The 72,089-nt window shown below is 45.4% G+C and overlaps 1 protein-coding gene across 2 annotated transcripts; it reads left to right on the top strand.

The window, feature by feature from the left end:
- The first annotated feature begins 30,167 nt into the window (after positions 1–30,167).
- LOC142311807 (breast cancer anti-estrogen resistance protein 3 homolog) lies at positions 30,168–69,613 on the top strand. 2 transcript variants are annotated; one of them, XM_075350560.1, is made up of 11 exons: positions 30,168–30,238; positions 36,520–36,714; positions 39,194–39,354; positions 46,032–46,408; positions 46,731–46,825; positions 47,122–47,924; positions 49,449–49,564; positions 59,042–59,213; positions 62,051–62,156; positions 64,418–64,612; positions 64,876–69,613. In XM_075350560.1, the coding sequence occupies exons 3-11, from the start codon at positions 39,247–39,249 to the stop codon at positions 65,076–65,078; spliced, it is 2,175 nt and encodes a 724-aa protein (XP_075206675.1). In that variant the 5' UTR covers positions 30,168–30,238; positions 36,520–36,714; positions 39,194–39,246; the 3' UTR covers positions 65,079–69,613. The 2 variants fall into 2 exon arrangements, with proteins under 2 accessions (XP_075206675.1, XP_075206676.1); XM_075350561.1 differs by having other exon boundaries at positions 30,172–30,238; positions 36,523–36,714.
- Positions 69,614–72,089: the final 2,476 nt, after the last annotated feature.

Genomic DNA, 72,089 nt, shown 5'->3' with positions numbered 1-72,089 from the left:
ATAGACAAAGAGACAGACAGATACAGGGAAACAGAGACAGGGAAAGAGAGGGAAAGAGACAGACAGAAAAAGAGAGGGAAAGAGACGGACAGGGAAAGAGACAGACAGGGAAAGTGACAGACAGACATAGATAGAGAGAGAGACAGAGAGATATATACAGAGGGGGAGACAGACAGAGAATGGGAGAGAAACAGAGAGACAGTTACTATCCCGGGCGTTAAAATATTCTATTTATACATTCTATCCCGGGAATGTTAATACATTCTATTTTGTTAACAGCAGTTATTAACCCGGGCGAAGCTGGGTAGTACAGCTAGTATATATATATATATATATATATATATATACACACACACAGTCATGGCCAAAAGTGTTAGCACCCTTGAAGTTGTTCCATAAAATGAGGTATTTCCCTCAGAAGAATAATAACAATAATTATATATATATATTATAATATTATATTTCTTCCACATTGCCCTGCTGTATAATACACCCCCACACTGTCCCACTGTATAATATCCCCCACACACACTGCTCCTCTGTATAATATCACCCCCACACGGACACTACTCCTCTGTATAATATTCCCACATGCATACTGCTCCTCTGTATAATATCCCACACACACACTGCTCCTCTATATAATATCACACGCACACAAACTTCCTCTGTATAACATCCCCCATACACACGCTGCTCCTCTGTGTAATATCCCCCACACACACACAAACTGCTCCTCTGTATAATATCTCTCACACACACACTCACTACTATTCATTGCTCACTACTCACAGCTCACTGCTCACTACACTCTGGTTTTACCACTGGACTCTCAAATGAAATGCTCCATAGGCAAAATACTCAAAATAGTAAACCATCCCAAGATAGAAGATTTCAGATAACGTAATTAATTACGCTTAGATATTAATTCACATGAATAATATGTTTTCTTGGAATTTTAACTCATGTTTCTTGAAAAACAATACTAAAAGCAGATTTAAAAATAGGACAAAAAGAAGTGATATTAATACCTTCTTTAAATTTATGACAAGAAAGAATTTTAGCTTTGTGGATTACTGTAATCTTTACATTGCGTTAGCTCTCACTGTCATTTTGGATCTGATCCATCCACAGCTGGACATAGACCTACCCTGTATGACTCATGAGCAAATCCATTCCCCATGGACTCTAACATAGCTCCGTCCCCATCGCAGTTCTCAGACAGCTCTAATTAACATTCCAGAAAGATAGCTCTCATGTAATAATTACATCATCTGATACATTCATGGCTTTACTGTGCATGACATGATTCACATAAAGTGATTAAATGTAAACTAGTGATGAGCGAGTGTTCTCGCCACTGCTCGATATTTGATTGAGCATTAAGGTGCTTGGGCATGCTTGTTACTCGATCGAACATCGAGTCCCCGCCTGTATGTTTTGCGGCTTTTAGAAAGCCAATCAACATGCAGGGATTGCCTGCCAATCCTGGTAATGCTGTTGACATGTTGGCTACTGGCACTACTGTGATTGGCTGGCCGCATCGTGTCATCGGGTTTTATATACTGTAAGACCTGGTGACGCAATGCTCAGCCCAGTGTCCTCTTGAATCAGTTCAGGGAGAGTTATTATAGGACGGAGAGCTGACTTTAGAGCAGGCATGTAGGCAGTGTTGAATTGGTACTGCAATAATTGTATACTGCTGCTGCACCATTAAAACAAAAGTCCTCTTCAGGGCTACAAACTGTCCTTTCTTTAACAGAACCGCTGTTGTGCCGCCCTCGTGCCAGCAGCCGCTGCTGCTCGGATCCGGACCTCCTAAGGGGGTGGCTCGAGTGTCTCCGGACCCCGGGGTCTCGCGGACACGCCGAATAAAATGGGGGGACGTAGATGTACGGGCTAGGCCGTATTAAGTTCATGACGCCACCCACGGTATGTGGTTAGTTGGGACACCACCGCTGCGGTTATGGGGCACCCGGGGGAGATGTAGCGGCAGCTGGATGTTAACCCCTCCGTGGGTAGGGATGGTTGCCCCGGGGCCCAGTGTCTTTGTGCAGGGTATAGCGACGGCAAGGGGTATGTTTAATTACTCACAGTCAATGAATCACACGAGTCTTTGGTAAACCAAGGTGCTGGTGGCCGGCGCCGCGGCTGGTTGCATTCGGATCCCCCAGCCAGGCTGGTGGTCTCTATCCCTTTCTCTGCACTGACTTTGTGTAAGGTGGACTTCCTAGTCTGGAACTCAGGTGTCCGCTCCCGGCTGGATGTGGCCTAAGGAGACGTGCCCGCAGACGCTGGCCCGTGGGATCTATGGGCCCTGGCGGTGACCTCCTATCCCTATTAGTGGGCTGTTGTCTTCTATGAGGGACTTTGGGTGGGACAGGATCTCTAGTCCTGGCCTCAATCAGTTAATTAACCAGGCCGCTGGTTTCCGGTCCTGGCTTCAGGTCCGAGTACCCCCCTTTGTGCTCCGGTTTCCGGGTCGGTTCCCCAGGTCGGTACCAGCGGGTTACAACCCTGTCCCGGTCCACCTCGGTTCTCTCGAGCCGTCTTCCCGTCTCCTGCTGACGGAGACCACCGTCTGCCACCTAGCCAAGGCACCAAGTCTCCTACCCTGGCACCGTTCAACTTGAACCTCCTCTGCTGGAGCTACACCTAGCTCCAGCCCACACTTCTCTCAACTTGAACTACAAACTGATCTGAAGCTTTTCTGCTTGTTTTCTCGCCCCGGGCTGTCTAGACACCTGGGTGGGCGTGTCCAACCACCTGGTCCCGCCACCTGGTGTGTCTATCTTTCCATAAGGGGGGGTGACTAAGGTTTCAGGTCGGCTGTGTGTTTCCTGAGTGAGGGAACTGTGTTATTCAGGGACCTATCTGTGACTACCTGGTTTTGCTAGGGCATCACACTGTTACCTGCATTCAGTGTAGGGGTAGCTGGTAGAGGAGGCATAGTGTAGGATTTGTGGCATATAAGCAATGTTTATTGCCTTACAGTCCTTCTATACTTATACTGCTGCTGCAACCTAAAAACAAACAGTCCTTTTCAGTGCTAAACATTTATTTTTCCCTATTAAAAGTAGAACATTTTTCAGGCATATATAGTATCTACCTACTTAAAAATGCAGAAGGCGTGTGGTAAGAGACGGGGAAGTGGACATGCTGCCGATGGTGCACACAGAGGCCCATGCCATGGTTCAGGTGAAACAGTGCCTGCTATGGAGCGCAACCAACACGCTCATCCAAGAGTCCTAGCTTACTGTACCACTTTGCAGGGAGATGCGGGCCACTACTTCTGAAGCCAGAACAGTGAAAACAAGTGGTTGGTTGGATGGCAGATAATGCTTCCAGTATGTTTACCAGCACGACCCTGTCTTCCACACGGCCCAATCTCATTAGCCAAGAGTCTGGACCATATAATCCTCACCCTGATCCTCATTCCTAACACTAAAGCGGGCTTTACACACCACGAGATCGCTACAGCGATCTCGTTGGGGTCACGGATTTTGTGACGCACATCCGGCCGCTGTAGCGATCTCGTTGTGTGTGACTCCTAGGAGCGATTTTGGATCGTTGCAAAAATGTCCAAAATCGCTCCTCGTTGACATGGGGGTCCTCTCCCAATTATCGCTGCTGTCGCTTGGGCGAAGTTGATCCTCGCCCTTGCGGCAGCACACACCACTACGTGTGACGCCGCAGGAACGAGGAACCTCTCCTTACCTGCCACACGCCAGCAATGATCTCCGCCCCTCCACTTTGATTGGGCGGCCGCTTAGTGATGTCGCTGTGACGCCGAGCGAACCGCCCCCTTAGAAAGGAGGCGGTTTGCCGGTCACAGCCACGTCGCAGAGCAGGTAAGTACGTGTGACGCTGCCGTAGCGATAATGTTCGCTACGGCAGCGATCTGCACATATCGGCATAACGATAGGGGTGGGTGCGATCACGCTCGCCATCGCTAGCATTGGCTAGCGATCTCGTAGCGTGTAAAGCCACCCTATAACGAGTTAAAGGAGACAAGTCACCCCACACTCGGGCACTCCGAGGAGGACTTTACATTTCAATTTATTGATTCTGACCTCTCGCCCTGCACGTTTCAAGAGCGACATGAGGACCTCGTGTGTAGTGATGCTCAAATATTTGAGCAGCCATGATCAAATGAAGATGACGATGGGTTAGGGCAATTAGTGTCTCAATAGGTACATGATTACACAGTTGCTAATAAGTGATGTTGGTAAATCAACAAGTCAGGAGCACCAGGGTGCAGAAGCGGAAGACGATGTGGTGAACGATGAAGTCACTCAACAAACCTGTTCCTCATAACACCCAGACGCGGCAAGTTCCCAGGCCAAGGGTTAATGGGTGTTCCCCAGTCTGGTGCTTTTTTCATGAAAGTGCGGATGATGAAAGAAAGGTCATTTGCAACCTGTGGCATGTCAAGATCAGCAGAGGCTTGACCACTGACAGCTTCACCACCACCAGCTTGCCCAGGCACATGTCATCAATGCACCCGACTAGGTGGACCCAATGCCTGCGTCCACAATCAGTGTATGTAAATGGCACCACTGCCTCTTCCCCTGTGCTATGTGCTTGCCAATCCATTGTCCACAACAAAGGCACAGGTGCCTCCCGCCCTGCACCTGTCATTGCACATTTGCAAGCACTATGTCCAGTTCTTTGTCCCAGCAGAGCATTGAGCTGTGCCTACTGTGACGCCCTGGACTAGCCAGGTAGTCACAGGTAGACCCCCACATTACACCTGTCCTCCAAAAAGGAGTCATCAGCCAACCACAAAAACCCTAGTCACCTCCCTCAATGCTTGATGGACACACCAGGGGGCGGAGCCAGGCGGTTGGCCACGCCCACCAAGGAGTTTGAGCGTTCAGTGGAGGAGCTCGGGCCTGTAGGACAGGCCTGTGACGGACTGACAGGTGTGAGAGTCGTAGCCCGAACACCTTGGCTAGGAGGCAAGCGGAGGCCTCTGCCTGCAGGAGCCGGGAACATGGCTCGTTGGAACCGTGGTGGACCGGGACAGGGTAGTGGCCCGCCGGTACTGACCCGGGGAACCGACTCGGAAACCGGAGCACACAGGGGGGTACCCAGACCCTGAAACGAGGCCCAGAATCCACTGGACTGAGTTAATTCACTGATTGCGGTCTGGGCTATAGGTCCTTTCCCACCCAAGTCCCGACTGAAGACAACAGCCCACCGAGGGGGATAGAAAGCCACCGCACAGGCAGAGAGATCCCACGGGCCAACGTCTGTGGGCAAACGGGCTCTCCCAACATATACACAGCTGGGGAGCGGACTCCCGTCGCTGAAGCGCAGGCAGTCTACATCTACACAACACGGTGCAGGAGAAAGGCAGAGACCACCATCCGGGTGGGGGACCCGACCGCAGCCGGCTGCGGACACAGACCACCACCAGCTTGGTTTACCAGTGACTTATGTGTGTCAATAACAGTGAGTACAACAGTGCCCTCCGGCCGCGCACATCGCCCTGCACCGCCCAGCTATCCCCTATGGGTCCCGGGGGCCATCATTCCTGCCCACGGAGGGGTTAAAATCTTGCTGCACTACCATCTCCCCCGGGTGCCCCGCAACTGCAGCGGTGGTGTCTGCACCTTCACCACATCCCGTGGGTGGCGTCACGAACTCAAGTGCGGCTCCGGCCGTGCACCTACCTAACCCCCCACCGAAAGCGCCAGCATCCCCCTACCAGAGCGACGTGACCCCGGGTTCGGAGGCACTCGAGCCACCCACCAACGAGCCCGGATCCGAGCGGCTCGGCTGCGGCCGAGCGCGGGGCGGTACACCTACCACAGGCATTTCAACGAAAAAATAAATACCCAGCCACCCACCCACAGTCCCAAACACTAAACAGGTACATTTCTAGACTGCTTGCCTTGGAAATGTTCCCGTCTAGGCTTGTGTACACTGAGGCTTTCTGCAACTTCATGTCAGCAGCTGTCCCACAGTTCTCGGTCCCCAGCCGCCACTATTTTTCCTGGTGTTACCTCACCACCATAAACCAGCACTTTGTCCAATAACTTTGACTGCTCCCTAAGCAACTGTAACGCCTGCCTGGATCCACAGACTCAGACAGGCTGTAATGGACAGGCTAGAGGGAAGCCACTCGCCAAGCAGGACCCCCAGAACACTGAAACCCTTTAACCCCTATACAGGGATTTGGAATTACACAGGGCCCTGGAGATCACTACCTGTGGAAGGCTGCAGTCTGAGAGAGTAGTCATCAGGCAGGGTCAAACCAGGAATTGCTGAACAGGGACAGAATCGGCAGGCAAAGACGTAATCAGAAACAAGCAGAGGTCAAAACCGGATCGGGCAGCGAGGTACAAAAACAGCAGGCAGGAGGATAGTCAGGAAACAAGCGGTAATCAGCACACGAAATCACAGGACGAAACAGGAGCCAGAATTCTCAGAACTATCTCTGGCAGAGGTCAGCAGACAGGAGGAGAATTAAAAAGGGTGTGGTGTTTTCCCATAGGCTGTAGCTGAATGATGGTACCTCAGGTGGGAGACACCCACCACCTACAGTCAGCCAGTGGCACTGCAGATCCCCAGGAAACCCAGACCAGTGGATGAACGGAGCCTGCGCTCACCGGCGCCACTGGCATCGACTCCTCTCCCATCACCAGCACCATCCACGGCAGGAACACGGCGTCACCTGGCGATCCGAGCAGAAGTTGATGGTGCGGACTCCGGTGGTGACGTAACACCAACGCAATTACTGGGAAGGTCCACTTAATGACTGACACATGGTCAAGCGCTTGTGACCAGGGAAGTTACATTTCCTTGATGGCACACTGGTTGAATCTTGTGGAGGGTGGGATAAAGTCGAACTCTGAGATGGCACACGTGCTCCGTATGCCGAGGATTGCGGGCCCTTGTTCTATCAGGGTTTCCTACACCGGTTCCGGCACTCCTTCCTCCTACATATACCAGGATGGGGACATATATAACAGGATGGGGTCTTACGGGCGGCACGGTGGCTCAGTGGTTAGCTCTGCAGTCTTGCAGAGCTGGTGTCCTTGGATCAAATCCTACCATGGACAACATCTGCAAGGAGTTTGTATGTTCTCCCCATGTTTGTATGGGTTTCCTCCGGGTTCTCCGGTTTCCTCCCACACTCCAAAGACATATAGATATGGAATTTAGATTGTGAGCCTCAGATTGTGAGCCTCATGGGACAGTGTTGTTGTGCCGACCCTGCAGCAGTCGAACCGCTCGGATCCGGGGTCTGCTATGGCTCGAGGGTCTCCGGACCTGGCTACTTCAAATGAAAAAGGGAGTATTTACAGGGGATTTAGAGTTCGTGACGCCACCCGTGGTTCGGATAAGGGGAGTATCACTGCTGCCAATGGGAGTACCAGGGGGAGATGGAGTGGGGCAGCCAGGTGGCGTTCCCTCCACGGGTAGGGGAGACCCTGGGACTCTGGATGGTGGAGGTAGTGTAGGGGAGCGCAGCGCTGGTTGGAAGCAGGGGAGGACCACGATCGCAAAGCAGATATTGACAACAAGGTAAGCCAAGTCTCTGAGTGCCGCTGCCCTCTTGGGGGAGCTCCTCCGGGTGTCTGTCCCCTCTGGTACTGCCAGATGGTCCGGAGCCTGCCTCCGTGAACAAATAGGAATGTTCTGGTGGCCCGTTGGCTTACAGCTGTACGGGCCCCGCTCCTTACTTGCTGGTAGTGGAGCTGCGCTCTCAAGGGCTCACGCTTGGGATTTCTGTGGGCTGCGTGGGTCGGAAAACCCTATCCCCCTCGTTGCGCTAGTGTCCTTGATCTCTGAGCTTCTTGGGGACAGTCCATAGAGACACTATCCTCCACAGGTTAATTGCCGGGTTGCCTGAAGCTACTCCCCGACTTAGGGTCCTGTACCCCGCCGTACTTGCGGTCCTAGACCGGTTATTAGGCTTGAGATGCTGATCGTCCTCCAAGACCGGGTCTAGGCACCCAGCCTCAATACCCTGCGACCGGGTCTCTGACTCCTCCGGGCCCAGACCACCGTCTACGACCCAACCTACAACATACAGGGAGCCACCACTCCCTCAGCTCCTCACTTCTTGAGGGCTACTACTGCACTGTCTACTTCCCTCCCAACAGTCTGCCTGACCCCTAGGTGGGCGGCCCTATTCCAGCTAGGCAGCCTACTGGTGTGCCTGATAGGGTGTTGTATGAGGTGTGGTTGGGATTTGGACACTGATGGAGGCAGTACCATAGGTTGGGAACCCAGAACCATGGGCGGTTGAGTCCTGTACCAAAGGGTAGAAAGTGCAGTACCCTGTGACGCCCTGACTAGTCCAGGGGCGTTACTTTGACAATGTATGTAAAGCGCTGTGGAATGAATAGCGGTATATAAATGAATAAATATTATCATTATTAAATTGTATGGGGACATATATGCATATATAGTAGTTATTGCTGAATTTAAATGAAAAAATTACAGATGAACTTGCATTAGATGTTTCTATTTCTCTAAAATCATGGACCAAATATTGATCTCTGCTTTTTAAATCAGCCTTCAACTTGGCTCAGTTTATGTAAGGGCAAAAAGATGTTGCACAAAGCAGAAATGTCACACTATAGGCAAACATTTTTTTTCTAGAGGATATTCCCATTCCACTCTAAACCACGCCAAGATAAAGACTTATTTAAAAACCAGAGATCAATATTTGGCCCATGATTTTAGAGATATATGAACATCTAATTGAGGTTAATTTGTAATTTTTTCAACTAAATTCAGCAATATCTATTATCAAATAGTGAACATAATAAATAAAAATGTACCCATCTCATCTGAGGATAATGTCATGAGAAACAATGATGGAGTTAAAATTGTGTCCAAAAAAAGTCTTACGATTGGTGGGTTAATTTCTCCCAGCGATCATACTAAAAAATCTAAAGATAGTAATAACTCTACCATTTGGCAAGATCCCACAAGTGTAGACAGAAACTATGTGGCCTTTGACCGTACATGGTTAACAAAAAAAAAACTATATATTATGTTACAAAAAACAATATAATATTTTATTAATTGTGGGAGCAGCAATCTTATACGTGTTAAGATAATTTCATCTTCAACAATTAAGCAAGGAAGGCATAAAGTTAAAGATGAAACATTTCTTTTGTATTTTAGGCAAAAAAAAATATTTTCATCATTTTCATTTTAAAAAATTTAAAAAGGAAAATGGGCCAACGCAAAACTTTGGACACACTTGCAGCTTGTGTGCTCAGATAACTTTGACCAAGGTTTTAGACCTTAATTAGCCTATTAGGGTTATAGCTTGTTCACTATCATCGTTAGGAAAGCCAGGTAATGCAAATTTCACAGCTTTCTAAAAACCCAGCATCCTTTTACCTTGTGCCAAAAAACAGCAGCCATGGGTTCTTCTAAGCAACTGCCTAGCACTCTGAAAATTACAATGTTTGAGGTCCACAAAGCAGGAGAAGGCTATAAGAAGATAACAAAGCATTTTCAAGTTGCCCTTTCCTCAGTTCAAAATTTAATTAAGAAATTGCAGGTACCAGGAACAGTGGAGGTCAAGATAAGGTCTGGAAGATCAAACAACGTTTTTGTGAAAGCTGCTCATAGGATTGCTAGAGAGGCAAATCAGAACACCTGCATGACTGCAAAAGACCATCAGGAAGATTTAGTAGACTCTGGATTTGTGGTACATTGTTCACCTGTTCAGAGATACCTACATAAATCTGACCTTCATGGAAGAGTCATCAGAAGAAATCCTCTCTTGCATCCTCACCATAAAATTTAGTGTCAAAAGTATGCAAGAGAACATCTAAACAATCCTGATGCATTTTGGAAACAAGTCCTGTGGAGCAATTAAAATATAAATCTGCCCACATTGATCAACAATATGTGTGAAGAAAAAAGGACACAGAATGTCAGGAAAGGAAGATATCACCAACCATTAAGCATAGGGGTGGATCAATCATGCTTTGGTGTTGTATTGCAGCCAATGGCACGAGGAACATTTCACGGGTAGAGGGAAGAATCGATTTAATGAAATTTCAACAAATTCTTGATGTAAACATAACACCATTTGTAAAAAAAAAAAGCTGAAGTTGAAAAGAGGATAGCTTCTACAAATGGATAATGATCCTAAACACATGTCAGAATCCACAATAAACTACCTCAAAAGGTGCAAGCTGAAGGTTTTACAATGGCCCTCACAGTCCCCTGATCTGAACATCATTGAAAATCTGTGGCTAGACCTGTCACGGGTGTGTCACGGTTGACAGCAACCTTAAGGTGTCTGGCTGCAGGAGGTCGCTGTGTTTGGCTGTACAAACTGCTTCTTGATATTTCATTCCTTCTTCTCTGGTGTGCATTAAGTTACATATATCTTCTCTGTCAGTCTTAACTCTTTCCCCTTTAGGACCCAGCAGGCATCTTGTCTATTCAGCTGCTAATCCCTATACCCACTCCCTGTGTCCATATGTAACTGCATTTCCCCTGGGTTTATTGCCAGCAACAAAGTTACTCATATGCTGTTCAGACTGAAAGCGGTTGGCTTGAAATCACCTGTGGAGACACGTTGTTGCATGTTGCTGTACTTCTCCCAAAGTCATCCTCGAGATAAGTTGTCCATTTGTATTATCCTGTTTGTTTTCCCTGTGTGTTATTTAGCACTTATTGGGGTTGACTAGTACTCATCCCATCCAGTCACTACCTAGGGTCCATTTCAGGGCCAGACAGGATCTAAGTATCCTACTTGGCCTATAGGTTGGGAACCTATCTAGGGACTGCAGGGGAGCCAGGGACCAGTGGAAGGCTTTATCAGGGGGTCATTATCTCCCCTTCCCTAGAGACAGGGCTCCCCTCTTTCCTCCCCTCCCTTTTCGTTGTTTGCCCAGTATTCTCCTATACGGAGCATGACAAGACATGAAAAGAGCAGTGCATGCAAGACGAGCCAGGACTCTCACAGAACTGGAAGAATAAATGAAGATTTATCCAACAAAAAAATGAAAGACTCTTGGCTGGCTACAAAAAGCATTTACAAGCTGTGACACTTGCCAAAGGGGTTGCTACTAGCTACTGACCATGCAGGGTGCCCATACTTTTGCATCGGCTCATTTTCCTCATTTGTTAATTTGTAAAAGAGGAAAATATATATATTTTTTACCTAAAATACAAAGGAAATGTCATCTTTAACTTTATGCCTTTTAGAGATCATTTCATCTTCAACTTGCTTAACTGTTCACAATTACAGTAATTTTGACCAGGGGTGCCAAAACATTTGCATATATCAATACTCACACAGTATGTACCATATAGATGGAAAACCCACAATGTAAAACCTGGGTAGGGTGGATATTAAATCTTAACCCAATCAACACTGAAAAATCGGGTCATCTCGTGCTGGAATGCTGACAAACCTCAAAGTGCGTATCGTCACAGCCTTCATCTCTTCCCCTTAAATTTCTCCATGTCCAGTCCTGAAATCTTGGCACTGCTGTTAGCAATTATATAATAAAAAGGATTTTCCATCTATATAATGCAGTCAATATGTTATAGAGAATATACTGTATCTGTCCCTAGAGTTCATTCCAAGCACATGACAACACAAAGCTTTGTTTGCTTCATGTAAGATTCCTGTTGAGCACTAGATGGCGGTATTACATCACATGTTCCTTATTTGCTCTCCGCAGTTCTTGAGCATGAATTTGAGGAAGTTTCTTTCTGCTCCATTGAACATGTAAAGAAAAATATAGTTACAAGTGAAAAGGTTTTGGTACCGTGTTAGCCAGTTGAAAAATTATTGAATGTTCTCAAACATTCAATAAGAAAAATATAACAACATGTAAGCTCATTCGCAGTAATTACAACTGTTACTGAGTATCAAACAGGTCACAATCATCATGATGAATATTTGTGCAGTGCATACATTGATAATTTATTAAATAATACCCTGCACAGAATAGAGACTGGGCAGTATAGGGAGGATACAGCGTGACGGGGGGGGGGCAGTAGGGAGAGGAGAGTGCAGTGTGAAGGGGGAGCCCAGTATGGAGAAGAGCGTGCAGTGTGAAGAGAGAGCCCAGTATGGAGAGGAGAGTGCAGTGTGAAGAGGGAGCTCAGTATGCAGAGGAGAGTGCAGTGTGAAGAGGTAACCCAGTATGGAGAGGAGAGTGCAGTGTGAAGAGGGAGCCCAGTATGGAGAGGAGAGTGCAGTGTGAAGAGGGAGCCCAGTATGGAGAGGAGAGTGCAGTGTGAAGAGGGTGCCCAGTATGGAGAGGAGAGTGCAGTGTGAAGAGGGTGCCCAGTATGGAGAGGAGAGTGCAATGTGATGAGGGAGCCCAGTATGGAGATGAGAGTGCAGTGTGATGAGGGAGCCCAGTATGGAGAGGAGAGTGCAGTGTGAAGAGGGAGCCCAGTATGGAGAGGAGAGTGCAGTGTGAAGAGGGTGCCCAGTATGGAGAGGAGAGTGCAGTGTGAAGAGGGTGCCCAGTATGGAGAGGAGAGTGCAGTGTGAAGGAGCCCAGTATGGAGAGGAAAGTGCAGTGTGAAGAGGGTGCCCAGTATGGAGAGGAGAGTGCAGTGTGAATGAGCCCAGTATGGAGAGGAAAGTGCAGTGTGAAGAGGGACCCAGAATGGAGAGGAGAGTGCAGTGTGAAGAGGGAGCCCAGTATGGAGAGGAGAGTGCAGTGTGAAGGGGGAGCCTAGTATGGAAAGGAGAGTGCAGTGTGAAGGGCATGTATCATAAGAGGGACAGTGTGTCCATCATATTTTATGCAGGTAACACAGTGAGAGGAAATTATTTATTTTGATGTGCAGTGTAGGGCAGATATTGTTATTCAGGAGCATTATAATGAAACTATAAAACACTATTTTTAAGGGCACCACGTTGGGATGGGTGGCAATAGACTAAAGAATATGGAAATTTGCTAAAAAAGAAAGAGAACGACTCTGATTAGATACGTCATCTGTAAGGTACGTAGATGTAAATGTTTATTTGTAATACTGACGAATTCTCATCAGTATTGTGGTTCCTGTACGGTCGTCAGTCTGATAATGACTGATAGCAACAACTCTCCTTACCAATGTTAAGAACGTACTGGAAGTTATATGTTCATGCAATAAAAATATATATGGGTGTGACCTGACATTACAATTGATGTACCATGTACTGATGGTGCTTGTTGTGATTTATTTCTGTACTGACGAGCGTTTTGATGCTGTGTTTCTGTACTGATGGGGGTTAAATGAATGTATTTCTGTACTGCTCATGGGTCTTATGATGAATTTTCGGATTTCTCATGGTTCTGATGATGAATTTCTGTACTACTGATGGTTATGGTGATGTATTCTTGTGCTGCTATTGGTTCTGAATCTGATCCTGTGCACATGTAACAAGCCATAACTTGAAAGATTTTGTGATACATGGCTTTATTAATAACGTATTGTACAGTCTGACAAGTTAAGAGTTACTATGTTATTAATTATGTTGGGAGCATTAGAGGGGTTCTCCGAGTTTGTGATGAGTCTGCAGTCACTCTATGTTACTGCAGACTTCTCAATTCTAACAGCGAGCTGCAGCTTTCAGTATTCTCTGGTGCCGGCGGTGATAGTGGGAGGTCACAAAACCGCAAGTATGCTATTTTCATACATGCAGTCACGTGCCTACTAGACATGCGTTGCCTCGCTCATTGAAAATGGATTGAGAGAGGACAGACACATCTAGTCGGAATGTGGCCAGAAGTATACAAATCGCATACTTGTGCTCACATGTCCTTCCATTCATGCCACTGGCAAGGGAGAATCCTAAGTGTGCAGTCCATGTACTGTGAGAATTCAGAAGCCTACAGTCACCTAGAGTAACTGCAGACTTTCATCACAAACCTGGACAAGACCTTTATTTATAAAATTAAGCCCTGTAGCATGTCCAATTCTAACAGCATGTAATATATTCACTGTCAGGATTAAACTCTGCTTACTGGTTCCAGCAGTTATCATATGGACACTCCACTCATATGCGTTTTTCATACCTACGGTTATGTGACAACTCTCTTTTCTTTCTGCTTCTCTTAGTTTTTTATTGAAAATTGTGAGAATCAGGATGAGAAGTTTGTCGGTACAAAACTGTAAGTGTGCAAATCGCATATGAATGATTGGTCACATGGTGACTACTTAAACTGCTTGGGGGGCACCAAAATTAGCTCCTGTCCCGGATGCCGGAAAACCTATATACATCTCTGGTTGGTAAAAGATGCTAAGGACTGCATGAGTGGACAAAGGTCGAACGTTGGTTTACAGTGTCATGCGAATGTGACGCCCCTGGACTATCAGGTCGTCACAGGGTATTGCACAATCTACCCTCCCGTGCAGTATCCACCTCCCTCTTGGTTATGGGTCCCTAACCAAATGGTGTTGCCTACATCAGCTAATCAAATCCTAGATACACCCTGCGCCACACCCACCAGACACACCAGTGGACGGCTTGAGTGGAATAGAGTCGCCCACCTGGGGGGTCAGGGAGGGAAGGTGAGGAGTGTAGTCAGTTAGTTAGTTAGCTAGTTAGTGAGTGGTGGTTGGAAAGTAGCCCTCAAGCTGTGAGGAGCTCTGAGGAGGCCGGGAGCAGGGACTCCCATAAGAAGACTGTCTAGGTGGCAGACGGTGGTCTGGGCCTAGAGGAGTTGGACCACCATTTGCAGGGGATCTGTCGAGCAGGACAGCCGGCGGCCTTGCACCATCACCGGGCTGGGACTAAGGCATGACGGGGTATGTGGACTCTAGGTCGGGGAGTAGCTGCATGCAACCCGATAATTTACCTGTGGAGAACGGAGCCTTAAAAGATTCGTTCCCAACCTCTCCAAAATAGGGGTACTAGCGCAACGAGGGGGATAAGACTTTCCACCCAAAACGGTCCAGAAAATCCCAAGCGTGAACCCTGAGAGCAAGCTCCCTCACTTAGCCACAGTGGGGAGCGGGACCCGGCAAGTTTCACACTACCGGGACCACCAGAGAAGTAAACTTAGTGCCAAGAGGCAGGTCACGGATCATCAGGCAGCACCACTGGCGAACTAGCTCCCCTCAGCGGCAGCGGTGTCCAGAGATTTGGTTTACTTGGTTGTCGGTGTCTGCTTAATGGACTGAGTGAGTACAAGAGTGATCCCTGCATCCCACGGCCTTATTCTCCACACACCGAGTCCCGGGGCATTCTCCTCTACCCGTGGAGGGTGCTGTAAAAACATTAAAATTAATACATCTAGTTATCAAACATTTTATAGTAGGACATATTATATGTTTTCACAGTTTTGTCTATATTTGAAGGGCATAGCTTATTGATAAAGTTTTTATAAGGAATAAATAATAAGGTATCTGTATTAAGTATGGATAGATGCTGACATAGCATGGTACCTATTTATATATATATATCCTTCCTTCTGGAAACTTCTAGTGATTATGTCATGTGTAACTGTGTTCAGTTGAAACACCCTATATGGATTGGACAGTTGTCATATAACACACGGTGGGAGGGGGTGGCTGCTCACTCCTGCTTCGAGAGTCAATCCACACATGTCAAAGATCCATCCCATCCATCCAGCCTCCAAGAAGCATGTCTGTCTGTTCCTTTGATCCTGCTTTCACTCAAGACGAAGCAAGATATGGTTGCTCTCTCAGGAACTCAAGAAAGACTAATTGAACTCTTTTACGTAAGATAGGTTTTTTTCCTTTTCTGTAACTGAACTGCAACTTTATAATTTAGCAATCATTTTTATCAGATATAAACTACATTTATTTTTTACACATTTTGTAGTCTATTTTTCATGCGTCTTATCGCGTATTTAACCCCTTCAGCCCCCGGGCACTTTCCATTTTTGCGTTTTTGTTTTTTGCTCCTTTTCTTCCGAGAGCCGTAACTTTTTTATTATTCCGTCAATCTTGCCATATGAGGGCTTGTTTTTTGCGGGACGAGTTGTACTTTTAAATGAAACCATAGGTTTTACCATATATTGTACTGGAAAACAGCACAAAAATTCCAAGTGTGGAAAAACTGCAAAAAAAGTGTCATCGCACAATAGTTTTTGGGATGTTTTATTCACCGTGTTCACTATATGAACAAACTGATGTATCTATGTGATGCCTCAGGTCGGTGCGAGTTTGTAGACACCAAACATGTATAGTTTTACTTGTATCTAAGGGGTTAAAAAAAATTCACAAGTTTGTCCAATAAAAGTGGCGCACGTTTTGCGCCATTTTCCGAAACACGTAGCGTTCTTATTTTTTGGGATCTATGGCTCAGTGATGGCTTATTTTTTGCGTCTCAAGCTGACGTTTATAATGGTACCATTTTTGCGCAGATGCTACGTTTTGATCGCCTGTTATTGCATTTTGCGTAAAACTTGCGGCGACCAAAAAACGTAATTTTGGCGTTTGGAATTTTTTTGCCACTACGCCGTTTACCAATCAGATTAATTGATTTTATATTTTGATAGATCGGGCATTTCTGAACGCGGCAATACCAAATATGTGTATATTTATTTATTTTTTAACCCTTTAATTTTCAATGGGGGGAAAGGGGGGTGATTTGAACTTTTAGGTTTTTTTTTGTTTTTTTTATTTTTTAAAACTTTTTTTTTTACTTTTTTTTTTTTATTTTACTAGTCCCCCTAGGGGGCTATAGGGATCAGCAATCCGATCGCTGATCGCTATCTGCTGATCACAGCAATACAGCTGTAATCAGCAGATTCAGTCACTTTGGTTTTCCCTCTGCTCTCGGCCGAGGGAAAACAAAAGTGAAACATCGTAGCAGCAGGCGTCATCACATGACCCTGTGCTACGATGGCAACCACCGATAGTCACGTGATAACACACGTGACTTCCAGTGGGGTCGGCGGTAAGTAACAAACATGGCCGCGCGCATTTAAATCTTGCTGCCAGACTTTGGCAGCAAGATTTAAGGGGTTAATGGCCGCAGGTGGAAGCGATTCCACCCGCGGCTAGCAGGCACACATGTCAGCTGTTGAAAACAGCTGATATGTGTGCCGATCCACGCCGCCTGCCCGCGGCAGGGGGCGGGGCTTAACGGGACACGATACTGGACGGATAGATCCGTCCAAGGTCGTGAAGGGGTTAAAGAAAAATATATTTAAGAGTATATTTTCAACATTTTGGAGAGCCAGCCATTCGTGTTTTTTAATTTTTGTACTTCTTCCTTCACTTTGCATAAGGGGGACAGAGACGGATGCCTCCTGCAAAGTGACAGGGAATTGACAATTTATAAAAATCACGCAGAACCTAGGAAATACGGATAAGTCAAGTTGCATGAATGTTTTTTTTTTTTAAATGAACTTTAAAGACTTTGCTAAGCCACAGACGATACTCTTTTGACGTGTCTCTGGAGGAGAAAGGAGAAGTCAGTCCATAAGAAGTGCTACAAGTGCTGATTATAAGTCAAGGTAAGACAATGAATTTAAATTCTTTTTCTGAACAAAGTAAGCATTTAGAGAAGTCTAGATTAGTGAATTTATGGTTAGACTTGTATGCTGAGTGTGAACTAGCAAATTCACGAGTAAATTCTAAGGTATTTTTTAACAAAGAGAGAGAGAAGCTTAGAAATGTATTGCATTTAGTTCAGGAATTCCATAAGTCAGTGATAGAGAGATCCAAAGACTGCTTAAAACCTGAAATGTCAGTAAGTGATATTGTGAATTCTGACTGTAATGTTGCAAATGAAAAGTCAGATTTTGACTGTAATTTTAATTTTGCTAATCAGAATCCTGAAGATGGCGGCAAACATGTGACGTGTATTCAAGGTGACTTTCAGGACACTGGGAAAGAAGTAGGAAATGACGTAGAGAAGCCAGAAGGGGGAGGAGCCAAAGTAGGACATGTGCAGAGAGAAAATGGCGACGATCAGTTTCTAAAAATAGAACAGACTAAGTTAGGGATTAAACTTAGAAAGAATCTATTGGACTTATGCAAATTAATTCCAGCATATAATCCTAAAATACATGTTTGCAGAAATTCAGAGATTTTTGAAAGCTCCGTTGAAAAATTAAATTTAACCAATAGTGAAAAGACTCAGTTATTCCGTATATGGATACCTCAGCATTTTTTCAGACAATTGGCATTAAAAAAGTCTTCTGACAATGAAACATTTGATTGTTCAAATGATAACGATATCATAAGGCTGAAAAATCTCATCTTCTGTGAAAGAAATGATGCGAAACCAGATTATGAGATGTTAAAGGAATTACAAATTGAAGAGAATGAAAGTACGTTCTCATTTATGTCCGTTTTTGAACGTTTATATAGGGCGGTCATTCCAAATGTCAGATTAAAATCTTTAATTTCCACATTCATAAGGAAATTTAATTTCCTTGATGATACAGCTTGTACGGTGGCATTAAAGAAAAAGTCCCTATTCGAATGTACGACATTTATCAATTTTGTTAGAAATCACCAAAGTCAATCAAAACAGAAATTAATTAATTCTGAAAAACCAACACGAAAAAGGGAGAGATTCTGTGAAAAACCAACAGTGTCTCCCAGATCCAGATATTTCTGTGACAAAATGTATGAAATTCGCAGGAAATTCCATATAAATTACAAACCATACAATCCATCACAATTATTATCATCTAAAAATCTTTTTCCACAGGAAAAACCTTTGTTTCCCTTGTCTCCAGTGAAGGGATTGGTCACAGGATCAGATATTGATGATCCCAGACAAATGATGAGTAAAAGCTTTGGAAGACAGAAACAGGTGTCTTGTGCAGATTCTCTCCCCTGGTCACTAGTGAAAGAGAAAATGTCGTCCAGAGAATTTGACAGTCAGCGACAGCTGGGTGGTCTTTCAGAGAGAGACATTCTTTCTCATTTAAGGAGAAAAATTGAGTTACAAAATAATTTCCATTCCAATATTCCGGAAATTACTGTAATAGATCGGATCTTGAAAAAATTGAGGTTTGGGTTTTAGCTGGATAAAAGGGGTTTTCTGGATAAAATAATTTTGCTATTTGATAATCATGATTATTCATGATTATTCATATACAGTGAATCTATGCATTACACATATACACATACATTACACATATATATATATATATATATATATACATATATATATATATATATATATATATATATATATATATATATATATATATATAAAGCAAGAAGGCCTGCGGAGACACCATCACATGTTTCTCAACGCTGGCAGGAAACTAGCCAGGTCTTTCACCGGGAAGGAACAACCACGGGAAGGGCAGTCTCCAGTCAAGGAGACCACCTATGCCAAACATGGTATCCATTCACAGACAGCCGTTTCGGGGTATTTGCCCCTCATCAGTGTGGCTGTCTGTGGATGGATACCATGTTTGGCATAGGTGGTCTCCGTGACTGGAGACTGCCCTTCCCTTCCCTATACCATTATGCAGTATTATTACATCATTCTAAGTATCAAGTATATTAATACTTCTACGATAATAATAATGACATGGTATTATAGTATTAGAGTTATGATACGCTGTGACATTTATTAGTGATAGTTATTGCCATATTTGGTATTTAGATTAGGGAATGAAGACTTCAATCAAGATTAAGATAAAAGACTTTTATTAATTTTTCTAAAGTTAAAAGGGATTCTACAAAAAGGTTTAAAAGGCTGAAATTCAACGGTCCAAAAGGTAACGTCTCAAATAAGACTGTGTTACATACAATATACTTACCACTGCGGGACCTCAGAAAGACAGTGATCTTATGGTGCCAGGATGGACAATGACACATGGTCGGTGCATTAAGACCTCACTACAGTTACTAAGGAGAGCAATAACGTGTTAAAGTTTTGTCCAGGATTTGACAACAGGCAGCACGGAGGATAAAGGTGGCTAATGTAAATTACACTGCACAGACATCAAAGACTTATGCTATTCTTCTACACTCATGAACTGTGGTTTATCAACATTGGCTATGGACTTTGCAATAAAGAATAAAGTTTATGGACTTGATCTAACGATGATAAACGCAATACGGGACTGTATTAAATTGGTAAACATTCATCTTTTATCAAAGGATTTATTTCTAAGAGACTGTGTTTATGCCAGATTGCATGGGAGATAAGAAGACATAAACCCAGAGGACATCATATGGTGACCGGATTTGTTTTGCATCTTTTTAGGTTTAGGGAAGTATAATTATATATTTTTTTATATGATTATCAATCACGGCCTACCATAACATGAATCCACATTATTATATTATTGAACTTACAACATGAATAATGCAAATTGATTATTATTCATCATTATTATTGATATTAATCCATTATCGCCAAATAAGGAAAGAAGATTTGTTATTTTAATTATGTATTAATTCATTTTTGGGGTTTCATTAATAATAATTAATAATTCACCCGCTTCAAGGGGGAATTGTCCAAACATTAAAATTAATGCATCTAGTTATCAAACATTTTATAGTAGGACATATTATATGTTTTCACAGTTTTGTCTATATTTGAAGGGCATAGCTTATTGATAAAGTTTTAATAAGGAATAAATAATAAGGTATCTGTATTAAGTATGGATAGATGCTGACATAGCATGGTACCTATTTATATATATATATATCCTTCCTTCTGGAAACTTCTAGTGATTATGTCATGTGTAACTGTGTTCAGTTGAAACAACCTATATGGATTGGACAGTTGTCATATAACACACGGTGGGAGGGGGTGGCTGCTCACTCCTGCTCCGAGAGTCAATCCACACATGTCGAAGATCCATCCCATCCATCCAGCCTCCAAGAAGCATGTCTGTCTGTTCCTTTGATACTGCTTTCACCCAAGACGAAGCAAGATATGGTTGCTCTCTCAGGAACTCAAGAAAGACTAATTGAACTCTTTTACGTAAGATAGGTTTTTTTCCTTTCTGTAACTGAACTGCAACTTTATAATTTAGCAATCATTTTTATCAGATATAAACTACATTTATTTTTTACACATTTTGTAGTCTATTTTTCATGCATCTTATCGCGTATTTAAAGAAAAATATATTTAAGAGTATATTTTTAACAGGTGCTAACACTTGGCTGCCCCGTTCCATCATCCCCGGGTACTCCCAAATGCAGCGGTGGTACTCCTAATTACCACACACCACGGGTGGCGTCACGAACTCTATAATCCCTTGTAAATACCCCCTTCATTTGAGTGGACTCACAACCCCCCCTGGGTCCGGAGACCCTCGAGCCACTGAGATCCCGGATCCAAGCAGCTCGGCTGCTGCCATGGGGGTGGCACACGAACATTGACAACACTTTGCTTGTACTTGTGATAATCTGCTGGCCACCACATCAGCAGCACTTCCTTCACAATCTAATTGTCTCCTCAATGTACTGCATACATTTCCACCTATTTTGGCAGCAGCATCCTGCAGTAGCTCTTAAATGGCAATTGCCTGCTTGCAGCCTACTTGCTCACTTACACCACCACAATTCCTCACACACAGGTGTTTGTAGAGGGCTGTCTCTGAAGTGGTACTTCACATTCAGGCTTCAGACACTTCTTGTGGGAGTGAAACTCACAACAAGGAATGAGCCTCTATGCTCCCCTCAGCAATATCTATTCCTATCTCGGCTAACTGTCCTGTCAGCAGATACACTGTAGACTCACAGAAATAAACCTTTTTGCTTCCCATTGTGGGGACAATCCTCACCCTCTTTCTCATGTACAGGATATTATACAAAAGTGAATACACCCTTCACATTTTTGTAAATATTTTCGGATATTTTCATAGGACAGCGCTGAAGATATGTCACTTTGATACAATGTAATGTAGTCAGTGTACAGCTTGTATAACAGTCTAAGCTTGGTGCCCTCTACATAAGTCAACACACAGGTATTAATGTCTAAACCATTGGCAACAAAAGTGAGTACACCCCATAACTGCTCTTGAGTATAATACAGGATGTAATTCAGGATCAGTACAGGGTCAGTAATGTAATGTATGTGTAGCGCCCCTGAAACCATCAGGGAGCTACAGGGTACTGCATCCCCATCAGGATGCAGGGATTACCCCCTAGGGACCCAGAAGACCAGTGTCGGTAACACACAAACACTCACAAAATCCCTGTTTTCCCCAATTCCCCCATAGAATGGTACCAGGCTAGGGTCGGACCAATGGATGGCCGCCTAGAGGTGGAGCCAATCCGGTTCACTAGACAACCAGGTGGGAGGGGGAGACAGTGGACAGTCAGACAGTGAGAGTGAAAGTGAGCAGACGGACTGACAGGAGTGAACAGTGACCAGGGCCGGATTAAGGTTGGTGGGGGCCCCTGGGCAGAAAATCTGGTGGGGGCCCCATAAACGTTAACATTTTTAGCCATAACAGTAGAGCACGAACTGTAGCATTTAGATATAAATCCAATAAACATGTATCTTAAGGCCCCGTCACACTAAGCAACATCGCTAGCAACATCGCTGCTAACGAACAACTTTTGTGACGTAGCAGCGATGTTGCTAGTGATGTCGCTGTGTGTGACATTCAGCAACAACCTGGCCCCTGCTGTGAGGTCGCTGGTTGTTGCTGAATGTCCTGGGCCATTTTTTAGTTGTTGCTGTCCCGCTGTGAAGCACAGATCGCTGTGTGTGACAGCGACAGAGCAACAACTAAATGTGCAGGCAGCAGGAGCCGGCTTCTGCGGAGGCTGGTAACCAATGTAAACATCGGGTAACCAAGAAGCCCTGTCCTTGGTTACCCGATATTTACCTTTGTTACCAGCCTCCGCCGCTCTCACTGTCAGTGCCGGCTCCTGCTCTGTGCACATGTAGCTGCAGCACACATCGGGTTAATTAACCCGATGTGTGCTGTAACTAGGAGAGCAAGGAGCCAGCGCTAAGCATTGTGCGCTGCTCCCTGCTCTGTGCACATTTAGCTGCAGCACACATCGGGTAATTAACCCGATGTGTGCTGTAACTAGGAGAGCAGGGAGCCAGCGCTAAGCGGTGTGCGCTGCTCCCTGCTCTCTGCACGTGCGGTGGTAACCAAGGTAAATATCGGGTTGGTTACCCGATATTTACCTTAGTTACCAAGCGCAGCATCTTCCACGCGGCGCTGGGGGCTGGTCACTGGTTGCTGGTGAGCTCACCAGCAACTTGTGTAGCCACGCTCCAGCGATCCCTGCCAGGTCAGGTTGCTGGTGGGATCGCTGGAGCGTCGCTTAGTGTGACATCTCACCAGCAACCTCCTAGCAACTTACCAGCGATCCCTATCGTTGTTGGGATCGCTGGTAAGTTGCTTAGTGTGACTGGACCTTTACCCTGATCTGCCACATTCAGATTTACAGGACTACAATACAGATACAGTCCAGGATAACTCACAGCCGTCACTTATACACACAGTACAATACAGATACAGTCCAGGATCACTCACAGCCGTCACTTATACAAAGAAAGTAGAGTAAAGGGGGCTTTACACGCTGCGACATCGCTAATGCGGAGTCGTTGGGGTCACGGAATTCGTGACGCACATTCGGCCGCATTAGCGATGCCGTTTCGTGTGACACCGATAAGCGATTTTGCATCGTTGCAAAAACGTGCAAAATCGCTAATCGGCGACATGGGGGTCCATTCTCTAATATCGTTGCTGCAGTAGTAACGAAGTTGTTCCTCGTTCCTGTGGCAGCACACATCGCTCCGTGTGACACCGCAGGAACGAGGAAGCTCCCCTTACCTGCCTCCCAGCCACAATGCGGAAGGAAGGAGGTGGGCGGGATGTTACATCCCGCTCATCTCCACCCCTCCGCTGCTATTGGGCGGCAGTTAAGTGACGCTTCAGTGACGTCGCTGTGACGCCGCATGGACCGCCCCCTTAGAAAGGAGGTGGTTCGCCGGTCACAGCGACGTCGCCGGACAGGTAAGTATGTGTGACGGCTCTGGGCGATGTTGTGCGGCACGGGCAGCGATTTGCCCGTGTCGCACAACAGATGTGGGCGGGTACGCACGCTAGCGATATCGGGACCGATATCGCAGCGTGTAAAGCGGCCTTTACTCACATATTTTTAATTGATCCCAATGTTAAGGCAGCCAGGGTCGGCTCCAGGTTTTTGTGGTCCCCGGTTGAGTCTCAGTAGGCCCCATCCACACACAGACACACACATACACATACAGGCATACGTACATATACATATTTGAAGACAAATTCACAAAAATACATTTAAACAGACAAATATATGCACAGTCATATACACTGACATACATGCAGACACAGACGCATTACAGGTGTTAATATGGAGAAGTCACAAGCAGCCTCACTCACCTCTCCCGTTTGTTTTCAGCTCCTCCAGGACATATGGCTGTGTTGCATGATGGCCATCAATAACAGACATGACTGCACACCATGCACACTGACACAGCACTGCTGTATATACATCACAGGAGGGGCTGGGGCCTACAATAAATACATTACAGGAGGGGCAGGGGGCATAGACATTACTGGGGGGGGCATAGACGTTACTGGAGTGGCAAACCGCTCTGGTGGCGTACACATTACTGGGATGGGTGGCTTAGCGCTCTGGGGGACCCATATAGTTCTGGGGTGCCGCATAGACTGCTCTGATTCATATATACACACACACAGCTCTGCTTCACACACACAGCTCTGCTTCACACACACAGCTCTGCTTCACACACACAGCTCTGCTTCACACCACACATCTTTCTTCAGCTCTGCTTCACACACACACACAGCTCTGCTTCACACCACAAATCTTTCTTCAGCTCTGCTTCACACACAGCTCTGCTTCACACCACACATCTTTCTTCAGCTCTGCTTCACACACACACACACAGCTCTGCTTCACACCACACATCTTTCTTCAGCTCTGCTTCACACACACACACACACACACAGCTCTGCTTCACACCACACATCTTTCTTCAGCTCTGCTTCACACACACACACACACACACACACACAGCTTTGCTTCACACCACACATCTTTCTTCAGCTCTGCTTCACACACAGCTCTGCTTCACACCACACATCTTTCTTCAGCTCTGCTTCACACACAGCTCTGCTTCACACCACACATCTTTCTTCAGCTCTGCTTCACACACACACACAGCTCTGCTTCACACAACACATCTTTCTTCAGCTCTGCTTCACACACACACACACACAGCTCTGCTTCACACCACACATCTTTCTTCAACTCTGCTTCTCTCACACACACACAGCTCTGCTTCACACCCCACATCTTTCTTCAGCTCTGCTTCTCTCACACACACACAGCTCTGCTTCACACACAGACACACACAGCTCTGCTTCACACACAGACACACACACAGCTCTGCTTCACACACAGACACACACACAGCTCTGCTTCACACCACACATTTCTTCAGCTCTGCTTCACACACACACACAGCTCTCTTTCACACACACTCACACACAGCTCTGCTTCACACACAGACACACACACACAGCTCTGCTTCACACCACACATCTTTCTTCAGCTCTGCTTCTCTCACACACACACAGCTCTGCTTCACACCCCACATCTTTCTTCAGCTCTGCTTCTCTCACACACACACACACAGCTCTGCTTCACACACAGACACACACACAGCTCTGCTTCACACACAGACACACACACAGCTCTGCTTCACACACAGACACACACACAGCTCTGCTTCACACACAGACACACACACAGCTCTGCTTCACACCACACATCTTTCTTCAGCTCTGCTTCACACACACACACACACACAGCTCTGCTTCACACCACACATCTTTCTTCAGCTCTGCTTCACACACACACACACACACAGCTTTGCTTCACACCACACATCTTTCTTCAGCTCTGCTTCACACACAGCTCTGCTTCACACCACACATCTTTCTTCAGCTCTGCTTCACACACAGCTCTGCTTCACACCACACATCTTTCTTCAGCTCTGCTTCACACACACACACAGCTCTGCTTCACACCACACATGTTTCTTCAGCTCTGCTTCACACACACACACACACAGCTCTGCTTCACACCACACATCTTTCTTCAGCTCTGCTTCTCTCACACACACACAGCTCTGCTTCACACCCCACATCTTTCTTCAGCTCTGCTTCTCTCACACACACACAGCTCTGCTTCACACACAGACACACACAGCTCTGCTTCACACACAGACACACACACAGCTCTGCTTCACACACAGACACACACACAGCTCTGCTTCACACCACACATTTCTTCAGCTCTGCTTCACACACACACACAGCTCTCTTTCACACACACTCACACACAGCTCTGCTTCACACACAGACACACACACACAGCTCTGCTTCACACCACACATCTTTCTTCAGCTCTGCTTCTCTCACACACACACAGCTCTGCTTCACACCCCACATCTTTCTTCAGCTCTGCTTCTCTCACACACACACACACAGCTCTGCTTCACACACAGACACACACACAGCTCTGCTTCACACACAGACACACACACAGCTCTGCTTCACACACAGACACACACACAGCTCTGCTTCACACACAGACACACACACAGCTCTGCTTCACACCACACATTTCTTCAGCTCTGCTTCACACACACACACACAGCTCTCTTTCACACACACTCACACACAGCTCTGCTTCACACACAGACACACACACACACAGCTCTACTTCACACCACACATATTTCTTCAGCTCTGCTTCACACACAGCTCTGCTTCACACACAGACACACACACACACAGCTCTGCTTCACACCACACATATTTCTTCAGCTCTGCTTCACACACAGCTCTGCTTCACACACACAGCTCTCTTTCACACACACACACACACAGCTCTGCTTCACACACAGACACACACACAGCTCTGCTTCACACCACACATATTTCTTCAGCTCTGCTTCACACACACACATAGCTCTGCTTCACACACACAGCTCTCTTTCACACACACTCTCACACAGCTCTGCTTCACACACAGACACACACACAGCTCTGCTTCACACCACACATTTCTTCAGCTCTGCTTCACACACAGCTCTTCTTCACACACAGACACACACACACACAGCTCTGCTTCACACACAGACACACACAGCTCTGCTTCACACACAGACACACACAGCTCTGCTTCACACACAGACACACACAGCTCTGCATCACACCACACATCTTTCTTCAGCTCTGTCCCTACCTGCTCTGATGCCATCCTCCTGCTGCTCCGGTATAGGCCGCCATCCTCCTGCTGCTGTTCCGGTGCCGCGGCCATTCTCCTGCTCCGGTTAGTCTCCTCTCCTGGCCGCGGCGTGGGTCTTCTCCTCGGCCGGCCGCGCGCGTGGGTCCTCTCCTCCGCGGCCGGCCAGCCGCGCGCGTGGGTCCTCTCCTCCGCGGCCGGCCAGCCGCGCGCGTGGGTCCTCTCCTCCGCGGCCGGCCAGCCGGCCAGCCGCGCGCGTGGGTCCTCTCCTCCGCGGCCGGCCAGCCGCGCGCGTGGGTCCTCTCCTCCGCGGCCGGCCAGCCGGCCGCGCGCGTGGGTCCTCTCCTCCGCAGCCGGCCGCGCGCGTGGGTCTTCTCCGCGGCGGCGTCCTGCTGTGACGTCCTGCTGTGACGTCTGCAGCATTGGACGCCGCAGCAAAGCAGGGAGCAGGCACACCTCTGACCCCGGAAGTACAGGCGATGGTACTTCCGAGGTCAATCAGCGTCCTGTGCCCGCAGCTTGTTTTTGCGTCTTAGAGACACAGATACAAATAAATGTAGGTGCCCCCCCCCCCCCCCCCCGAAAACACAGCTGATTTAGACTGTCTTAACGGAGGGGGAGCGGGTGTGAAGAAAAGAAAAAAAAAATTGCTGACGGGTGGCAAGTATGGCCCTGGTGGTGGGGGCCCCCTTGGAAGCTCTTTTGGTGGGGGCCCCGGGGCTGAAGCCCCGCCTGCCCCACCTATAATCCGGCCCTGACAGTGACCTGAGGGCCCAGGCGGTTAGCTGCCGGTGGAGTATGGTGGAGTGCTCCTGGAACTACACACCAACGGGGTACAGAATCCTAGGTCAGGCAAAAGCTCCAGGCAGACCTGATAAAATCTACACAGTGAGGGGACCATCAAGGACCTCACTGACCATGAAGTTTGGGACTCAGTAACAAAGGGAGAACCAGGGACAGTACCAGAGACTCCAACCCCACAGAGTTCAGCTACTGTCATACGGACTGCTGAAGAACACAACCAGGAGGGGACCCCCAGCCGCTCTACTCCACGAGGACCCACCAACTAAAGACAGGTGCAGCGGAAAGAAGCCACCAGGTCACTAAACCGGCACTGGGACTAAGGGGACCTGCGGTTAAGACCAGCCAGCCTCGGGTGACCATTACCAGCTTGCAGTGAGTAAAAAGAACCAGTTACACTGAAACCCTTGTGTGGCCTACTGTGACGGGGGTGTACAACAGAGCAAAGGATGGACGAGGCCGAGGGACGATCCAACAGGTTTATTAACATGAATACAAGAACAGCACACGATAAGTCCACGTAAAACAGATTCGGGGGCCCTTCCCGACAATCCTCGGACCGGATAACAAAGCAATCGTCCTTACAGTAGTCCAAAGAGTTCCACACAATCCCACGGGCCGCCACACAGGCCTAGCTCCATCCGTGTCCACAGCCACCCAGGCTGGGGCTCCTGCTCTCTTCAAGTTTCAGCTCACTCTGAAGTTACAAAAAGGGAAAAGCATTGTCTGTGCTCCTTGACCAGCCCACCATGTTCAGGGGGTGGGGGTCACACATCCTATCATCAATGGTTTGGTCCATCACAGGGCTCCAATATGTCTGCCAGCCACAGTAGATGAAGGGATCCCCTGCTGTGCAGAACAATGACTATTCCTTCACTGGCCAATGCAATTACAGCTTAGATACACAACTCTGGAAAGAAGAGGACAGGCTATTTACATAATCACATTAGATGCCAAGACTACAATTGTATGAGAGAGACACATTGAGACCAGTAGCTCCCCCAAGGAAATACATGAATTACAACTTATACAACCAGGGAAATATGCATATCATGACATAGTATCACAGCATATACAGTGAGAGGGTAAATTACATCTTCACACCTACCTTCTTCCGACACCCGTCATTACACCTACCCTCTGTGGCCTGGCCCTGCTTGCGGAGGGTCTCACATCCAGGCTGCCATTAACACCAGCCCCAGTAGTGAAAACTGTGCAGCGGCGGCTCCATCCACATAGCCGCAAACCGCAAGTGGCGTCACGTGTGAACATTATTCAAATCCCCTGTAAATAAAACCCCTTTTCAAAAAGCACCCACGGCACGGTACCGGGCAACGGCCACCAAAGTGACATTCTCCAGTTATACACCGCCCAGGACCGAGTACCCCATAACCCTGGGCGACACACATGTGCATAACTCCAACAGCAGAATAGTGAGTGCAGCTCTTAAGTAAAATACAGGATGTATCTCAGGATTAGTATAAGCTAAGTAATGTAATGTACGGTATGTACACAGTGACTCCAGCTGCAGAATAGTAAGTGCAGCTCTGGAGTATAATACAGGATATAACTCAGGATCAGTACAGGATAAGTAATGTAATGTATGTATACCGTGACTCCACCAGCAGAATAGAGAGTGCAGCTCTGGAGTATAATACAGGATGTAACTCAGGATCAGTACAGGATAAGTAATGTATGTACACAGTGACTGCACCAGCAGAATAGTGAGTGCAGCTCTAGAGTATAATACAGGATGTAACTCAGGATCAGTACAGGATAAGTAATATAATGTATGTACACAGTGACTCCACCAGCAGAATAGTGAGTGCAGCTCTGGAGTATTATAAGGATGTAACTCAGGATCAGTCCAGGATAAGTAATGTAATGTATATACACAGTGACTCCACCAGCAGAATAGTGAGTGCAGCTCTGGAGTATAATACAGGATATAACTCAGAGTCAGGATCAGTAATGTAATGTATGTACACAGTGACACAGATTTCCCCATGACTGTGAATAATCCTGGATCCGGCTGAGGTAGGACAGTGGGGTGCGCCCACCTGATGGCAGATGCTGCGGGCTCAGTCATTGTGTGGCCAGGGATGGTCCAGCCACCCGCATTCCTAATGAGAAAGTCAGGAAGGCGTCCAGGAAAGGGAGGGCTTGTTGTTGTCAGTGCAGAGTATGCACGGCTCGGGCACTGCTCACCATCGCCTGCACAGGAGGCACCTCACAGGACAAGATCTTTGGGGTAGGTGAGATGTAGAGTATGAGGTGGGGGTCTGCACACTCCATGGCATTGTTCTAGATACCTTAGATATAACCCCTACTGGCTGATGTAGAACTACAAGCCTCATTATGCCCTCTGTACATGCTGAGACTTGTAGTACCGAGCAGTTGGGTAAGGTGCCACATGGCTTTTTTACTTCTAAGGCTTTTAGATGCCTGATGAAGCCTTGTTGGCAGGCTTCATGTTTTATAAGAATATATGGTGGGGTATTCTGGCACTTGTGGTTCTACAACCGATAAGACGACAGAAATCTATGCGTGTAAGTAGCTGATGTTTAATCCTCTACATATAAGATTATGGCAGTCATATTGCCGCCTCTTAGTTATGTAGCCAATGGAATCTCATTTACTATAGTATGCTTGCCATGTGTTATCACTTTCACCCAAATGCCCCATCTAATGGTGTGCACAGACACTGACAGACAGCACACGCCTCATGTCACCGAGCTGCACCATGTACTGTAGCTTTAAGAATAAACTGCTGAATTCCTGCGCTGCCACCTGAGGCTACAGTAATATTCCCCAGCCTCCAGCACTGGGATTACAGCTCTGAAGCGTGTGCAGGGGAGGGTATCACATACCAGGGGCTTAGATACCCCCACCCAGCAGATATCACGCATGTGTGGTTAGATACACAGTTCAGCAGAAAGTTTCACACATGGCAGGATTAGATACACAGTTCAGCAGACAGCATCACACATAGTAGGCTTAGATACACAGTTCAGCAGACAGTATCACACATGGTAGGCTTAGATACAGAGTTCAGCAGACAGTATCACACATGGTAGGCTTAGATACAAAGTTCAGCAGACAGTATCACACATGGTAGGCTTAGATACAAAGTTCAGCAGACAGTATCACACATGGTAGGCTTAGATACAAAGTTCAGCAGACAGCATCACACATGGTAGGCTTAGATACACAGTTCAGCAGACAGTATCACACATGGTAGGCTTAGATACAAAGTTCAGCAGACAGTATCACACATAGTAGGCTTAGATACAAAGTTCAGCAGACAGTATCACACATAGTAGGCTTCGATACAGAGTTCAGCAGACAGTATCACACATAGTAGGCTTAGATACAAAATTCAGCAGACAGTATCACACATAGTAGGCTTAGATACAGAGTTCAGCAGACAGTATCACACATGGTAGGCTTAGATACAGAGTTCAGCAGACAGTATCACACATGGTAGGCTTAGATACAGAGTTCAGCAGACAGTATCACACATGGTAGGCTTAGATGCACAGTTCAGCAGACAATATCACACATGGTAGGCTTAGATACACAGTTCAGCAGACAGTATCACACATAGTAGGCTTAGATACAGAGTTCAGCAAGCAGTATCACACATGGTAGGCTTAGATACAGAGTTCAGCAGACAGTATCACACATGGTAGGCTTAAGGTCCAGTCACACTAAGCAACTTACCAGCGATCCCAACAACGATAGGGATCGCTGGTAAGTTGCTAGGAGGTTGCTGGTGAGATGTCACACTGCAACGCTCCAGCGATCCCACCAGCAACCTGACCTGGCAGGGATCGCTGGAGCGTGGCTACACAAGTTGCTGGTGAGCTCACCAGCAACCAGTGACAAGCCCCCAGCGCCGCGTGGAAGATGCTGCGCTTGGTAACTAAGGTAAATATCGGGTAACCAACCCGATATTTACCTTGGTTACCACCGCACGGAGCTACAAGTGCAGAGAGCAGGGAGCAGCGAACACTGAGTGCTGGCTCCCTGCTCTCCTAGTTACAGCACACATCAGGTTAATTACAGGATGTGTGCTGCAGCTACATGTGCACAGAGCAGGGAGCAGCGCACACTGCTTAGCGCTGGCTCCCTGCTCTCCTAGTTACAGCACACATGGGGTTAATTTCCCGATGTGTGCTGTAGCTACACGTGCAGAGAGCAGGGAGCAGCGCACAATGCTTAGGCTACTTTCACACATCCGGTTTGAGCCCTGCGGCTCAATCCGGCTGTGAAAACTATGCAACGGATGCGGTGAAAACACCGCATCCTTTGCATAAGTTTTTACATGCGGCCGGTCCGGTTTTTTCCGGTTGCGGCATGCTACTGAGCATGCGCAGTGGAAAATACCGCATGCGGCGACCGGATGCGGTTTTTTCCGCATCGCGCCGCATCCGGCCTCCATAGGGATGCATTGAAAAATGCGCCGCAGCGGCCGGATGCGGCGCGATGCGGTGTTTTTTGCCGGAGCAAAAAACGTTGCAGGGTACGTTCGATCCGGCCGCCGCATCGGCTAAATCTGCCGCATGCGGCAAAAACCGGACCGAACGCAAGCCCCTACGGCACAATGCGGCACTAATGTAAGTCAATGCAAAAAAAAACCGCAATCGGCGTTACAAAAGCCGGTTGCGGTTTTTCTGCAGAACGCCGTATTGTGCCGCAGAGCAAAAGTCCGGATGTGTGAAAGTACCCTAAGCGCTGGCTCCTTGCTCTCCTAGTTACAGCACACATCGGGTTAATTACCCGATGTGTGCTGCAGCTACATGTGCACAGAGCAGGGAGCAGCGCACAATGCTTAGCGCTGGCTCCCTGCTGTCCTAGCTACAGCACACATCGGGTTAATTAACCCGATGTGTGCTGCAGCTACATGTGCACAGAGCAGGAGCCGGCACTGACAGTGAGAGCGGAGGAGGCTGGTATCAAAGGTAAATATCGGGTAACCAAGGACAGGGCTTCTTGGTTACCCGATGTTTACATTGGTTACCAGCCTCCGCAGAAGCCGGCTCCTGCTCACTGCACATTTAGTTGTTGCTCTGTCGCTGTCACACACAGCGATCTGTGCTTCACAGCGGGACAGCAACAACTAAAAAATGGCCCAGGACATTCAGCAACAACCAACGACCTCACAGCAGGGGCCAGGTTGTTGCTGGATGTCACACACAGCAACATCGCTAGCAACGTCACAAAAGTTGTTCGTTAGCAGCGATGTTGCTAGCGATGTTGCTTAGTGTGACGGGGCCTTTAGTTACAGTGGCTCAGCAGACATCACACTTGATAACATTACATTCAGCAGCTCAATAAACAATATCACACATGATAAGCTTAGATACACAATTACCAGACAGTATCACACATGATAGGCTTAGATGTATCACACTATCAGAAATGATAGGCTTAAGCGGGCTTTACACGCTACGACATCGCTAATGCGGAGTCGTTGGGGTCACGGAATTCGTGACGCACATCCGGCCGCATTAGCGATGCCGTTGCGTGTGACATCGATTAGCGATTTTGCATCGTTGCAAAACAGTGAAAAATCGCTAATCGGCGACACGGGGGTCCATTCCCAATTATCGTTACTTCAGCAGTAACGAGGTTGTTCCTCGTTCCTGCGGCAGCACACATCGCTGCGTGTGACGCCGCAGGAGCGAGGAAGCTCTCCCTACCTGCCTCCCGGCCGCTATGCGGAAGGAAGGAGGTGGGCGGGATGTTACGTCCCGCTCATCTCCGCCCCTCCGCTGCGATTGGGCGGCGGTTCAGTGACGTTTCAGTGACGTCGCTGTGACGCCGCATGGACCGCCCCCTTAGAAAGGAGGCGGTTCGCCCGTCACAGCGACGTCGCCGGACAGGTAAGTATGTGTGACGGCTCTGGGCGATGTTGTGCGGCACGGGCAGCGATATGCCCGTGTCGCGCAACAGATGGGGGCGGGTACCCACACTAGCGATATCGGGACCGATATCGCAGTGTGTAAAGTAGCCTTTAGATACACAGCTCAGTAGGCAGTACCATACATTGTCAGATTAGATCACAGCAGCTCAGCAGACTGTATCACACATGATATGCTTAGCTACAGCAGACAATCTGACACATAATAGGCTAAGGTACACAGTTCAGCAGAAAGAATCATGCAAGAGAGGCTTAGATACCACAGCTCCACAGCACAGTATCATACATGATAGGTTTAGATACACAGCTGATCAGACAACATTACAGGATAGGCTGCAGATTGTGTCTCACATAATGGGCTTAGATACAGCAGCTCAGCAGACAGTATCAGACATGATAGGCTGGGATAAATACTCAGCAAATTGTATCCCACATCATGGTCTTAGATACACAGCTGAGCAGACAAAATCACATGATAGGCTGAGATACTGATTATATAGCTTCCCCTATGATGGGCTTAAAGCTGGTGTCACACTAAACGACAGCGACAACGACGTCGCTGTTACGTCACCATTTTCGGTGACGTAACAGCGACCTTGTAAGTCGCTGTTATGATCGCTGCTTAGCTGTCAAACACAGCAGAAGCAGCGATCATAAGGTCGCTGTGCTACATGTTCAGAGAGCAGGGAGCCGCGCTTAGCGCTGGCTCCTTGCTCTCCTGCAGCACACATCGGGTTAATTAACCCGATGTGTGCTGCAGCTACATGTCACAGTTCAGAGAGCAGGGAGCCGCGCTTAGCGCTGGCTCCTTGCTCTCCTGCAGCACACATCGGGTTAATTAACCCGATGTGTGCTGCAGCTACATGTCACAGTGCAGAGAGCAGGGAGCCGCGCGCACTGCTTAGCGCTGGCTCCTTGCTCTCCTTGCTACAGTATACATCGGGTTAATTACCCGATGCATACTGCAGCCACATGTCACAGTGCAGGAGCCGGCGCTGTCAGCAAGAGCTGAGGCTGGTAACCAGCGTAAACATCGGGTAACCAGGGAAAGGTCTTCCCTTGGTTACCCGATGTTTACGCTGGTTACAGCTTACCGCAGCTGCCAGTGCCGGCTCCTGATCGCTTCATTTCGTCGCTCTCTCGCTGTCACACACAGCGATGTGTGTGTCACAGCGGGAGAGTGACGACCAAAAAATGAAGCTGGACATTCAGCAACGACCGGCGACCTCACAGCAGGGGCCAGGTCGTTGCTGGATGTCACACACAGCGACAGCGACGGGACGTCGCTGCAACGTCACAGAAAATGGTGACGTAGCAGCGACGTCGTTGTCGTCGTCGTTATGTGTGACACCAGCTTAAGATACAGCAGCTTTGTAGACGGTATAACACATGATAGTGTGATACGGTATATCTATGTCTGCACTAACCTGAGAGATCTCTCCTTTATCGTGTTTGGATTCCATGTGCTGGTTTTATATGTATTTGTGGAATACATTTTTCTGATTTTAGCAGCTTTTGGATGCTGGATTTTTTTGTTTTCTATGTCTGTCATTGGAATAAAAAAATCTGTAACATTCTGTGTTGGTAAAGTAGAAAGTCTTGGAACGTTCTTGAATATTGGGAACAGCAGACACATGATAACATGGCCGCCGGGAGGTGGTGACCCTCTTACATGTTATTATTAATAGAGCAGTGATTGTAATACATGCAGAGGTGACAGGGGCAGGGAGGACACTGGAGGGTGCAGGGAGGACACGGGGGGGTGCAGGGAGGACACTGGGGGTGCAGGGAGGACACAAGGGAGGACACTGGAGAGCACACTAGGGGTCCAGGGAGGACACTGGAAGTACAAGGATGACACTGGGGGTGCAGGGAGGACACTGGGGATGCAGGGATGACACTGGGGAGGACATTAGTAGTGCAGGGAGGACACTGGGGGTGCAGGGTTGACACTGGGGAGGACACTGGGGGTGCAGGGTTGACACTGGGGAGGACACTAGGGGTGCAGGGAGGACACTAGGGAGGATACTGGGGTGTAGGGATGACACTGTGGGTGCATGGATGACACTGGAGGTGCAGGGAGAACACTGGGGGTGGGAGGGAACACACTGAGGGTGCAGGGGGAACACACTGGGGGTGCAGGGAGAACACACTGGGGGTACAGGGGGAACACACTGGGGGTGCAGGGAGAACACACTGGGGGTGCAGGGGGAACACACTGAGGGTGCAGGGGAACACACTGGGGGTGCAGGGAGAACACACTGGGGGTGCAGGGAGAACACACTGGGGGTGCAGGGGGAACACACTGGGGGTGCAGGGGGAACACACTGAGGGTGCAGGGGGAACACACTGGGGGTGCAGGGAGAACACACTGGGGGTGCAGGGGGAACACATGGTTAGACACTGGGTGCAGGGAGAACACTGGGGTGTTATGACAGATGCTTTCTGTAGGAATGTCCTTTCCTCCTGAGATTCCTTGCTGTGTGTCTGGACTTGCTTGCTGCCGCCTCTCGCACCTGTGATGTCAGTGGGGTGTGATTTCCTCGCCCCATCTCTGACGGTTAATGATTAAGAGCCTGACAATGGAATGTGCTTTTTAAAACCAGCAGGAGCTGCGCCCCGCACCAGCACCCCGCACCAGCACCCCGCACCGTGACACCCGATGTTACCACCATTGGTCCGGGAGCCGAGGCTCACAATGTATTCCTGAAATACAAGAAACGCAGCGGATGGGGGGCTGCAGTAAGGAAAGTGCCTGGTGAATAAACTGCTGTGCTGGCATCTAAAAAGCCAATACAATCGTAAGTAAATATATTAAGTCCTGCAGCTTTCTAATATACAGTACTTTGCATTTCATTCCTTAAGGCCACGTTTCACTAAGCGACATCGCTAGCGATATCGCTGCTCAGTCACGGTTTTTGTGACGTAGCAGCGATGTTGCTAGCGATGTTGCTGTGTGTGACATCCAGCAACAACCTGGCCCCTGCTGTGAGGTCGCTTTTTGTTGCTGAATGTACTGGACCATTTTTTTGGTCGTTGCTCTCCCGCTGTGAACATCGCTGTGTTTGACAGCGAGAGAGCAACGATCTGAATGTGCAGGGAGCCTGCTTCTGCGGACGCTGGTAACCAAGGTACACATCGGGTAACCAAGCAAAGCGCTTTGCTTGGTTACCCGATATTTACCTTGGTTACCAGCGTCCGCAGCTTCTAGAAGCCGGCTCCCTGCACACGTAGCCAAGGTACACATCGGGTAACGATAAGCAAAGCGCTTTGCTTAGTAACCCGATGTGTACTATGGTTACCAAGCACAGCGTCATTACATGGGTCACTGGTGGCTGATCTCTGATCGCTGTGGAGAGCTGCCTGATTGACAGCTCACCAGCGACCATGTAGCGACGCTCCAGCGATTTCTGCCACGTCAGATCGCTGGTGGGATCGCTGGAGCGTCGCAAAGTGTGACGGTACCTTTAGCTCTTTCAAGGTCTGTTCTTGCAGTCAGTGAATGAAAACTTGCATTTACATATAAAGGCTAAAATGTATCTAGAGGAAGACTTGTCACCAGCTCAAAAGTGTCCAGTTTTTTCTCTTATTTTCCCCTCTGTCCCCCTGAGTATTCTGTCCTTTTCTCTAAATCCACCATATGGTTCCAGAGATATGTGCCTTTTTTTATTTAGTGCTATTTTTATGGTCTTTCCAGGAGGCGTGACTAATATGCTAATTATGCAGAGCAGACTAATGACACGCCCCCAGATTATCTGTTAGCCACGCCTCCCTTGAAGGCCATAACAATTTGCAGTGATTTAAAGAAGGCCCAAATCTCTGGAACCGTAGAGCAGATGTAAAAAAATAGTACAATTGTAACAAACCCTGGTTTCCCCATTCACTGACAGCAAGCAGAGATCTTAACATTCCTGAGCTTTTGGGAGGTGGGGATCTGTCAGACACAGTCACGCACAGATGAGACAATGTGTATGTAATGAACGGGCTCCATCACTCTGCAGAATATGGGGGGCTGTTGGGTCCCCACCAATTCTAATTTTTAAAATGCATCATGGGTGTTTACATTTCAAGAAAATCTCTTTAAGTATGTAAAATATGTCAGGGATTAAATAGTTAAACCAAAGTCCTGTAGATCTGTACTGATTAGATTAGAGAACTAGAATTTCCACATTCTTACTGCAAGACATAGTGGAAGCAAACAAGAGTCTATAACGGAAAGAAGCAGAAGGCAGAAGACGGGAGGTGATCCTAAAGCGGGCTTTGCACGCTGCGATATCGCTAATGCGGAGTCGTTGGGGTCACGGAATTTGTGACGCACATCCGGCCGCATTAGCGATGTTGCTGCGTGTGACACCGATAAGCGATTTTGCATCGTTGCAAAAACGTGCAAAATCGCTAATTGGCGACATGGGGGTCCATTCTTAAAAATCGTTACTGCAGCAGTAACGAAGTTGTTCCTCGTTCCTGCGGCAGCACACATCGCTGCGTGTGACACCGCAGGAACGAGGAACCTCCCCTTACCTGCCTCCCGGCCGCTATGAGGAAGGAAGGAGGTGGGCGGGATGTTACGTCCCGCTCATCTCCGCCCCTCCGCTGCTATTGGGCGGCGGTTCAGTGACGCTTCAGTGACGTCGCTGTGACGCCGCACGGACCGCCCCCTTAGAAAGGAGGCGGTTCGCCCGTCACAGTGACGTCGCCGGACAGGTAAGTATGTGTGACGGCTGTTGTGCGACACGGGCAGCGATTTGCCCGTGTCGCGCAACAGATGGGGGCGGGTACCCACACTAGCGATATCGGGACCGATATCGCAGTGTGTAAAGTAGCCTTTACACAAAGGTCCAAATATCCTGCAGAGCCATACTGACAAAATTCTCCCTGCCTGCACTCACCACTAGGGGGAGCTTACGCATACAGTGTATCTGTTGAAAACAATAATGGAACATGTACATGAAAATTGCAACATACAAATATTGTTATATTTTTATATTATGCAGTATATATATTTATATTCTATATTTTATATTATAGGAATTTGTAGCTTCGTATCTAGAAAACTCAACTTCCACAGCTATATTTATTACAGAATTATCAGGGCAGAGTATTGGATGTTAACACTACCGTACAATTGTCTCCATATGTTAGACCGAGACCATCCCAACTCCAGGGAGATCATTCCTTCCTTATAAAGAGCCAAAGGGATGGGCTGCACAACAACAAGGCTTGGTTTTATAAAACTGTGCAAGTAGCCAAATATATTGATTCATGCTATGTACAAATCAGGGAAAGAAGACTGCTGCCACATTTCCTGAGGTTCTGATGTCGTAGATTGAAAGATGCCGTCTCCAATAGAAGCTTTTAAGAAAGAGCTAGAGGAGGAGCTGAAGCTCAGCAGTGAAGACCTACGGAGTCATGCATGGTACCATGGACCTCTCTCCAGACAGGTGAGTACATGGCATCATGCAGGAGCCATGTGGTATAACTGGGATTGTGGATCAGATAGATATTGTATGTAATTTGTATTAATTGGCACTGCATGGTGGTATTACCGTATTTTTCGGACTATGAGACGCACCCTGGTTTTAGAGAAGGAAAATAGAAAAATAAAATTTTAAGCAAAAAATGTGGCCATGACACACTGTTATGGGCCGAGGATCTGCTGCTGACACTGTTATGGGAGTAATGTCCCCAAATTCTGTACTAAGGTACCCCATCCTGGTAATGGTCCTCCTGCCTTGTATATGATCCCCATCCTTGTATATATGTCCCTCATCCTGGTATAGCTCCCTTCCTGATAAATACCCCCATCCTGCTATATACCGCCACTCTGGTATAGACCCCCATCCTGCTACATAGCGCCATCCTGGTATATGCCCTCATCCTGCTATATACCCCTATCCTGCTATATACCGCCACCCTGGTATAGACCCCCATCCTGCTACATAGCGTCATCCTGGTATATGCCCTCATCCTGCTATATACCCCTATCCTGCTATATACTGCTATCCTGGTATATATCCCCATCCTGCTATATACTGCCATCCTGGTATATGCCCTCATCCTGCTATATACCGCTATCCTGGTATATACCCCCATCCTGCTACATAGCGCCATCCTGGTATATGCCCTCATCCTGCTATATATCCCTATCCTGCTATATACTGCTATCCTGGTATATATCCCCATCCTGCTATATACTGCCATCCTGGTATATGCCCTCATCCTGCTGTATACCGCTATCCTGGTATATACCCCCATCCTGCTACATAGCGCCATCCTGGTATATGCCCTCATCCTACTATACCAATCAAGAAATAACGTCTGGAACACCATTCTGAGTCTGAACTGGGTGCAAAAACCTAAAAAATCTACACTATATGGAGAGAAGGTATGCACGCCAGTGACTATGTAAGGGTATATATGAAAAGCAGAAACTGCTGTGAATATTGACATAAAAAATCCAATAGCTATATGTAAGAATGAAAATATGAAAAATGGAATCTGCATTACTGCCATGAACATATGAATAAAGAGAAATTTAGCTTTTGAATTGATCAATACAATAGAGCCCCAACACTACGCCAAAGTATTTCTCTACGTTGGGGTCCCTAGCTTGTGTGTGTCCTCTCATGCAATTAAAAAATATTTTTCATATTTTCATTCTTACATATAGCTATTGGATTTTTTCATGTCAGTATTCACACAGCAGTTTCTGCTTTTCATATATTCCCCTTACATAGTCACTGGTGTGCATACCTTCTCTCCATAAAGTATAGATTTTTTAGGTTTTTGCACCCAGGTCAGACTCAGAATGGTATTCCAGACGTTATTTCTTGATTGATTTGTAGTCTTTCGTTTGTGAACCCGGCCCCACCACACCTATTGCCAGTCCACATTATACGCATATATAGCCTGGGTCTCAGCTTCCCAACACAGTAAGTTTTTTTTTAACTGCATGAGAGGACACACACAAGCTAGGGACCCCAACGTAGAGAAATACTTTGGCGTAGTGTTGGGGCTCTGTTGTATTGATCAATTCAATAGCTAAATTTCTTTTTATTCATATGTTCATGGCAGTAATGCAGATTCCATTTTTCATATTTTCACTCTTACATATAGCTATTGGATTTTTCATGTCAGTATTCACACAGCAGTTTTTGCTACTCATCCTGCTATATACCCCCATCCTGCTATATACTGCTGTCCTGGTATATACCCCCATCCTGGTATATACTTCCATCCTGGTATATACTGCCATCCTGGTATATGCCCTCATCCTGCTATATACCCCCATCCTGGTGTATATACTGCCATCCTGGTATATGCCCTCATCCTACTATATACCCCATCCTGCTATATGGCTGCATCCTGTGGCACACAAAAAAAATAAACGTTTATACTCACCTTTCCTCACTCCCTGCAGCATCGCTCGTCTTCCTGTCTGCTGGCCCGCTGATGTGTGTAGAGAGCGGTGAGCACAGGATGGATGTCATCGCTGTGCGCACTGCTAGTCTCCAGGAGGACATCGCGATGCTGCATTCAACGGTGATGGGTGAGTATACCGTATTTATTCACTGCCCCCCGCGCTGATGATGCGCGGGGAGCAGTGAATACAGCCGCACATGATCACTCCAGGCTGTAGTTGCCAGGGGTAATCACGCGAGCCGGCTGTTAATTATGCGCACATCCCCCGCCCATCGTCCCGCCCACCTGTCAGCGCTGGCTTCAGATGAGAGATGATGGGCGTGCATATGAAATGAGCGGGCCCAGGTGGTCACAGCAGGCGCTGCCTGCACATGCCGCCGATGACCCGCTCCACTGCAGCACCCTCATTCCCCGCAGCCCTACATTCAGACTATAAGACGCACCCCCCAACTTTCCCCCAACATTTGGGGGGGGGAGTGCGTCTTATAGTCCGAAAAATACCGTATGTAGTATAATTCATTTTTTGCATTATATGTTGGTAGCATTACGTTGTTACACTGATGAGCAAAAGGATAATAATGTTTTGAACTTTTTACTTTCAGGCTCCCTATCTCACCATCCTCTACAGGTTCGAGCATAAGACTACCTTCATTTTATGTGTGAGATAGCCAATATGAGTGTCTATAAAATGACGGTAGTCTCACGCTCAAAGCTGTAGTGGATGGTAAAACATGGAGCCTGAAAGTCAAACGTTCAACACATTGTTACCCTTTTGCTTCTCACTGTATATTAAGTTGCGATATTATGGTTGTGTTAAGGTGCGGCATTAGAGTATTATGGGGCATAATATATCGCTGTATTGTTATTTTTATCTTGTGGTACTGTCTGGGTGTTTTCTGCACCGAATTCTTTAAAATAGTGCACACAGGTTGATGAAGATTTTTTTTTTGTCTTTTTACCTATTTTTGTACATTTTTAGAGCAAGAAGTCACATGATATTTTAAAATATTTTCAACAACACAAAAATAAAATTGAACAGTTTGTTATATACAATTGCTAACTGGACTGTAGCTGCACAAAAATGTTGCAACATTTCGTAAAGTTGCAGATTATGAATTGGGATAAAGAAAACCAGGGCCAAAATGCCAAATAAAATGAAAACTGACAAATCCGAGCAAAGTTAAAGGATTATTCCTATCTCCATGATCCTAACCCAATATGTAGTAGGTGTAATAATAATGATAATAATAATAATAATATTAGCAAATACCTCCAGTTATAAATCTAGTATAGTTCTCTTGATTAGTCATGTCTCTTACCTCATGTGCAGGGCATTACTAATGTACCCATGGTTATGACCACTCATATAGTGACAGTTAAGGCCCCGTCACACACAACGAGATCGCTAACGAGATCGTTGCTGAGTCACAGTCTCTGTGACACAGTAACGATCTTGCCAGCGATCTCGTTATGTGTGACACCTACCAGCGATCAGGCCCCTGCTGTGAGATCGCTAGTCGTTGCCGAATAGTCCGGACCATTTTCTTCAAAGGCAATGTCCTGCTGGGCAGGACGCATCGCTGTGTTTAACACCTACCAAGGACCTCCTAACACAGTCCCAACGCCCGCCGAGATCGTTATACAGGTCGCTGATCGTTACTGCGTCGTTGGTAAGGCCTGACTGTGTGACATCTCACCAGCGACCTCACAGCGACTTACCAGTGATCCTTATCAGGTCGTATCGTTGTCAGGATCGCTGGTAAGTCGTTGTGTGTGACTGGGCCTTTAGTTGCTTGTGGTCTTAACCATGGATACCTAAGCTAGAATGCCCTACTCACAGGTTAAGTGACTTAGCTAATCAGGGATACTACTACTATCAGGAATACTATACTACATTTTGACTTACTGGCCGCCCCGGCCGGACCCCATTCTCCCCTGTTTCTTTGCAGCCTTCCATGTGCACTCCTGTCTTCGTCCCCACCCGGAACCTGTACATGCTGCACAGGGTTCTAGGGAGTGCAGCTAAGACGTGCACGCGCACACCGACCATCCTCTTAAAGGGCAGGCACGCTATTCCCAGGAAATGCCTCTCAGCATATGGCTGGGAGACACTGTGTTTTTAAGGCATCCTCCCATTAGGGAAGGTGCCTGCGCAACATCTTTAGTTAGTCAGTCAGTCTGCTACCTAAGTAGTTGTCAGGTCCTGAGCTCCTGCCCTGTTATCCCTGTGTCAGCTTCCTGTACCTGCTTTCCCATACCTGTCTGTTCCTGACGTGCCCACCATTCCGGTCTGTACCCAACTACCTCAGTCACCCTTGTACCCATCTATACCAGAGTCTGTCACCTGTCCTGGGGGTCACCTGCCGCTCACTGCCCTTAGACCAGCTATAAGCGTCACAGTTTGCGCAGGTCATGTACTATGCTGACTCTGCCACCATTTTCGCTGCCAATGCTGTATCAGGAGATGTCGCAGATGAGGGAACAGCAAAAGCAGATACTGTCCTATCTGCCTATTGTCAACACCCGTCTGAACGACCTGGTCCTGGCTGGTTACTCGGCATCTATTCAGCGTGCAGCTCCGACACCAGCAAAATCTTCTCCCTGTTTGTCTGCTCTACCTCAATTTAACGGCGATCCTAAGCAGTGCCGAGGCTCCATCAATCAGTACTTCCTGCACTTTGAACTTTTGCCACATCGGTTCCTTTCGGAGCAGGCCAAAGTGGCATTCCTGATGTCCTCGGCAAGGAGGCTCTCTCTTGGATCAATCTCCGCTGTGGGAAAGAAGAGATTCGGTCACCTTGCACGTCCTGGACTTTCTTAAGGTATTCAGGAAAGTTTTCGACGAACTAGGTTGTGTCGCCTCTGCTGCGTCCTTCCTACTGCAGTTATTTCAGGGCGTGCAGATTGTCTGCTAGTTTGCGGTACAATTCTGCACTCTCCCTTCAGAACTTGGCTGGAGTAATCAGGCGCTGGTGGCTCCCCTTTGGGAAGACTTTTCTGGAAAAATTAAAGATAAACTGTCTGGCTGTAATATTCCTGCTGCGTTGGATGAACTCATTTTCTTGGCTACCAGGGTCGACCTTAGGTTCCAGGAGCGATCCATGGAGGTCAAGCATGATAGGGGATCTATACATCTGGCTCCCTGCGTCCAGAGGCCACCGCTGTCCCAGTTTTTGGTTGCCGCTCCTGCTCCTGAACCCATGGAGATTGACCATCTCAAGATGTCGGACCAACGTACAGACTACTGTCATGCTATGGGACTGTATTTGTATTGTGGAGATAGAGAACACTTCATTCATGTACGCATGTCCCGTAAGGCCGCAAAAATATGTGGTTCCTGAAGCTCCAGTGACGCCTACTGTGGAAGTTGGTGTGGTCTTCTTTCTGGGCCCAGGAAGGAGCCCCTCCATCAGCCGCCTTCCAGACCTCCCCATCCATTGGCCATGTCTTCACTTTCCATCTCTGAAGACAAGTTGCAGGAGAAGAAACCTCCTTCTGGCCTGGCGAAGAGGGGGCGTAAAGAAGGGGTGTACTGTAGCGTCGGCGTCCCTGCAGAGATGTCAACTTACCACGCCGGCCAGGTACTATTCTCCCCTGCTGCCGCACGACCTTCCACATGCTCGCCTGCCTTCCTACCCTCCGGGGCCCTGCACAGGGTTCCCCAGAGTGCACCTAAGACGTGCAGGACAGGCGCGCTATTTCCAGGAAATGCATCTCAACCTGTGGCTGAGACACATTGTGTATTTAAGGCATCCCCCCATTAGGGGAGGTGCCTGCGCAACACCTTTAGTTAGCCAGTAAGTTTGCTACATACAGTAGCTAGTTGTTAGGTCCTGAGCTCCTGCCCTGTTATCCCTGTGACTGTTTCTTGTATCTGTTTTCCCATACCTGTCTATCCCTGACATCCCTACCATTCCTGTCCGTACCCGCCTGACTCAGTCACCCCACCTTTGGCCACTTTGTTAAACCCATCCCACTAAAGGCTAAGCACGGGTGTTCCCTGTCGTCCAGTGGGTCCACTAATCCTGCTTGCTGCCCCTGCACCGGCCACAAGCGTTACACGTTTCCATTTGGAGGTATCTGCTAATATTATTATTATTATTATTATTATTATTATTATTATTATTACACCTACTACATATTGGGATGGGATCTTGGAGATGAGAATAACCTTAAATTAAAATAAAGTGCAAATTAAATTATAAATAAGCCACAAATAGTCACTGTTAGAACTATTTTACCTTTTTTAAGGTGCAAAGAATATAATTAATCAGAGCACTTATGTCCCAATTCATCATTGGGGTTTTTTTTGTTTTTTTTTGCTTTTAATTTGAGTGTGGTATAATAGTATAATATAGAGCACAAGATCCTGATTACAGGGATGTGTTACTCATTAGACTGTGTGCTGTAGTTTCAATATAATCAGTATTTCATTAGCAGGAGATAAAAACAGGACTACATATCACTTGCAGACCAGTCAGGTTAATCTATGTAACCCCTCCCCCACCACTGATTAGCAGCTTGCTGATAATTCAGAGTGTATGCAGGAAACTGCCAGTTAGTGGTGTGTGCGAAGTTATACACAGCTCAGCATTAGCACTGCTACATCTATATTTAAAAATCAAGGAAACTATCAAAACTACACCCTGCCTCCCAGTAAATGGTTAAAATTTGAGATTGTTCCTTTTGCCCACAGGAGGCAGAGAAACTTCTGCAGACAGATGGAGATTTCTTAATCCGTGACTCACTCTCCTCCCCTGGAGACTATGTCCTGAGTTGTGTCAGCTCCATGCAGGTCCTCCACTTTAAGATCATCGCCGTCACCCTGCGTCCACGTCAAGGCATCTCCCGGGTTCTTTACCAGCTGGAGCAAGACCAATTTAACAACATTCCCGCTCTTGTTCGCTCCTATGTTGGTGATAAGAAAACAGTGTCTGAGTCTTCAATGGCGGTTATCGTGAATCCCATCAACAGGACTGTACCTATCAGTGTGCTAAGGGGGAGGCAAGATTCTCAGAGGGCAAATAAAGAAAACCGGAGGAGTCTTCACCTGGCCGACAGCAGCTTGATACGGTAAAAAATCTTTAAGTCATGATATATGGTCTTCCAACAGTCTGTGGTTTCCCTTCCGTGGCCTACAGAAACACCCTCAACCACTAAAAGTCGAAGGTAGTAAGTAGAAGTGAGGAAAGAGGGAGGAGGGGGGTGGTACTGCAGTTTCTCACTCTATTTTGCAAAACTGATTCCTATTATATGAAGGGGCAGAAGTGGAAAGCCAATTATTTGGTTCATTTGAACACAAAATTAGTATGAATCCAGAAAGAACCCAGCCACTCAGAAGAAAGAGAGAATATGCAGACCAAAAAGTCTTAAACAAAATTCTTCTATTCACCAGGAATAAAGACAGATTTGGAAGCCAACCTGGGAACCTTGATGTGCTCAAGGAAATACCCATACAAACTGCCCAGTCTGACAGCAACCTGCTCTCAGGTAAAGTTGGGGATAAGATGTACATTGTGGCCTTAGTATAATAGTTTACCTTAAAGGGGTTGTTGTGGACTAGAAAAATATCCAAAAGAAACACCAATTTTGTCCACAGTTGGTTTGAGGTATTGTGGCTTAGGCCCCATCAATTAAATGTCATTGAGCTGCAATAGAAGACACAACCCATGGACAGGTGTAGAGCTATTTGAAGAAGAAAGTAGTCCACTTAAAGTTTCTGATTGCTCAATGAACATTTATTCTTTTCTTTTCCTACTCATGACTCAAAAATGTTTTCATTTCAGCCATTTCTGCAGAAACTTCAGGGTCTCCAGAAGAACCTTTACCCGTTCCCCTGTCCCCGATGTTCCGCACGGGCAGTGACCCAGTCCTAAGACCCAAAACTCAACTAGTTGTCCCCTTAGACTATGATGGAAACAGTGCTTTGAGAGGATCTGACAGCCAGCTACATTCCAAGGCGCCCCCCAAACCCATAAGAGCCCCTTCTTTGCTCCTCCCTGATCCAGCTGAAGGATCAGACACGTACTGTGAATTAATCCCCCGTGCTCCCACAACCAAGAGATATGTAGACACTTTAAAAGCAGAGGAGAAATGGAGGAATCGTGCCCGCGCCACTGAGACTACTTTTGGTTTTCTGGATGCGGAAAAATCACCAAATGCGACTTCCCCTGGACTGGTCGGTGTCTCCAACCTCATTTCTTCAGAAATGGACAATTCAAAATTAGTCTACTCTGAGTTGGACAAATCCAAAGTGGTCCAAACTGAGAAAACAAGAACATTCCATTCAGAATCTATGGATCGTTCTAAAGTATTACATTTCAGCCCTGAAAATCTTAAAATATCCAATTTTAGAATGTCTTATTCCAAGGTGAATCAACCTATAATAGAAATTCCCGAAGAAGGGGATGAATTTGTGCGACCACAAATACAAACCACATCCTCTTTCCAACCAAGAACCTTCCAGTCTATCCTACTTTCTCCAGACAATAAACCTTTGGAATCGAACGCCTTACGCAAGCTTAAGGAGATCGTTGGCCAACGAGATTGCAAAGAAAGTGCTCTTCATATCCTTAGAGAAGACTGCCAGGTAGGTACCACAATCTAACCCCACCAGTGCAGGTAAGGTCATGATGGTGACTTCTTCTGCATTGAAAATGATACCATGTCATACCGCAGAAAACCGTGACCAGTGCAAAAATGTGAAGACACTTCCCAGAGTCCTATGGCTGCCTTTGCAATAGGTGGAGGCCCCTCGTTGTGGAACCATCTAGTAGATTTAATAGATTTTTTAGTAGTTTAAAGGGGTTTTTACCACCATATGAATCACAGCTCATAGGCTTAAAATCCTAAAATAAATAAATTTGTTAAATGCTGTCAATTTCCAAAGTGCTCACTACTTCAGATATTGCCTCCTGAAAGTCTGCACTTTTGAGGCGTTTGCCTACTTGGTTGCCCTTGGGTATGTTGTATTTTTATGACAGGTTGCACATGCTCAGTAGATACCTGCTATTCTAGGAGTTTTACTGTGCAGTAAGAATCCCATGCATAGTTTCCCCGTCTTCACTGTACAAGGTGGACCGGGGCACTGTGCACCTACCCGCAGCTGTCAAAGGTGAAGCAGCTATCCTCGTCTCTGACTGTGGTGTCATTGTCATAGACAGGGCAGAGCAAGTAAAGCGGGCTTTACACGCTACGACATCGCTAATGCGGAGTCGTTGGGGTCACGGAATTCGTGACGCACATCCGGCCGCATTAGCGATGCCGTTGCGTGTGACATCGATTAGCGATTTTGCATCGTTGCAAAACAGTGAAAAATCGCTAATCGGCGACACGGGGGTCCATTCCCAATTATCGTTACTTCAGCAGTAACGAGGTTGTTCCTCGTTCCTGCGGCAGCACACATCGCTGCGTGTGACGCCGCAGGAGCGAGGAAGCTCTCCCTACCTGCCTCCCGGCCGCTATACGGAAGGAAGGAGGTGGGCGGGATGTTACGTCCCGCTCATCTCCGCCCCTCCGCTGCGATTGGGCGGCGGTTCAGTGGCGTTTCAGTGACGTCGCTGTGACGCCGCATGGACCGCCCCCTTAGAAAGGAGGCGGTTCGCCCGTCACAGCGACGTCGCCGGACAGGTAAGTATGTGTGACGGCTCTGGGCGATGTTGTGCGGCACGGGCAGCGATATGCCCGTGTCGCGCAACAGATGGGGGCGGGTACCCACACTAGCGATATCGGGACCGATATCGCAGTGTGTAAAGTAGCCTTAACAGCCATTAAACTACTAATAGTTTTGCTCATTAAAAGCATGAATATTTAACTCCATATTTGTCAAAATTACATCTCCCACCCGTAAACAGACAATAAATACAACTGTGCCTTTATCTGTACTGTCTGAAATACAAACTGTCCTTTTTGGCAAAATCAACCAATCAGAACTCAGCTTTCATTTCTTAAATAGCGGTGCCATAAAGAAGAGTGGGAATATAGCCAATGAATCTGAAGTCGACTATAGGGTGTTTGAAAAAAAAAAATAGATTCTGGGATAGCCCTTTAATGATAATTCAGAAGACATTTAAAAGTGGAACTCCCCTTTAAAATAATTTTTACTCTCTTGCAGATGATTCATATCTGGGGAGTTACCAAAGAGCAACAGCAGAGTATGGGCGTTCGATCAGGTTTAGAGTTAATATTACTACCTTATGGACAACAGCTAAGAAAGGATCTCCTGGAGAGGTCAGTACCCTACAAGACCAAAACTTTATTCCTTGCCTTATTTTTATCTTTACTTAAAGACTAACCAGCGTTTTGATATTTACATGATAATTATGAATATAAGCAACTTTGTAATATATCTTATATATCCTGGACTGATCATTCATTGTCCAATTTATGGGTAAAATCTGTATTCAGTGAAGACTAATTTATACATTACTAAGATAGGAGATGGCAGTTGGTTCTCATAAAGTTCTATGTAGACGGGAAAGAGGAGAAGAAGGGATGTTAAAAGCAGCGCTGTCTCCCCTCTTGTCTACGTAGGGTCAGGGGTGAGAAGGGCCAGGGGGGGCAAAATTCCCCCCCCCCCGGGTCACACCCCCAGCAGCTGTGCAGGACCGCCTGTTTCTTCTTCCAGGCTCTTCATGACGGCAGTCACTTTACGAGACATGGTCACGCACATTGCACTGTGTGGCCATGTTTGCTAGCAGTGACGTGGCAGGGCTGGCACACAAACAGAATTAAAGGCGCTGTGCAGGCCCATCCACATCACTGCTAGCAGATACCACCTCACAGTGCAATGTGCGCGGCCTTGTCAGGTAACGTGACAGCCATCACGTAGCGCACCTACACAGCCTCGTTCCTGACAGAGAGTAGCAGGATGGGCGATGCACCAAGGGGAGGTGAATGTGTCTGTGTGTGTGCATAAATGATGTGTATTCCTATGTATATCAGTGTATATAGCTGTATATATTTATGTCTGTTAATATGTATGTTTGTAACTATGTCTTCAGCTATGTATATGCCTGTATGTATACATATCGGTGTACGTGTCTTTGACTATGTGTCTGTGTGTGCATGTCTACGTACCGTGTGCCTTCAGGTCTGCATTTGTTTGCATGTCTCCATATGAATGCATGTCTGCGTATGTGCTCGTATATCTTTGTAGTGTGTGTGTGTGTCTGTGTGTGTGTGTGTGTGTGTGTGTGTGTGTGTGTGTGTGTGTGTGTAAATGTCACGGTGGTCTCTCCGCATATAGAGTTCTGTGACAGGTTTAGAGCCTGAGTCTTATTCTGTTGGGAGACTCTTAATATGAAATGTTTCTTTCCTTTGGTGAATGAAGGGTTAATGTCAGTTGTGTTGCTAGCAGCTTTCCATCAACCCATGTCAGGTGCAGCTGCTTAGTTACCATGTCCCTCACCTTTAAATAGTGGCTATTCCCAGCATCCATTGCTGTTGATAGAATCCATTCTGTCCTGGCCGCCTGGGTGGAAGGAGCTGCTGGGGTTCTGACCTGAGCCCATCCATCTGCTGCCTTGGAGTCTGAGTGCAGTCGTGGAGTTTGTGTTATATCCTTTTCCCCCTGTGTGTCTACCTTTCCCTTGTGTTGTATTAGTGCAGCAGAGGGTCTAGCGGTACTCACCTGCCAGCTCACTAGCCAGCATTTCTGCAGGGTTTTAGTAGGATTTCAGGTATCTTGCTTAGCGACAGGTGCAGAACCTGTATAGGGCTGGCTAGCAGTGCAGGGTACAGTTGCAGGTGAGTGTAGGTGGTGTCCCATATCCCCCCTCCCTAGTGCCAGGGCCCACTTTTGTTATAGTGTTCCCCCTTTTAGTTGTAGTTTAGATGCACCAGACAGTCGTAGGTGTGAGCACAACTATCCCACTGTGTACACGGACATATCCTACTCCATGAGTGACAGCATGTCTGCATATTGCACATTTGTGAATGTCTACAAACTATGTGTGCATGTCTGTTTACTGTACATGTGCATGTCTGTGTACCGTGGGTGTGCATGCCTGCGTACCATGGATGTGCATGCTTCCATGTGTGTATGTCTCCATCCTGTATATGTGCATGTTTGTGTACTGTATGTGTGCATGCCTGCGTATGTGTGTGCGTGTGTGCATACTGTATGTGTGCATGTTTGCTTATGTTTGTGCATAGGAGAGGAGGGACGTGGTGGCTGGAATGCTACACTGGCATTATTTTCAGGTAATATTACCCTACCTTTTTCATCCATATTGCACCTTATCCGATGTATTTGATCTTCATTGTCACCCCTTTGAGTGTGCAGTAATACTCACAGGCTGTTCCATTTCAGGTGCTCGACTAGATCACCTTACTGCAATGTATGAGATTATTATACCAGTACATGCTATTGTTTATTCCCTGGACTATGTGCAATAATTATACTGCTGCTCACTTCACTATATAATTAACTATGACTCCCCAGTATTCGCCCATGGGTTATGATTTATTTAATTGTATATTGAGAAACGTGTATATTTCTTGTTATTACGCACTGTACTTATCACATTATAGTTCTTGTAGCCACACCACGCCCCCTGTCATCTGACACAATTACTGATATTTTAAACTTGTCATTTTATTTCATACCAATAAAGTTATTGTTATGTTAATAGTCCAGATTTCTTATAGTATGTTTGTGCATGTCTGTGTGTTGTATGTGTGCATGCTGCGTACTGTATGTGTGCTTTGTATTCTGTAGAAAGCTAAGTTCTGGTACTGTATGTATGTACTAGGCTTGGTTGTGTCCCTGTATCTTTGCAGTAAGCTCGGTTCTGTTTCATTATTTTTGCAGTAAGCTCAGTTTTGTTCCCGTACTAATGTAGTAAGCTCAGTTCTGTTCCTATATATATATATATAATAGGCTCAATTTTGGTAATGTATTTATGTAGTACGCTCAGTTCTCTTCCTTTATTTATGTAGTACGCTCAGTTCTCTTCCTTTATTTATGTAGTACGCTCGGTTCTCTTCCTTTATTTATGTCGTACGCTCGCTTCTCTTCCTATATTTATGTTGTACGCTCGGTTCTCTTCCTATATTTATGTAGTACGCTCTGTTCTCTTCCTATATTTATGTAGTACACTCGGTTCTCTTCATATATTTACCGTATTTTTCGGACCATAAGACGCACTTTTTTTTCCCCCAAATGTTGGGGGAAAGTGGGGGGTGCGTCTTTTGGTCTGAATGTGGCTGCGGGGAATGTGGGTGCTGCGGTGGAGCGGGTCATCGGGGGCACGAGCAGGCTGTAGCAGCCTGCCATGACCACGTGGACCCGCTCATTTAATATGCACGCCCATCCCCCGCCCATCATCCCTCAGCGCTGAAGCAGGCACTGACAGGTGGGCGGGATGATGGGCGGTGGTTTAACAGCCGGCCCGCATGATCACCCCTGGCAACTACGGCCTGGAGTGATCATGTGCGGCTGTATTCACTGCTCCCCGTGCATCATCATCAGCGCGGGGAGCAGTGAATCAGTGTACAGTACTCACCGTTCCCCTGCAGCACCGCTCGTCCTCCCGTCTGTGTCAGCGGCAGCGCCGCTGAGTGGAGCCATCCCCGTTACCCTGCTGCATCGCGATCATCTCCTGTGTCTGTACCGGCGGCTGGGTGGAGACTAGCGGGGCGCACAGTGATGACGTCATCGCTGTGCGCACGTGTCCACACGCAGCCGCCGGCACAGACACAGGAGATGATCGCGATGCAGCAAGGGAATGGGGACGGCTCCACTCAGCGGCGCTGCCGCTGACACAGATGGGAGGACGAGCGGTGCTGCAGGGAGTGAGGTAAGGTGAGGTGAGTAAGAACGTTTATTTTTTTTTATGTGCCATAGGATGCGGCCATACACCAGGATGGGGGTATATTATGAGCAGGATGGGGTCATATGAGCAGGATGGGGTCATATCAGCAGGATGGGGTCATATGAGCAGGATGGGGTCATATGAGCAGGATGGGGTCATATGAGCAGGATGGGGTCATATGAGCACAATGGAGGCATATCAGTAGGATGGGGGTATATGAGCAGGATGGGGTCATATGAGCAGGATGGGGTCATATGAGCCGGATGGGGGTATATTATGAGCAGGATGGGGGTATATTATGAGCAGGATGGGGCCATATGCCATGATGGGTTATATAGCAGGATGCGGCCATATGGCAGGATGACGGTATATAGCAGGATGAGGGACATATACTGTATATACAAGGCAGGAGGATCATTACCAGGATGCGGCACCTTAGTAGAGAATTTGGGGACATTATCCCCATAACAGTGTCAGCAGCAGATCCTCGCCCCATAACAGTGTGTCATGACCACATTTTTTGCTTAAAATTTTATTTTCCTCCTCTAAAACCAGGGTGTGTCTTATAGTCCGAAAAATACGGTATGTAGTACACTCGGTTCTCTTCCTATATTTATGTAGTACGCTCGGTTCTCTTCCTATATTTATGTAGTATGCTTGGTTATCTTCCTATATTTATGTAGTATGCTCGGTTCTCCTCCTATATTAATGTATAACGCTTGGTTCTCTTCCTATATTTATGTAGTACGCTCGGTTCTCTTCCTATATTTATGTAGTAGGCTCGGTTCTCTTCCTATATTTATGTAGTAGGCTCGGTTCTCTTCCTATATTTATGTAGTACGCTCGGTTCTCTTCCTATATTTATGTAGTAGGCTCGGTTCTCTTCCTATATTTATGTAGTAGGCTCGGTTCTCTTCCTATATTTATGTAGTAGGCTCGGTTCTCTTCCTATATTTATGTAGTAGGCTCGGTTCTCTTCCTATATTTATGTAGTAGGCTCGGTTCTCTTCCTATATTTATGTAGTAGGCTCGGTTCTCTTCCTATATTTATGTAGTAGGCTCGGTTCTCTTCCTATATTTATGTAGTAGGCTCGGTTCTCTTCCTATATTTATGTAGTAGGCTCGGTTCTCTTCCTATATTTATGTAGTAGGCTCGGTTCTCTTCCTATATTTATGTAGTAGGCTCGGCTCTCTTCCTATATTTATGTAGTAGGCTCGGCTCTCTTCCTATATTTATGTAGTAGGCTCGGTTCTCTTCCTATATTTATGTAGTAGGCTCGGTTCTCTTCCTATATTTATGTAGTAGGCTCGGTTCTCTTCCTATATTTATGTAGTAGGCTCGGTTCTCTTCCTATATTTATGTAGTAGGCTCGGCTCTCTTCCTATATTTATGTAGTAGGCTCGGCTCTCTTCCTATATTTATGTAGTCGTCTCTGTTCTTATCCTGTATCTATGCAGTAAGCTCAGTTATGTTAGGATATCTACACTGAACAAAAATATAAACTACTTCTTTTTTGCTCCCAATTATCATGAGCTGAACTCTAAGATCTATAGGCCCCTTCACACACTGCAACATTGCTAGCGATATCGCTGTAACGTCACCAGTTTTGTGACGTAATAGCGACCTCCCCAGCGACATTGCAATGTGTGACACGCAACAGTGACCTGGCCCCCGCTGTGAGGTCGCTGATCACTACAAGTCGTTCAGGATCATTCTTTGGTCATTTGTTTCCCGCTGCGCAGCATGTATCGGTGTGTTTGACAACGTTACAACGACATCGTTAGCGACCCAGCCCATAGGGGTGCTAGCGTTCCATTTCCAGCGAGGTCGTTCTGCAGGTCCGTATCGCTGCTGCGTCGGTAACCAGATCTGCCTGTTTGACAGCTCACCAGCGACTGTTAGAGACTTTCCAGACATTCTGGCCAGGTCGGGATCGCTGGTGGGATCGCTAGAAAGTCTCAGTGTGTAAAGGGGCCTTAAGAAATCTTCTATGGACACAAAAGGCCTTTTTCTGTCAAAATTGTCTAATCTGTGTAGTGAATAAGGAATAACGTTTGGAACTCCATTCTATGTCTGAACTGGGTGCAAAAACCTAAAAAAAAAAATCACTATATAGAGATAAGGTATGCACACCAGTGACTATGCAAGGGGAATACATGTAATAGCAGAAACTGCTGTGTGAATACTGACATGAAAAATTCAATAGCCATATGTAAGAATGAAATGTGAAAAATGGAACCTGCATTACTGCCATGAACATATGAATCAAGAGAAATTTAGCTACTGAATTGATCAATGCAATAGAGCCCCAACACTACGCCAAAGTATTTCTCTACGTTGGGGTCCCTAGCTTGTGTGTGTTCTCTCATGCAGTTAAAAAACTTACCGTGTATGGGAAGCTGAGACCCAGGCTATATATGCGTATCATGTGGATTGGCTATAGGTGTGAGTGGGGTGGGTTCACAAACGAAAAACTACTTCTGCTATTACATGTACATGTATTACAGTAGCTAAATTTCTCTTGATTCATATGTTCATGGCAGTAATGCAGATTCCATTTTTCACATTTCATTCTTACATATAGCTATTGAATTTTTCATGTCAGTATTCACACAGCAGTTTCTGCTATTCCATGTATTCCCCTTCCATAGTCACTGGTGTGCATACCTTATCTCCCCATAGTGATGTTTTTTTAGGTTTTTGCACCCAGTTCAGACTTAGAATTGTGTTCCAAACGTTATTCCTTATTTGTTAGTAGTTTTTCGTTTGTGAACCCTCCCCAACAACACCTATTGCCAATCCACATGATACGTATATATAGCCTGGGTCTCAGCTTCCCATACACGGTAAGTTTTTTAACTGCATGAGAGGACACACACAAGCTAGGAGTCCCAACGTAGAGACATACTTTGGCGTAGTGTTGGGGCTCTGTTGCATTGATCAATTCAGTAGCTAAATTTCTCTTGATTCATATGTTCATGGCAGTAATGCAGATTCCATTTTTCACATTTCACTCTTGCATATAGCTATTGGATTTTTCATGTCAGTATTCACACAGCAGTTTCTGCTATTACATGTATTCCCCTTGCATAGTCACTGGTGTGCATACCTTATCTCCATTTAATCTGTGTAGTGAGCACTTCTCCGTTGCAGAGATAATCCATCCACCTCACAGGTGTGGCATATCAGGATGCTGATTAGACACCATGATTATTGCACAGGTGTGCCTTAGGCTAGCCAAATTAAAAGGGTAGCAATAAACAAAAGGCGTTGATACTTTTGTTCAGTGTATGTAGCAGCCAACCTAATTTTGAAAGCATTTAACATCTGCTGCTTAAATGCAGCGGTCAGAGATAAGCAGGCTAAAGGTGGGCTGCCGCAACTCGAGGACCGCTGGTTTGTGCCAAAATTTGCCAGCCCTTGCATAGGTTCATCAGGTGTAACTATCATCTCCTATCTCAGTAATGGAAAGTCTTCATTGAATACAGATTTTACCCATGAATTAAAAATTTTGAGAATGACTATCAGTCCAGAAGCAGAAAGAAGCAGATTTATGTAAATATATTACAAAGTTGCTCAATTTTATGAGCACTAATGATATATGAAATAAAAGTTACAATGATGGTTCCTCTTTAAGTACTGCGTGCACAGGATTTAAAAACATGGCAGATTGGATCTACAAACAGTGCCACATGCTTCCATGGTTGTGTGTGAAGCTCAGCATCAGTCAGTGGAGCTCAGTGTCAATACCAGACCATACCTGCGGGCACGTGTGGCGCCGTTTTAAGAAAAAAAGCAGCAAATTCTTTGAAGCTAAAAAAATGTCATCCGACAGTTTATTGATTGGGATTCATTAAAGCTTTAGCACCACAAGAGTGGAGTAAGATTTTGAAAAGTCGTAATATTTTGGATTTCTGAGCCGGGGAGGAGCCGGCAGGGACAGGTTGTGGCCACAGCCCACCCATCCGATTTATGAAAAGTGCTTTATTTTCACCACAAATGCTACTCCAGTCCCTGATTGGAATAGGATTTCTGGACCGGCACACACCACTAAGAAGAGGCGCCTAATTCTTTTAAATGGCGGCACCTTAAAGACATTGGTGCTTCTTCTAGTCCATCAACACTGGTCTAGTGCGAGCGTGCACTACTCCCGCCTAGATGAATACTATGTCTTTAGTGATGCTTAGCAGCTTCGTGCTGTGCCATGAATAACTTAGCTGGAACAGACTGGGATTTCTTCTGCCAAGAGATCTTGTAAAACACTTCCCAGTGTAACCAGGGTGACATAACACCCAGAAGAGAACTTAAGTAGATTGTTTCCATAAGAGGTTTGGAACGCAGGTGCTGCTCTGGCACGCTCATTACCTATTAATAATGATTTATCTCATTAGTATACATTAGTATGTATGGCAATACAGAATGACAATATAGAGCTGCACTCACTATTTTGCTGGCGAAGTAGTCACTGCATACATACAGTGCATTACTGATCCTGAGTTACATCCTGTATTTATACTCCAGAGCTGCACTCACTATTCTGCTGGTGGAGTCAATGGGTACATACATTACATTACTTATCCTGTACTGATCCTGAGTTACAGCATGTGTTATACTCCAGAGCTGCACTCACTATTTTGCTGGCGAAGTAGTCACTGCATACATACAGTGGATTACTGATCCTAAGTTACACCCTGTATTATACTTCAGAGCTGCACTCACTATTCTGCTGGTGCAGTCACTGTGTACATGCATTACATTACTGATCCTGAGTTCCATCCTGTATTATACTCCAGAGCAGCACTCATCATTCTGCTGGTGGGGTCACTGTGTACATACATTACATTACTTATCCTGTACTGATCCTGAGTTCCTTCCTGTATTATACTCCAGAGCAGCACTCATCATTCTGCTGGTGGGGTCACGGTGTACATACATTACATTACTTATCCTGTACTGATCCTGAGTTACACCCTGTATTATACTCCAGAGCTGCACTCACTATTCTGCTGGTGGAGTCACTGTGTACATACATTACATTACTTATCCTGTACTGATCCTGAGTTCCATCCTGTATTATACTCCAGAGCAGCACTCATCATTCTGCTGGTGGGGTCACTGTGTACATACATTACATTACTTATCCTGTACTGATCCTGAGTTATATCCTGTATTATACTCCAGAGCTGCACTCACTATTCTGCTGGTGGAGTCACTGTGTACATACATTACATTACTTATCCTGTACTGATCCTGAGTGCCATCCTGTATTATACTCCAGAGCTGCACTTACCATTCTTCTGCTGGTGTCACTGTACATGCATTATAGTACTTATCCTGTGTTATACTCCAGAGCTGCACTCACTATTCTGCTGGTGGAGTCACTATGTACAGTACATACATTACATTACTTTTCCTAAGCTTATCCTGAGTTATATCCTGTATTTTACTCCAGAGCTGCACTCTCTATTCTGCTCGTGGAATGACTCTGTAAATCTGTTGTATTACATAACCTGTGTAGATCGTGAATGCAACTCTGAAGTATAATACAAGATATCAGTACAAGATAAGTAATATAATGTATGTACATAGTGACTCCACAAGAAAAGTGGTGAGTGCAGCTTTGAAGACTTATAACCAGTATGGGATAAGTAATGTATGTACACAGAGACTCCTCCAGCAAAATAGTGAGTGCAACTCTGGGGTATAATGCATACTGTAACTCAGGATAATTAATATAATACTGTACATACACTGTGACTCCACTAGCAGAATAATGAGTGCAGCTCTGGAGTAAAAGTAATGTTTTAACAAAATGACTTATCTCCTTATGAAGATTCCTTCTCCCTCTAATTCATGTAAGTATAACATGAACTTTCTCTTCCTGCCCAGACATCACTTGCTCTCGCTGGGTATAGCTGTGGACATACTGGGCTGCACTGGAGCCGTCACAGAACGAGCGCACACTTTACACCGGATCATTTGCTTGGCTTCTGAGCTGAAGGACTTTGTAGGGGATCTCTTCGCTTTTTCTGCTGTCATGAAGGCCTTGATGGTGCCACAGGTACGAGAGCCTGAGATGGTGGAGAATTAGAAGGGAATTATTAACAGCTCAACGAAGCGGAATCTTAAAATGTGACCAATTTATTTAAAGAGGCCAAACCACCAGGATTTTCATATATAAACTAAAGCCGTTGCTATACTGGTGCTATCATGCTGATTCTATACATACCGTACCTTTAGTTATGAGATCGGATGTATACTTTCTGAAATATAGGAAAATAAAGTTTGTGAAAAACACTGTTACTTGATTGATAGATGCTGCAGAATATCTAATAGGTGGGTCGGGTTTTGCTACTTATTCCCGCCCCTGTCTGCTGCCTGGCCTTCCTCCCCCCTGTCCTTCCTCACTCCCTCCTCCTCCTGTAATAAAAGAGACAGGGGAGGAAAGACAGGCAGCAGACAGGGGCCGGAATAACTAAAAAAAACTGACCCACCTGTGAGGGAAATCCTGAGATATGATGAGAATTATGACGTTTAGTCATGTCAGTCAGCTACTACCTGATGTCACCCCTCTCTTCCCACACAGAGATTCCCCTCAGATCACTCAGCATCTGGGAAGGTGTCAAAATCCAATTAGGATAGCTCTTGAACCCGCACACCCCCTGCGGAGTGAATTGCCGCCCACAGGAGGTGGGAGGGGAACTCCAGGTTTATAACCTAACTTCAAACGTCTCCGCCAGACGATTCGGAACCGTCAGAAGAGTTTCGATATTGGGGGTACATCGCCCCCACAAACAAGACAGGCATATTTTCATATTCCTGAGGGCCAAACGCACGTAACACATATTTCGGCAAAACTGTATGATGTGCATAGCCCTCCATAATTAAAAACTGGCCACAGGAAGCCCGCAGGACTCTCATATTTCCTATCAAAATGGAGATCAATTCACAGCGACAAAATTGAGGGTCATATCGTCCGTGTGAGTAGCTCAGGGGCCAAGTTATGCTGGGAAATATAACGTTAGATTATTCTCAGCCAGCAGCAGGGGGAGCGAATTCCCAGCCAGGATGTCGTCATGAGGGGGGGGCCGTATGAGCCCAAGACAGAAAAGATAAAAGTTAGGTGCAGGTGTCTGCGCTTTGTATTTCTTCTGGGGGTCACGTGCGTCATTCATGTAGTAGAGGATACCTGAAACGTCCCTGGCTCCACACAGTACCCCCCTGCATGGGCCAAAACCTCAACCCTAAGGTAATTGATACATTTGTATGCCTGCTTGTGATCCATAACTTACCTGTAAATGTACTCTGATATATATATATATATATATATAATATATATATATATATATATATTCTGTAAATTCCATATTGTATATATTGTAGTATGTAGTGAGCCCTTACAGCGATTAAAAATATATAATTTAATCTTGGGCTGTTCTGTTATCTCGATCCTGAATTCCATGTCTGTGGGCTTAGCGTAATAGTTATCGTAATCGATTGGTGGCAGCGAGTTTGTGCCAAGGATCATTGTGGGGCAACCAGTGAGATCAGGGGAGGATTAGATATATTCCGCCGCAGGAGTCGGGGGAATATATACCTTACTCTCACCGGGAACCCTTCAATCATCGGCATAGTAGAATAGCGGCCTCCTGGCTTATTGTCGGGCAATTCCATAATTGGCCTGGCTATAAGAGGGGCGCTAGAGTGCGAGTCACGTGCTTGCTCGGTCTGGGTGGTGGAAAGGGGGGCTGTAACTTCCTCGTTCTACCCCCCCTTGTCATGACACCACCTATTAGATATTCTGGAGCTGCTATCAATCATATAACAGTGCATTTCACAAACTTTACTTGCCTATATTTCAGAAAGTATACATCCGATCTCACAACTAAAGGTATGTATAGAATCAGCATGATAGCGCCAATATAGCACTGGCTTAAAGGCCCCGTTACACGGGATGATATACCTAACGATATGTCGGCAGGGTCACGGAGTTTGTGACGCACATCCGGCATCGTTAGAGATATCGTACCGTGTGACACCACTGAACGACTGTGAACGAGCAAAAATACTTACCTTATCGTTGCTCGTTGACACGTCGTTCATTTTCATAATATTGTCCCACCTTCTCTGCGCCGGTTGTTCATCGTTCCCGAGGCAGCACACATCGCTCCGTGTGACACCCTGGGAACGACGAACACAGCTTACCTGCAGCCGCCGGCCATGCGGAAGGAAGGAGGTGGGTGGGATGTTATGTCCCGCTCATCTCCGCCCCTCCGCTTCTATTGGCCGGCCGCTGTGGGACGTCGCTGTGACGCCAAACGTCCCTCCCCCTTCAGGAAGAGGATGTTCGCCGCCCACAGCGACGTCGTCCGGGAGGTAAGTACGTGTGACGGGGGTTACCGACTTTATGCGACACAGGCAACAAATTGCCCGTAACGCACAAACGAAGGGGGTGGGTGCAATCGCACATGCGATCGGACGATAAATCGACGCGTGTAACGGGGCCTTAAGTTTATATAGGAAAATCCTGGTGGTTGGGCCTCTTTAAATATTTAGAACATTTATTTGTCCTGAAAATATTAAAGCACATGGACAGGATGTGAGTAAAGGAAAGAGACTAAAATGCCTAAATTAGACACCAAATTTAGCATGTTATGTCTGAAATTTTGATCAATTTCATACAGATTCTCCAGTTTTGCTGGTTTTCAGTGATTTTAACAGCTTACATTAGTGGCAGTGCTAAAAACAAACACCAATAGTTACAGCACTATTAATGTAATTGTTCATAAAGATCACATCCTACAATATATGAGTAACGGCCATGGGGTGACCAGTATCACATGTAATATGTAATGTACAGTGCCATATTCTTCTATTCAGATTTCTTGTCCTTTGCAGGTGGCTCGTCTAGAACAAACATGGCAGATGCTACGTCAGACGCACACAGACAGCGCCATCGCCTTCCATAAGCACCTCAAACCAGCCCTGAGAGACTTGGATGAATGTGAGCAAGACACAAGTTTATAGTTTTAACCCCATAGGAACTGGGCGATTTTTCGTTTTTGCACCTCTGTTTCTTCCTCCCCTTATTCCAAGAACCATAACCTTTTTGTTTATTTTTCCGCTGATATTACCTTGTGAGGGCTTCTTTTTTTGCGGGATGAGTTGTACTTTTGAACGACACCAACCCTTTTATCATATGGTAGTAAGCGGGAAAAAAATTACAAATATGGCGAAATGGTAAAAAAGTAAAGTTCTGCAATTATTTATTTTTATTTATTGCATTTATTTAACCATATAATTGACCCGGCAGTATGATTCTCCAGGTCAGTACCATTACGTAGGTACCAAACATATAATTTCTGTTTTTATTTAAGTGGTGAAAAATAATTCTTTTTGACTTTGAGAGTCACAACATTTTCAGTTTTTGGGATATGGGGCTGTGTGAGGGCTTGTTTTTTGCTTGTCAAGCTGTTGTTTTTAATAATGTTACTTTGAGGTATATAAAATATTTTGATCGCCTGTTATTACACTTTTTTCTGTTGTTGCAGCAGCCAAAATACTGCAATTCTGTCGTTTTTAATATTTTTCTCGTTATGCTGTTTATCAATCGGATTAACTTATTTTATGATCCTTAGCTGTCATGACAACTCATCCGCGTTCCGTAATTGTGCTGCTGAAGCGCTGGTGAGAGGTCAGAACAGCATGTCCCGCTGCTAGAACACATTAATTGCCGCTATCATATATTGACAGCGGAATTTAACTGGTTAACAACTGCAGGCGGAACACCACTCCACCTGCAACTGTTAGAGACATTTGATTAGATCAGCCGACATGTGCCTGAAAAGATACGGGCTCAGCATGGGACCCCACATCAAAGACCGTAAGATGTCAGATGATGGCCATAGTATGTAATTTGTTAAGGGGTTAAATAAATATAAAAATACTACTATAATACTGCCTCCTATGTACAAGAATATAACTACTATAATACTGCCTCCTATGTACAGGAATATAACTACTATAATTCTGACTACTATGGACAAGAATATAGCTACTATAATACTGCTCACTATGTACAAGAATATAGCTATTATAATGCTACCCCCAATGTACAAGAATATAACTACTATAATACTACCCCCTATGTCCAGTAATAAAACAACTAAAATACTGCTCCTATGTAAAAGAATATAACTACTACTAGCTGTAGCACCCGACGTTGCCCGTTATAGTAACTGTCTCTCTCCCAGTCTCTGTCTCCTTTTCTGTCTGTATCTTTCCCTGTGTCCGTCTCCCTCTCTCTTTCCCTGTCTGTCTCTCTCTCTCTGTCTCTTTCCCTGTGTCTGTCTCTCTGTCTCTTTCCCTGGATCTTTCCCTATCTTTCTCTTTTCCTGTCTGTCTCTTTCCCTGTCTGTCTGACTATTTCCCTGTCTCTTTGTCTGCCTAGCACTGTCTCTTTCCCTGTGTCTGTCTCTTTCCCTGTGTCTGTCTCTTTCCCTGTGTCTGTCTCTTTCCCTGTGTCTGTCTCTTTCCCTGTGTCTGTCTCTTTCCCTGTGTCTGTCTCTTTCCCTGTGTCTGTCTCTTTCCCTGTGTCTGTCTCTTTCCCTGTGTCTGTCTCTTTCCCTGTGTCTGTCTCTTTCCCTGTCTGTCTCTTTCCCTGTCTGTCTCTTTCCATGTCTCTTTGTCTGTCTGTGTCTGTCTCTCTGACTGTCTCTGGCTGCATTGTGAGACGCCAACATTCTATTTAAGGGCGTGGCTGCGCATTCTTCTGAAGTTCTGGCTGCATTGTGTCTCCCAGCTCCATTGACTTAAATTGAGGCAGGTTTTTTGGCGAATAACTGCCAATTGTGGGGTTAAAATTTCCCCTCAGAACATAATCTATGACGTTCCCTTAGTCAAATGGAGTGTCTGTGCAAAATTTCATGATTGTACATGGGACGGTGTGAATTCCTTTAGGGGACATACATACATACATACATACATACATACACTCAGCTTTATATATTAAATATACATACACTCAGATTTATATATTAAATAATACTGCCCCTATGAAGACTATAATTACGATAATACTGCCCCAATGTTCAAGAATATAACTACTATAATACCACTGCTATGTACAGGACTATAACTACTATAATACTGCCCAATTGTACAAGAATATAACTACTATAATACAATGTACAAGAATATAACTCCTATAATACTGCCCACTATCTACAAGAACATATTTTTCTTACTTTGGCTCTTAACCACCAGGCCTCACGGACCCATCACCCAACAACGTTGTAGTGCCATACATTTTGCCAGTACTTAAGGCTTTGGAAGGAGAGGATGATTGGGGAGGTGCAGTAGATGATAGCTGTGGACGTCTCCTACGCATACTCCAAGCTGCACGATCATATGCTGCCAATGCGGAGCTGTACCAGAGCAACGCTGAGAGCAAACTCAAAGGTAAGAGACAGTGGGAGTCACCACAGATATTAGACTGAGCTCAAAAAGGGAAGATTAATGGTAGATGTAAGCTTAGAGAAATAACTGGCACCTACCCAGTTGGACCCCCATAAGGGTATTGTCAGACAGTTTTGATACCTTTTTTTTCATTAAAAAAAAATCTGTTGTAAGAAAAACTTATATGGATGGAAAAATTAGTAAATGGGGGTTAGGAGTTAGGTGATATGATAATAGTATATTAAGGTGGTCTTATGCTCTTATAGGGTTCATACCTCAACCAGAACTAATAGAAGCCTTCAAGACAGAATTTTCCTTGCGGCTGTTTTGGGGAAATAAAGGTGCAACAGCTGACCAGATTGAGAGGTATAAGAAGTTTGACCAAATCTTGAATGTTCTATCCCAAAAACTTGAACCTGAAACTCAAAGAAGTAGGTTGGCTAGCTCTGTCTATGGATCGACCTACTAGAAGTATTACCAGCAGACAATAGGAGGTCCACCAAGACTTCTTCAGCAACCATTGTCAGCATATTCGGCAAGATCCAGCAGGAGAAATATAGGAACTTTGCATGTACTAGACTCACATAGAATAATGAAATATTGGATCCATCCAACCGAGGACATCATGCTGTAAAATTTGATATGAAGACACTCGAAAGACCAGCAAAACGGCCACTTACTGTGCATACTTACCAATACTGTACACTGTCAAAAATAAACTTTCCTACGACCCTCTAAAATAGGGTTTTTCAACCCGTCGTTCTCCAACTGTTGCAAAACTACAACTCCCATGATGCCCTAGCAGATATGAGATGTCAGGGCAGGGTGGTAGTTGTAGTTTTACAAGAGCTGAAGAAACACCATGTGATAAATATTGATATAAAATAAGTCCTAAGTATGGTGGAAATTGTGTATGTCCATCAGAGGAGTTCCATTGACTACTCTGACATATTACATGCCGTGTGTCAGCACAGAATGACTGTGCAAAGCAAGGAAGGCACCTTTGTATGCCCAAACAGTTCAGTGCCCCTTCCCATCTGCTTGTATTCCATCTATTCGCTCTTCTCTGGATCTATGAAACCAAAACTGTTAATCAAAATAGAGGGAGGTAATGGTAATAGATGGAAAACAAGCAGATGAGAACGTTTGGCCCTGCCATAACAGACCGAGCTCCTGTCCTTTGTTTAAACAGTCATTATAAGCTGACAGAGTCCATTTCAAGAAGTTTCAACTGACAAAGAAGCTTTATCACAAGCACACACCTCCAAAAGATGAGGAGAAGGGCTGTGACATTAGAAGAAATAAATCTCCTCTGCTGACTGACTATGTCTGGAAGTTTGGGGCTGGAGAAAAAAATCCTTTCTCCGTACTCAGCAGAGGAGATTTATTTCTTGTGATGTCACAGCCCTTCTCCACGACTCACAGAGATACATGTGCTTACAATTCAGCTCCAGTCATTGAGACACAGGTCTCGGGAACAGTGTTTCATCTAACTACAGCCCTTACTGACATGTCACTAGGACGAGGGCCATTTACTTGTTGGAGAGCCCCTTAAATGTAGCCATGCAGAGGAGATAGCTGTTATCAAATTTCAGCAGATAATTATCTTTCCCGACTTTCCCATACACATGAGCACTTGGCACATTGTTTTTTTTTTTGTTTTTTTTTAATGGCGAGGTAGAAGATGACAACTACCAAACACAGCTAGTATGGAGGGTTTAGATGAGCATATGAAAAACCTTCATCCAGAAAACTAGGATGATTGTCATCTATTTGGCATCTGTACTTATAGAGCGACAATTTAAATGGGCAAATCTCATCCAAAAATCTAGAAGAGAATAGTGTATGCTGCCATTATCTGATTTTTCCATCGGCAACACCCGTCCATATAACATGCCTGTCTGAACAAGCCCTAAAGCTGCAGGAAAGACGAGCTGGTGAGGAAGATGCCAACTCCCGTCCGTCTGCAGAATTCTGCCATGTATGAAGGGACCCTTAGGCACATCTGATTATTTTAATCCTGGTATGACAGGTAAACAGTGGAATTTCTTTCATAACTGTTTCCATGTTAAGACACAAAACATTAAAATCCACTTAATCCAGTATCAGTTACTCCAGTACATGTTTGCTATACTATAATATAAGGCTGTGTTCACTTGGAGTCTTTTGCTGAGTTTTGGGGCAGAAACCGAAGGTTCTTTAGGAGTTTTGAAATTTTGGGGAAGATTTGGAACATTTCTGCTAAAAAAAAAACAACTTAAAAAACTCTGTTAGCACACAGCCTAATGTGGGCTTTATAAAAAAAACAACAAAAAAATCTACGTAAGATTGGAAAAGTGTTTGTTTACACAGGTTTTTTTCCTCACAGATTTAGTAGCAGATTCAAAATCCACATAAGTAAAATGCTGCAAATACTCTGAACCCCTATGGTGCTGTTTTTTTGCTATTTTTCCCACTTGGAAAAAAAAATTTCTGCTTAAAAAAAAACCCCAAAATACTTCAAATTGACTACTGAAACAGCAGAAGCAGAAAAACATTCAAAAAAATTAAGACCCTAATTCATTATTTGCGATTCTTTAAAAAAATCACTTTTTTTTGTCTTGTGGTATTTGCTCACTTTTTGTGATAAATTCTATAGAATGCAAAGGAGGTAAGGAGCTATAGTAATAAATATTTATAATGTAAGAGGGTGCACAACAGTCAAGCAAAAACATTGAGCACTGAAGAAAAAGCGCTTGACAATATATGGCACTCACAAAATAAAATCAAAGCCAATTTTATTAGTGTATAATTAAAAACATACAGTATCTTCCATATATAACACCAAAATTTACTAAGGCTATGTGCCCACGGGACTATGTACCTGCGGATATATCCGCAGGTATGTCCGCGCAGGTTTCCCACAGCTGATCCCCGGAATCCGTAGCTATACATAGCTGTGGGATTCCAGCGAAATAGCTGCAATAAACCTGCGGATATTCGTGTGACTTACCTGCGGAAGTGCCGCCCTGTATCTCCATAGTGGAGTGGCGGGATTTCCGCAGGAATAAATGACATGCAATTACGTGCGGCTGCGAGACATCCGCAGAATATTCCGCAGCCACATACCGCAGCATGGACACAGCACTCCCCATAGGATAACATGGGGAGTGTCTGTACTTGCTAAAACCTGCGGCTTTATCTAGAAAATCCAGATAAATCTGCAGGTTTTCCGCGGCAAAATCCACGTGTACATAGTTCCGTGGGCACATAGCTTAATGTTTAAATCTGCTCCTTTTCAATACATAGAAGTAAGTCCTGCCATAAAGTGAACGGCAGAAAAATTCCTCTCACAATAGTTATGGATGTGGAAAAAACTCAAATAAATATACTCTACAGAGACACTTGGTCACCATAATCAAAACCATATAAACACGTGGATAATACCCAATCACATAGTTGATACCAAAACCAATAATGCAGAGTCCCTATGCAACATATAAAGGGTACAGAGGAATCCTGGCCCAACGCGTGTCACTTAGTACAGCTTCATCAGGAGCAATGGGCGTCAATGATTGTTCCACTCCTGGTTTTGGCTACAAATACTGAGATAAAAAACACACCAAATACTCAACATGTGCACATGGCCTAGAAAGGCAAAACCTGGAAACACAGCTAGGACCATGTGCACACATTGAGTATTTGGTGACTTTTTTACCTCAGTATTTGTATCCAAAACCATCTGTGGGCAATAAATACTGATGTGGTGACGTGTTTCTATTATACTTCTCCTCTGTTTGTTCCACTCCTGGTTTTGTCTTATAAATACTGAGGTTAAAAACTCACCAAAAACTCAAAGTGTGAACGCAGCCTTAGGCCTACATTGCAGATTTTGACCTGACACTTGGGTCAATATCAAACATGTCTGTGATATTACATAGATTACTCAGCCTGTTGAAAAAGCAGACATGTGAACCCCATAAATTGTACAAGATTTGAGTTCTGTCCGTGAAAAAACGAGGATTGAACTTGTACGTGAAAAATTTAAATCTGTATGAGGTACAAATACTAAAGTCTCTAATAAAGAACAAATTTCTCCTGAAAACTGGAGAAACAATAATGAATCGGGGTCTTATTTTTTCGAAGAATTTATTTTATACATGGATTTTTCAGCCAGAAAAAAAATTTACACGTCAACATATTCATTATTATATGGGGGGAAGGGGGTTTAACGTGGAATTTAAAACCAATCCGCTTCAATATATATGTTAAAAATAAAAATCTGTGAACATATATGCAGGGGTGTTCACAGTGCATTTTCTTTTTACGATTTTTTGCATGGAAGCGTCGCAAAAAAAGCTCAAAAAGATGGGATGTTAGAAAAGCTTAATGTAGTCTTTTGGCACGTTTTCCACAGATAAAGCGTGGTTTTCGATGCCTTCTCTGAAAGGATTTTTTTTTTTTACCAGAAATGCACTGATAAAACACCCTATGGCTACATGTCATATTAGAATTAAAAATGTATCAAAAAGTAAAAAAAAACCTCTTGAAAAACTACATCAAAACTTCCACCACGAATCTACTTCAAAGACCTGTCACTTTTTTTATTATAATTTTAGACAGCAGTTTTCCACAACTTGTAAAAAGCCTCACGCTGTATGTGGATTTCCCATAAAATCAAAAGGAAGAGTATTCAAAGATATTTGAAGCGGATTTTGATGTGAATTTTGAAATGCCTTCAAAAACCTTGGACAAAAAAAAAACTTTTGTGCGAACATGACCTAATAGAGATTTTTTTTTTGGGGAGGGAATATTTGACCTCCCATGACTGTCTGATAATCCAGAACCTATTCTGGTGATACCGGATTAAACCACATTCTCTGTCTCTATGAGTACTTCTAGTCTATAAATCACCAGATCAGCACTTTACGCCGCAGTCACTGACACTTCTTATGACTTTTATTACTGACGTTTTGTCTATTTTACCATTTGTGATAATTGTATTAAAGCTTATTTTTCCACAAATGTGCTGTTTTATTGTATTTTTAAGGTGGTAACTGAGAGTATGAAAACTCTTGGAAAGTTAATATTTTGTTATTGACTTTGTTTTTCGCAGATTTGTAACCAAAGCCAGGAGTGGGTAATAAATAAAGAAGTGGTGTTCGTGTTTCTATCATACTTCACCTCTGATTGTTCCACTCCTGGTTTTGGCTACAAATACTTAGACAAAAAACTCACCAAATACTCAACATGTGAACATGGTCTAATAGATAGAGGTAAGGTGTGGTGAGCTACCCTTGCAGGTTGTCTAGCACGCAGACGTAAATGATGTAAAAGAGATGTAAATGGTTTTCAAATGATCTGATGTGACACTTGCATGCCTCTCCCCTCCCTTACATGTGCCTGAAGTTGTGTGGCATTTATCATCCGCTTCCGAAGGCCATTGTTCACAATGAAGCGGTTATCAGTGTAGGATGTGGCCAAAGGATGTCCACTTCTTTGCCTTTCTTTGACTCTTCTAGTCTCTCTATATATCTGTTGCAACCTGCTGATGACACTCTGAGATCAGTGGCCATTTCTGTCTGAAAACATCATGATTGAAGCCTTGCAAAGGCGAGGTGCTTTTGATCAACTACTAAACTTAATGCTTCTATCAAAATTTGGTTAACAGCTCTGGCTATGGCTGTCAGAAACAAATGGCACCTGTGTAAGTTACCTGGCATCTGCCGTGCGCAGAGGGAGCTCAGATCCTCCATAATATCCAAACTTGCAAACTTTTTCCAAGACATTTATTCACGTCCTAATGCAGATAGGATAAGGCTGCACATCAAACTTAGATAATGGTATAATGCCTCAAGCATATGGAAAAATGATGGAAAATACACTGAAAAATGCTACTTGCTAACTTGAACATGTGAATAATGAATTGCATACCTGCCATGAATATTAGGAAAAAGGAGATATTTAGCAATCGCATTGATCAATGTAACTGAGCCCCAAAACCTCGTCAAGGTATATCTCTATATTGGGGTCCCTAGCTCTGTGACCCTAACTGTGTGTCATCTCATTGCAATTAAAAACTGCTGTGGGTGGAGAGGGGTAACCAAGGACGGTCTTATATAGGAGATGGAAAAAACATGGCCGAAAGGGGCGGAGCTGTGTTCACATTCAGAAAAAAAAAAATCCTATTCAGTTATATGGTTTTTTTTTTCTGAATGTGAACACAGCTCCGCCCCTTTCGGCCATGTTTTTTCCATCTCCTATATAAGACCGTCCTTGGTTACCCCTCTCCACCCACAGCAGTTTTTAATTGCAATGAGATGACACACAGTTAGGGTCACAGAGCTAGGGACCCCAATATAGAGATATACCTTGACGAGGTTTTGGGGCTCAGTTACATTGATCAATGCGATTGCTAAATATCTCCTTTTTCCTAATATTCATGGCAGGTATGCAATTCATTATTCACATGTTCAAGTTAGCAAGTAGCATTTTTCAGTGTATTTTCCATTATTTTTCCATATGCTTGAGGCATTATACCATTATCTAAGTTTGATGTGCAGCCTTATCCTTGTATAGTATGTATTTTTTTGGCTTGCACTCAGAATATATATATTAGTGCTCACTTCAGTTATCCTATTCAGTCACTAATGCAGATAGGGGCTTCAGCGTGAACCCCATTGCAGTTTATACATTAAATAATTTTGGGATATTTTTATGTAGCCAATGAGATTTTTGAAGATCTCATTGAGGTATAAAAGAAGTGACATATCCCTAATTTGATGTGGATTCCTTTTGCAATCCTCTTATTATTAAAATTAAAAAATAAATTAAAAAAAACCTCATCAAAAACCATTTAGTTTTGACAAGGTGGAAAAATCTGTGTGAACATACCTAAACAAGAACCTGGCAGAATTCTGAATGCAGCTTTGGCAGAAAGAGGAGTATAAAACATGACGCAGCAAGATCTGGACACATAAAGCCATCCCATAACCTCTAAGATGACGCTCGGAAGTGAAGCATCACCCATGGTGTAATGTAATCCTTGTGACTTGCTAAACAAGGTTCCTTTGTGTAGGACTTGTGATTTGTGCCAAGGTACACATCTGCTGTCACAAGCATGGTGAGGGCTGTAAAACGACATTGTGGCCAGCAGACAGCTGCAGAGGATTGTGCACCACAGTATCGGATATAGAAAGAGGATCCTTTATCCTCTGGCTGAAGGAAGACGCTCTGGGATGAAGGATCCATAAGTCACAATCCAGCTCTGAGACCTTTCTGCCCATACCCTTCACTGGGTATCATCAGCAAAACATAGTGCAAAGTAGATGTGGCCCATGGAGGCAAGGACTGTCTGCCCAAGTGACTACATCGCCTCCGCCAGCTTGTCTTCTCATTGTGCAGTCTGGTTCTCTGTCTTCTCCAGGTAAGTGATGCACCTGACCGTCCACACAAAAGAAAATGCGATTCATCAGACTGGACCACCGTCTTCCATCAGCAA

Source organism: Anomaloglossus baeobatrachus, chromosome 5 (assembly GCF_048569485.1).
Source record: "Anomaloglossus baeobatrachus isolate aAnoBae1 chromosome 5, aAnoBae1.hap1, whole genome shotgun sequence".
Taxonomy (NCBI): Eukaryota; Metazoa; Chordata; class Amphibia; order Anura; family Aromobatidae; genus Anomaloglossus; species Anomaloglossus baeobatrachus.
The sequence above is the reverse complement of the archived record's forward strand: the minus strand, read 5'-3'. Positions and strand labels throughout refer to the sequence as shown.

What these genes read in the sequence shown, in the direction of transcription:
- LOC142311807 (XM_075350560.1), top strand. Translation starts at nt 39,247, where the DNA reads ATGCCGTCTCCAATAGAAGCTTTTAAGAAAGAGCTAGAGGAGGAGCTG. An exon ending in GCCGACAGCAGCTTGATACG is followed by an intron (nt 46,409 to 46,730) that starts GTAAAAAATCTT and finishes TCTATTCACCAG; the next exon opens with GAATAAAGACAGATTTGGAA. An exon ending in AGAAAGGATCTCCTGGAGAG is followed by an intron (nt 49,565 to 59,041) that starts GTCAGTACCCTA and finishes CTTCCTGCCCAG; the next exon opens with ACATCACTTGCTCTCGCTGG.